This window comes from Falco cherrug, chromosome 2 (assembly GCF_023634085.1).
Source record: "Falco cherrug isolate bFalChe1 chromosome 2, bFalChe1.pri, whole genome shotgun sequence".
Classification (NCBI taxonomy): Eukaryota; Metazoa; Chordata; class Aves; order Falconiformes; family Falconidae; genus Falco; species Falco cherrug.
In genome coordinates this window covers 86615687-86687775 of record NC_073698.1, presented here as the reverse complement: position 1 = coordinate 86687775, position 72089 = coordinate 86615687, and the positions used below count along the sequence as shown (strand labels likewise).

The window sequence follows — 72089 nt, the reverse complement described above, 5'->3', positions numbered from 1 at the left end:
TTATTTAACAGAGCTACTAAAAAAATGGGATCTCTCTCTTTAAACGTTTGACCCTGAGGCAGAAGAGGAGGGGAGGGAGGGAGGGAGGGAGAAGGAGAGAGAAGATGATAATCGCTTTAGATAACAACCTGACTCATGGTAATAGCAGCCTAATTGCTATCCAAGTGCTTTTAGCAGGAAACAGCCCACACCTAGGGAGGCACCTGTGCAGAGGAAGATTAGTTTTAAATGGAGGAAGGACAGAGATATAAATGCACTTTCAGCTGAGCACAGTGGAAAGTAAGAAATAGTTGTTTGTTTATGTTGGAACTGCCTTAAATCTAAAAGCTACTTCATACTGCTTCGGATAATGGGATGCAATTTGTGTGAGAAGCAGGTATGCTACAGGACTCAAAATGGGGATTTATATTTAGGCAAAGAAAAGAAAATAATCCTATGTGGGTAAGAACCAGTTGATGCTGTCTTTCTGGAATAAATCAACTTCGGCAATGATTATGACCTTTTCATGAAATTCATAACTGTTGGTCTGATGACACAAAATAAGACCTTTACTTGAAAATAGGCATGACTATAGCAAGTGATTTGCTTGGAAGAAAGCTGCATGAGAACGGAATGATTTGTAGTTGATTGATTAATCAAATGTAAGTACCAAACGTGCCTTCAGTGTGCACAAGCCATCTTTTTGTACCCCTAAGATTTGTCTGTCTTTTCCACTACTCTGTAGTGCATTGCTGTAACAGCGCTGTCCTCTGGGTGCTGAGCCCCTGGCACAGCAGCAGTGGAGCGAGCCCCGTAAAGGGGAGGGTGTTCTCACGTGGGGTTGGGCAGATGTTCAGCCCCTGCTCCCCAGCTGCCCTTGCTCTTTCCTCTGTCGGTTCTGGGAAGGAAGGGCTGCGGTGAGTGGGTGCTGCCTGCAGGTCTCCGTCACAGCCCTGCCAGCTGGGTGGAAAAAGCAAGATCTGGATTCTGAGAAAAATGCAGTTTTGTTTGCACAGGACGTGGCCTGTGGAGTGGGTAGAGTTGAGTGTAAGAATCAATTATGTTCTCTGCTGAAGGTGCCAGATCTTTCAGCAATGGTATTGATTTATTCATTCAGTTCTGCAAGTTGCTTTCTACTACATCTCTTGCTACTAAAATACAGCAACATGAATGTCAGTAGGCATGAACCCTGTGCTCTGAAAAGGCTGAATCTGTATCTGTAGGACATAAAGGTTACTGTATTTGCTTGGTTTGCTGTCCTCTGCAAGTTATTTTCATAGATTCTAGTGTATCCTTTTATTCTGAGAGAGTTTCAAGAGCTAGATCTGTTGGTAATGGATTTTGCATGCAGAGCACGTCTGTGCTTATGTGTTACCATGAATGTTATTTTCTCTTAAAAATAGCATTTTTATCTATTTGTAAATTGCATTTGATCACAGTCTAGAAATATTATATGCCAGAAATTATCTATCTTGAGTTGCTGATTAATAGTATTTGGGTAGGCTGCTATAGCAACAGATGTAGTTTCTGGATTCACACATCAAGGGTTCTTATGGCAACTGGTTTTTGGATACCCCTTCATTGCATAAGCACTATGAGCTATCCCAGTAATCTCTGGAAAAACAGCATCAATAGAATAAACTGATGCGTACAACTTCACGTTTGTTTTTTAAATATACATGACGGCATACCTTAAAAAAAAAAACAACCCAAAGCAGAATCAAAATGACACTGTGAAATCAATAACATGAAGACATTTTAATGAATATTTATTATAAATTAGTATTTATATTATACTGATACTTAAACTCAAACAGTGGTGGATTTGCATTGACTATATGTTATACGTTTTACAGACTCAAGATAGGTAGCCATCCTTGCCACAAGGCAGCTCTTTTTTTTTATTTTCTTTTTCTTCTCATTTTAAGACTTAGTAAAATTTTACAATAAAGGACCTTCCGTTAGAAATACATGAGGTTCAAATGACCTTGTCCTAACAACAGAAGCGATTAGCCATGCTGCTTAGTGGTCCGTTTCAGCTTTCTTCTGTGTTCAAAGGAACCGTTCGCATTAATCAAATGGGCTTTGGACTAACCCTTATTTTTCAGTGTGCAGTTCTCTTAACAAAGTTGAGTTGTTTTTCCTTTTCCCTCTTTATTACCATCACTGTCCCTACACAACCATTCCACAGCTGTAGCTCTGTAAGTAGCTGGCAAAGGTGGCATCTGTTTGTGATCACAGGTCACCACTGTCCACTGTGATAGTTCAGCTCAGTGCAAAACAAACTGGTATATATGCACGCTCCCACTGATGAAGTCTGTTTGGAAACAGAGTTTGTGCCTCACAGAAAGGGATGGTAACTTTTGAACGGGAAGATATAAATTAAACATTTGGGTTAGTATAGAAGAAACTGTAGAGTATCTGTCCCTTAATGATTTTTAAGAATGAATTATAAACACCTCTGTGAGGGATGTCATAAGTAAAGCCATTTGAGGCAGGGAGATGAACTAGACATCCTAAATTCTGTATTTCTGTGGCTTTGCCATCGCTGTGCTTGTGCTTGTGTGGGTGTAAGCTTTCACTTCACACAGCCCTCAGGGTAGGGGTGGCAGACTCTAGACAGAGGAAAGTTGAAATTATATGTCAAGCACATGGGGAAGAAAGCGAACATGTGAGCACCTGGAAGAGTGTCCCTTGGCCTTAATCACTTTTCTACAAAATTGTTTTAATGTCTGAGGCTCACTAAAATAACCCTTTAGGGAAAAACTTAAAATAAAAAATAAAATAAAAAAATCATCTGGTCAACAATAGGGGCTGTACAGTACAAATATTTTTACCTATTTAATATGTACTGGAAGGTTTAATTTAGATGGCAATGGTAAACACATTTTTATGAAGCAGAAAAATGTCGTAAGAAACTAAAAATTTACTTCACAGAACATAAAACTTTCTAAGGGCAGACATTCCAATATTATGCATTAGTGTGGCTATATTGGGAAATACACAGACTAGGTGTGCTAATTTCTGAGGATATTTTTTCACTGGCTATTTGTAAGAACCGGCTAATGACAATGTCTTTGGCTTTGGTGGTCTCCATATTCCTTTCCTTTGATATCTGCATGCTGATTTGATCTACATTAGTCATTATAAGCTCCGAGGCCAGGATCTGAGTAGGGGATGCTCTGTTTGCTGTGCTATCCATGATGTACTGCTTGTACAGCTCCACCAGCTTCTGTTCAAGGTAGTCATTCAGGGCCGAGTCAGAGAGGGGCTGCTGGTGGGGCACTAAGCTTGCCAGCCGCCAGCATGAGGAGTAGCCTTGGAGTGGCTTGCGGCTAGTGTCACTAGAGGGGGGCACCCTCACGGACTCCATGGGGGGAGGAATCTCCGAGGACTCCAAGAAGGGGCCTATGCCGCTGTCACAGGTAAAATCTGTCGTGACTGAGCTAATTGGCACAACGTAGTCCCCAGCTATGTGCAAATCATTGTAGTTCTTGCAAATGCTTTTGCAGGAAGATGGAACCAAGTAGGTGTCTTTTTTTGTCAGCCCCTCACAGACATGCATAGTTGGCGACGGCTGCCCTGCAGGCGCAGGGTGCTGTGTAGGCTGTAAGAGATTATCCTTCTGCCTTCTGCTGTGCTTGCTACCTCTAGAGCGGCCTGAGGAAATGCACTTGCCAGCAGATCTGCATCTCTGAAGGAGGCTTTTTCCTTGTGCTTCATCTGTGGAAGAATAATTAATGGACCTCATTTCATACACCACTTCCTCAGCCAGACTCTTGCTGTAGAGCTCAGGGTTCAGGTCTTCACAGAGGTAGACAATTCCCTGAAGGTAACCTTCCGACAGCATCCTTCACTAAAGGAAAGGAACCACCAGCGGGCAGAAAAATGACAAGAAGAAACTATTAGTTCATTACAAAGTCATTGAGTGGTGCTTACATTTGTAAGTCTGTTACTAGCTCTGGAGAGAGGTCTCCAGTTTGGACACGAACAAGAGTGTCTCTGTCTTTCTAGAGGACTTGAGTCAATGAGTGAAGTGATCAGCTAGTCTCCCTGTTGTGGTGTTAACTCAATTGCATCAAAGTATATTCTCTATAACATAATAAATGGCATGTCTGATACATCCAACAACAAGTGAGTTGGGAAAAGAGGAACAAGAAGTGGTTTGCTGTGGTAATAGTTGCCGTAATAGCTTGCACTTAAATATGTACATTTTTGCCCTTGACTTCAGTAAGAAGCCAGGGGGTTTCCCCCTTTTTCTCATATGCTTTGAACCAACTCTTGCTGTGTGTGGTTTGTCAGCTGCCTCTGAACTACGTTGATTTGAGATTCATATTGACAGTTTCTGTTCCCAGCTAATCAATGACTGTAGGTGTGGTTCCTTTTTCATTAATAAATCTCAGACCACTAAATTAGCACTTTGCACTTCTGCATGCCAAGGAGGATGGAATTAATTCTCTAACATTTAGACATGAAAATGTCAGTGGAAAAAAGCAAGGCTTTTTGGAGGCATGATTCATCTGACCTGTTTTAGACACCTAAATAAAAATGAGATTAATTGTGCCCTAGATTTGCTTATCACTCTCCAGTTACTATATGACTACCTTAGATTCAGAAATCTGCAGTGTACTTTTGAAGAGCTGCATTTCAGTGCAACACATAGGAAAGTGCACATTTCAGAGGTAGTCCAGCTCCTTCACTGTTGGATTAGTTGTGAGTACCACCAGCTCTGAAATCAGTTTCCATTGCATTTCTAAGAAGGCACAATGAGGTTCCAGCAGCAACTAACTATCTCCAATCTCTGAGCAGGCAACTCAGTCTCAAAAGCTGAGTAGACACGTTAGTAATGAAAGACAGGACTCACTCAGAAGGACACACATGCATCTGCACATCAGTAAATGTTCTACACAAGCTTTAGCAGCCCCACTACCACATAATTGTTCTTAAGTCCACCTCTGTATCTTTTTTTCTTAATAGGTGTCAAGGAGATGATCAATGGGAAAGATGTTCTAAAGCAATTGTGTAGACCAGCGAAAAGAAGGTAAATCTTGCATAAAAATAATTTAAATAAAAACTGGGGTTTTCTTTCTATAGTACAAAATATCTTGTATGATAGAGGAACAAATAATTTGCTTTTGTTTTAATAGTGGGTACATTTCTTCACTTACTATTTAATCCAATTATATCATTTTAGTCCTTATCAAATATTGTCTCTGAAGACAGAAGAACTGTGTCCCAGTTATTTGACAGTTTGCCTGTCTATTTCAAAACACCCACTGTGAAGGAGCACCAGAACGGGAACATCTTCCCACAAACTGTGAATGGGGAGGTGGCATCTCTGGCATGCGCTGCACTACCCCATGCTGCTGCCAACTGCTTGACTTATCTTTTTGAAGAGTGAAAGGAGTCTCATTTCTTCGCAAAGTATTTCACGTGTCACAGTTGCTAGTGCAAAATGCTGCACTAGTAATAAATGTTGTCTAAATCCTGCCTAAGCATGGATATAGACATTACACAAATGTCAGGAAGGAGACAGCATGAGAAAAAGCTTTCCTTGGGGCACAGAGAAGTCACTTTCACAGTATGAAGATTGGAGGGAAAATAAACTTTCTTCAGAAGAAAGTATTTGTGGAAAGTAAGTGTGTCCAAACTTTGCTTTGGTGACCCTGGATCCTCTCTCTGCTGCTGCCAGTTGTGTGAGGCAGGTAATATTTAATGAAAAGCAACCTATTTACACAAGAGGGGGAAAAAATCACGTTTGGGGCTTGGCATTCCTCATACTCTGCTGTTGTCTTCCTTTAGGTTTTAGCTGTGATTAAGGTGCCACCACAGAGATCTTATCCAAATGCTAGAGCTGCTCAGGTTATCAACTCATCCCCCACCGTGCCACCCCCCACCCCCCCTCTTCTGCTTCAATTTGCACTTTTTGCAGTGCAAAGGCTCTTCCCTTCCCCCAGTCATCCATGGCCCAGATGGCTTTATTGCAAAGTCACCACTGACTTCAGCTGACATTGATCTGGAATTGTTCTTTGCTTATTCCTATGCTTATTTTTAATGTAGATTCTGAGAAATAAGTGGAAATATAACATATGGCCTGTTCACTGCTCAACCATTGTCTGTAAAGGTAGCATGTGACGCTTCTGTCTTTCCTACTACCCAGATGTATGTCGCTTCTGTCATAAAGTGATACATTAGGGAAATGAAACCAACGGTTTCATTTCTTTGCACTGCGTTCTGTGATACTTATTTTAAGAGTTTTAGAGCACACTGAGACAGGAATGGAAAAAAGAAAAAGAACTGGCAAACTCAAAAATATTAGGCTCCCGTCATGCTCAGGAGTTGTGTGTTTTGCTGAATGGGTTACAAGCTTACCCTCCGAAGTTGGCAAGGGCTGTCACACTAATCTGACTATTCCCAGCTCTGCAAGGAAATCTGATTGCAGTTCTGATAGGCAGTGCTGAGAGCTTGAATCAAAAGAGAGGTGCCTATACCTCTGGTCCTAGTACTTAATGTATACCCCTGATAAGCTGTTATTCCATTGCTACCAATGGCTGGTCACACAGTTGAATCACCTTTAATTCTTCCATTTTACTTCTGATAAGGATGACAGTTTTCATTAATTCTAGTTTCTTGTGCCTGTTTTCTTCCCCCTTCCATGCCACACACGCACGAATAAACCAGGATTCCAAGAGCACAGGGATTATATCTAATGTTTTTCAATCTTTTGGGTTTCATGCTCCTTAAATTCAGATTTCACTTCCCTCTTCCTGAAAATAACTGCATAACTTCCATTGTACAAGGAAAAACAATCCCTTTTACAATTCTGATCTGATGCATTTTGCATGTGAGGTGAACAAAGAGATTTTTCCTTGTATGGCTATTGAACCGGCAATGAGAGCTGACCACATTCTATCTAGAGCTACTGGAGACAGAGGTCTCCAGTTTATATTTACATTTCCATCTTTTATATCTGGCATAGTCTTTATTACTGTCAGATGATATCAAAAACTCATATGTCTGACCTAGGGATTTTGTTCTGTTCTTCAACAGAAGAAAAGCCTAAAGGCAGGATGAACGTTCAAAGCCACATGGAGAATCCAGTGGTATTGCCAGTATTTTGTGAGTGCTTAAGGCAAAATTTGCTGCCTTACAATGTTTGGAGATGGAGCCAATGTTTGCATAAAGACCTCAGATTACAGCCTGGGAGCAGGCAAACAGAACACCAGTTCTTGGCTCAGGATAAGCAAAACACTTAAGGAAAGCCCAAGAAGTTTACACAAAGAGATATGATAAATTGTGTCCTATACAAAAACCTGAGCAAAATGAAAAGTTGCTAGGGAGAACAGAAAGAACATGGTGCCAGCTGGGATCACAGCTCAATGGAGAAAGGGACATTCTTTTGCATTGCAGAAGGAAGGGATGGGAACTCGTAGAAGAGACAAGCTTGTTTTGAATATGTCTGGCTTTCAGGTCCCTGAGCAAGGATCTGAATGGCACTAAATTTGTGCTGCTGGTGGCTGGAGTTGACATTTTGTCACAGGTTACACCTTAAATTCTAGCTGACTTACTAGATGGGACCACAGGTGATGATGTTTCCCTGCCTTGAGGGAACGCAGATCCTGTGGATCCTTCTGTACTTTTTCCCCCATTTAAATAGATGCTTTTCCAGGCTGTGGAGATACAGACAGATCCATTCAGTGAGGTTTGGGATCCACCCCAGATTGCAGGACATGCATGCAGGAGTTCACCTGGCAAGCAGGTTAGGCTGGAGAGTGAGCCTGCATATGCTGCAGGACCCATACCTCACCTTCCACTGGGGCTGGTGTGAAACAGCTCCCAGGAAGCCCCAGTGCAGCCAGCACAGGGAAATGGGGAGAGTGAAGAAGGTAATACAATGAGCTGTGCGTATGGATGAGTATAGCCTCTCCTTAATGCCTGAAACCCACAGATCTTTGGTATCTGAACCCCATTTGATTAAGGACTATCTCCAGTGCCCTTGGCTCGCTTGGGTAAAGGTAACGTTAGTGACACTAAACTGTATGGTGAGGTGGACGCATCAGAAAGGACAGCCATCTTACAGAAAGACCTGGGCAGGCTGGAAGAGTGGGCTAGCAATAACAATATGAAGTTTAACAAAGACAAGTGCAAGGTCCTGCACCTGGGACGACATAACCAAAGAGTCCAGTACAAGCTAGGATCTGTGTGGCTGGGGAGCAGCCTTGCTGAAAGGGACCTAGGGGTCCAGGTGGGCAACAAGCTGAACATGGCTCAGCAGTGCGCTGCTGCAATAATGAAGGCAAACTGGATCCTGGACTGCATCCACAGGGGCACTACTAGCAGAGATAGAGGTGTGATCATCCCACTCTACTCACACTTGTCAGGCCACACCTGGACCTCACAATTCAAGAAAGATGTGGACAGACTGGGAAGAGTGCAATGGTGGGCCACGAAGATGATTAAAGGGATGGAGAACCTGCCCTATGAGAAACAAATGAAGGAGTTAGGATTATTCTCCCTGGAGAAAAGACAGCTGCAGGGGGACCTCATCACAGTATTCCAGTACTTAAAGGGCAGCTACAAAGAGGAGAGAGGCTCTCTCTTCACAGGGAGCCATGTGGAGAAGACAAGGGGCAATGGGTACAAGTTGTGTTGGTGGAGATTTCACCTCAATCTAAGAAAAAAAAAATTTTACAGTGAGAACAATCATTCACTGGAACAACCTCTCCAGGGACGTGGTGGAATCCACATCACTGTAGGTTATTAAGATGATTGGACGGGGTGCTAGATAATCTCATCTAGGCTCCCTTTCTCATATAAAGTTGGACAAGATGATCTTTCGAGGTCCCTTCCAGCCTGGGTTGTTCTGTGTCCCTATGATTCTATGATAACAGTGGCTGATATTTGAGCTAGCAGTTGGTCCACTTTGCCCATGGCAGAAGAGGAATAGCTAAGAGGTGCTTTTGCACAAGCATCTGAAAGACACCTACTGCAAACGCAACTTCCTCTCCCTGCTGCCACTGCTGCTTTGGAAGATCTCGACCTGTAGGACTGCACCATGAAGCTCCTTCACCAGCAGTCATGAGCCAAACCCCTCTTGTCCTTTCCTCACAGCTCTTTTCACTCTGACCTTTTGGTCTTCCCATGAAAGAAAACATCAGCCCTGCTCATATGCACATCTCAACAGTCCAAGAGATGCAGGAAAGCTAGGAGTACCTCCTCCATAGGGGAATATGAGCTGTCTTGGGAGGCACAAGTGGAGTAGGTTTGAGAGTATAATAATCCTGTATTCCAAGAGTATGAGGAAATCTCCTTGCAGGAGCTGAATGAAGCAAGTGAGGAGAGACATCTTCCCAGGAACACATTACACTTTATATGTCCACTGTACTGCTGAATGTTTTTGTTATACAAGTGCCTACCCATTTTTAATCATGCTAAATGGATGGCAGTGAGCTTCAGAAGCATCCAGTTTCTTTCATTTAGAAAAAAATACATTCTTACTATATGATTGAGTGCTGTTGTATCTTTAAGTGGAGTTTGGCGGGACAAATAATGAAAACTCTATGTGGGTAGATATAGCTTTGCTATATTTATATTTCAAGTCTATTTTTTCAGCTCAAGTTCCTTGAAACTTCATACAGAGCAAGCCTGGTTCATAATCTTCCATACTTTCCTTAATCATCTATACCCATACAAAATTGGTTTAGGACACCATTAATTTGATTTGATAGCATTTTACATCTCATTGCCGCAGCTGTAAGCAAAAATATGAAATGTAAGGCAGGAAAGGATCAAGCTGCACATTCATAAGGATGACTTGACTCCATGATATTTTTACACTGTGCTTTTATGTCTTTCTAGGGTAGAAATTATTTCATGTTTCAGATTTCTCTGTTTATTTTAATGAGTTGTTAGCTGTTGTCATGACTGAACTATATGATTGCAATATTTTCTGTCTAAGCAGTTGAAGTACAGGGGAAATAAATTCATGTGAACTCTTATAGAATACACTTTCTAGAAGTGATGACAATAAATGGTAAAGCAAGAAAGACAGAAAAGGCTGAAGGGGGTTTCCCAGGAGGAGCAAGGGAAATGGTGCACTAATGAGCATTGAAACAGTAGTCACATCTGCTGTAGAGTGTAAAAGAGAAGGGGGAGGGTGCATGTTGTGTGTGTGTGTACACCCATGTCAAGCTGTGAATTTGCAGTGAAGCAGGAAATTTGCTGTGAATCAGGAAAATACAGTGATAGTTTCTTTGTTTATACTTTTTAACATCATCTTGTTTTCAGAGAAGTCTCAGCTTTTTTCTATGATTTTTTTTAACATGTTGCCCAAGTTTATCTATTATGGTCCCTATTTTTATTTCCAATTAACAAATAGAGTACTCCAGTTTGAAGACATTATTTAGACAGTATACTAACGTGCACAAAAAACATCAATAAAAATACTATAATTATGATAAAAGCAACACATCTGTTATGACTCCCTTTAAAAGTATCCTGAAATATATTTTTAGCATGGTTTTATGGAAAACTTCAGAAATATCAGAGAACAAGGTTTTTTGCATTTTGAAGTTGCATTGCAATTGTGGCCAGTCAGGGTTTGTGAAGATGTCCCTTTTAAAACGGTCTCATCACTTCTTAAGGCAGCAAAAACCGCATGTGGACAGTGGCCGACACTGCAAACATGCACATACATTTAAACAAGAAAAAGTACATCTTCATTTTACCAGCTACCGGCTGTGATCCCACACAAACAGAACTGAGCCGCTTTGATAAGCAAGAGCGACACTTTCATATATTTATATAATGCATAGTATATTTTAGTTCTTACCTCCAAAGGTACAGCAGCTGACCAGATACAGAAAATTTGTCTTCTAAACAGTTTGAAGTTTCCCGTGAGCCTGTCCTACCCAAAATGCAATGTTCTGTTTTTATTTCCTTTTTAAATACACTTCTAAGATGACATGTGTTTTATTTCTAATCCTCTACAGCACAGAAGTATAGAAAGACAGTCCCTTAGGAGATGAGGGGTTTTTATAACTGACTGAACTGCTACACACTGAACTTGGTTCCTCTTTTATGTCTAAATGAAACTTTGTTATGAAACTGTGCACTGCTAAAATAGCTTATTGCAACACACTCTGTCCAGGCAGACAAACTTCCCTTTATTAACTATTATACAAAAAAACCCTGGTGAATTGAACAGCTAGAACAATCACAGAGAAACTGCTTTTGCTGGCAACTTACAGTGTACCCCATTTCAATCACTAGCTATCATTCCCCTTTTAATTGACACAGCAAGACATCTAGATGTGTCAAAATTGTCATGCCAAATAGGTAGGAAGAGTGAGATGCCACAGCAGAAATGCATTTCACATCAGGCCTGCTTTGCTGTCTGCAGACCCTCATATCTCTCAGCTTCTACCAAACAGCACGGCTCAGCTGGTTTATTGGGTTTTGCTTGGCATCTGCAAAACCTGTCTCTAGGTAAGTTAGATTTGAGGTGCACTCAGTATCTCAGTGCCTGCCATACCCAGGCAGGCAGTTTGTCTTAGCAAGGGCAGTGTATGAAGATACCTTGGGCAAGCAGGAGTTCATCCTCCAAGCTTGAGGGCAGTGTGGGCAGTGAATATGGCTTTGAGATTGGTGTGGGAGTATTCCTTGAAGCACAGAGGACAAGTACTGTTTGAAGGATGTAACCGGACTGTTTGAATTGATCCCAATAGGATGTACAGAATTTACTTAAAGAGACATCATCAGCCATCCATACATTGCAATAATACAAGGAATTTCTTTTCATTCTCAGTGTATTTTAACTTCCTTACTGAGGAACCATTTTTAAATATTTTTTTTTCTCAGAAGCCTCCAACTCTGTCAGCCAGAAAATGTATTCTGGTAAAATGCTTCTATCAACATAATTTTGCTAAACGTTTGCTGTGATGTGATATATGATCAGGACTGTATCCAAAGTCATCTTAGGCATAGGCATAGAAAAAGTACATACCTCAGTCTGGCCCTGTCTACACATCCCTAGCTAATTCATACAACAGTTTAATCAAATAATACTGTACCCAATCATATGCTATACTAGGATCAACAGCACCTAAAAAGCACAAAAACTGGAAAAAATTGGTAGTTTAATGCAAATCTCAACAGATATCTTTGCTGTGAAAGTGCTCCCTGCAGAAACAAAGTTACTGTAGTAACAGGCAGCTCTTTTATGCTGAACATTAATATTAATATGAACATTATTGCATTATTTTCCTCTGATCTTTCATCAGTACTATGGACCAATCTCAGGCCTTGTCAAATTTATACTGCTTCAACACTTTTTTCAGTGTTTCCACATCTGGTTAAAATAGTATTGAGAGAAGGAAGAAATAAGTTTTACCTCTTCTTTAGATTCAGAGAGCTCTATATACACAGAAGCTCAATATTTCAAGTTAAACTGTTGCAAAATAAATTTGGTAATACAAAAAAGCATTTCTGTCAAGATCCCCAGAGAGTTTTCAAAATGTATTTTAAATTATCTAAACCTATGTAAAAACAGCAAGATACAAATGGCCAGATTTTTGAAAGTAAAAAGTGCTTCTACAGCCAGAAAAGCACAGCTCCCCAGAACCACTGAAAAATCAATCTACTTTCATATAGATACCTAAATATGGATTTAAGACTTACCTTCAGGCACCTAGATTTAGAAAAAATAAATTTCCTTTTTTTTCCCTGGTCATGCACATGCAATGTTTTTAGTGCTCTAGAGGAAGTCAAACACTGTCTGCATTTCTGCACAGTAGATATATGTGCCTATGGAAGGGAGATGTAGAACTGTCATTTCTGTCATATATATTGCACATTAACATCCTGACAGTCTAGGCTTTGGGGATACTTGTTTATTCTAGTGAGCTTCTCCACATTCACTCAGGACCTCAGAAGGGTTATTCTCTGTAAGAAGCTAAGAAGCATTCTCCTATATGAATTTTTATGCTGTGGTGTAAAAGCTGCTCTTTGTAGCACTCTGAGGTCCATATTCAGAGCTGAACGAGTTGGGAGACTATACATAAACATAGTGGCACCTGGACCCTTTTGCAAAGATCCCCACGTGTGTTGTGCCTCGCACAGCTGCTGGAATTGGTGTGAGAAGGGAGGGAAAGCTTCAGCACCTCAGGGAGTCATTTGGCTAGCCTCCTCATCTGTGAATGTAGCTCAGATATTGTCTGAGGCCATGCCAGCTTACTTTCGTCAGTGTACTTCGCTATGGCAAGTCCAACACATCAAGAATATTCTATCCTCACCCCAAAAAGAAAAGGAAAACATTTCAGTAAGTTGCACAGTTACGCGCTCCCTTCCCTACCATGTTCCCTCTAGTCCCAGGGTTTCCTCTAGGAAACTGCTTTAATTTTGACCAAGTACATCTATCTTGGCTTTTTATTTCAGTTCAAGAGTTTATTTTCAAAATAAACCTGCCAGCTGCATGCCCTCCCTGTGCTTTGGTTTGCCTCTTGAAGCATGTGAAGCAAATTCCATTTGGATGAAACTCAGCAGAAGGACACACACCAAGGCCATACCTGAAATTTGCCATGTGCGAGTTTCCTCATGGGCTTTCATGAGACCACAGGGGAGCAAGTCCAAAATAACCACGCCAGAATATTCAACCCATGGAGGCAGGGTTTCAGCATGAGCTGTTTCGCTGTCCACATCTGCTCTGACTGTGGTGCACTATTGGCTGATGCAAGCAGAACAGAACAGTGCTGTCAAGGAACACATCCATAGGGTAGTACTAGACAGTTTATCACTTCTGCACCAAGCTACCCTTGCCCACCAATGCCTTTCAACTAGTGTGTCTCAATATGTTTTAACTGATAATGCTACACTGCCATAAACACAAGAGAAAGCTGAAGTTCCTTCTGTACAGCTACAGGCTCCACCACAGAGGTTCAGTGTAAATAAATATCTGTTTAGCCTGGGCCTGTTTTGTCAAATAGTGCAAAGGCAGCTGCCTGTCACTTACAGGTGAAATGTTTGTATTCTAGAAATTATAAATAGGGAGCTTTTGAGAGGACCAATATTCATAGTTTTTTGTTAAAATTAATAGTAGGAATAAGTGCAGAAAATAAATCAATTTTCCTGTACTATTCAAGCAGGTATGTACACAATAAGCTCTATCAAGTAATCAAACAATTTTAGTTCTACCCCCATTTGATGTGTCTATACCATTGACTAAGAACTTTGAAATAACACCTTAACGTTATCACTTAGTTTATAATTACTTTGTGCAATATGACAAAGGGGATATTTTGAATCCTTTTGATCTTTGAAAGGGAAGAGTTTATGGGAAGGCGATAAGCACATTATCCAGGACATCATAAAGAATGATCATGAATGATTTATGCTCCTTACAGTTGCAAAATCAGTTGTATTTCAAGCTTCCCAGTATGTACGCTGCACTTGATTAGAGCCTGAAATGCAGTTTCCGATGCATTAATTACACCAGTATAATCAATTATTTGAGTAAAATATCAGTCTTTAAACAGGAATGAAGCCTCCATTGTATGCAGTTTTCCTGCCCCTTTCTTCATTGCTGGTGGTAGAAAATAGATCAATATAATTTTCTAAGTAAAATCTGAGTATTCCCATCTTCCAAATGAGTACCAGGCAAGCCTGGTTTTGAAACATGTCAGGCTGAAGGGAGTCTCCTGGATGCCTCTTGTCTGTTACATGAAGGAAAGGTGGTGGTGGAATTGTTCTCCTCTTGGCCAAGTGCTTCCGCAAAGGGCATGGATGCACAGAGAGCCTTGCTGCTCTGGAAACGGGTGGGGGAGCTTCAGTGCCCACCTGTATTTACTGTTTCCAGCTGCCCATGGCCAGTACTCACCCATGCAGCACAAAGAAGTCTGGCTGCGCTTGGGGCCCAGAGCCTTACCTCCAAGAACCCAAGTCAGGGGGCACAGCACCTTCCACATGGCTAAATCAATCAGGATTTGCACCCAGAGTTTGATACTTCAAAATGAAATAGTCATTTCATCATACAAATGACCTCTAAACCTTTCAGTTATCTACAGAGGCAAGGGTCATGAATTCCCTGATTTCTTGTTGCATTATAATATGCTTTTTGTACTTTGAGTGACAATGGTCTTGAGGGAACATTTGCTGCCTTACATGCTCCTTCTAGTTAATAAAATATACAATTTATTCTCATTAAATTTCATTTCTCTTGTGTAGTTCATATAAATATTTTAGTTATATCCAGTCATCTTTACGTGTTCAATCTATGTGAAAATACAAAAAAAACCCGCAAGGCCTTTGATATGAGAAAATTACAAGAAACACCCTTACACCCTCCAATAAAATCTCCAAGGCCAAAGGGAGTTTTCTATGACAAATGACAGCAGTATTGAGTATAGCATTATTAAAGCCGTTCTACATCATGTTCCCAGCATTAGTCTTTTCTAATAATGAACAGCCAGCTAATTAAGTCCTTTCAGTTCATGTTCTTTTCTCCTTTCTCTAATTTACATAAACCATGAGACTGGTCTGGTCACAGATCAGAAATCTTTCCCTTCAATCTCAAACTCACTTCATTTATGATCCTTTATTCACCTTTAGTGGTCAAATTGTTCTGCCTATATTTTTTAAACGAAGGTCATAAATAGTGCTGCACCAATGTATTCCGAATAAAGTACCTTACTGTACAAGTAATCTCATTGATGGCAGAGCATATTGTGGTTTCCGTGCATAACCACATATGGGCACATAAGCGTATAAGCACTGTTATTTGGTCTGCAGCACATGAATCACAAATGGCCTATAAGCATCAGAAGGTAGTGAACTGGGCGGGCTGCCCTCTTTCCATTGTCAATGTCTAGCCAAAAGGCAAAAACTTCTTTTTTCCTCCTTTTTTTTGGTTTTGTTTGGTTAAAAAAAAAAAAAAACACCCTCACAAAAAAAACCCCCAAAACCTAGTAGCATGATAACTTAGAAATGGATGGTTTTAAAGAAAAACAAAAAATCTAAATCCCATGTACTTTTTAACACCCTTCTAGTCTCAAATAATGACGAGGATAAAAGGCGGTCCACAATGTACTGAAATACTGGTGTACACCATAAATACTGTGTGCAGCTTGTCTCTGCTTCTGACTGAAATACCTCAGGGCAGGAGACATTTCAGTCAGCAGCAGAGAGGAGCCTTAAACTGCAGTATGCTGGGTAGTGCAAACCACAACTCTTCAAGCAATGAAGCGTATTCTTCCCCATCTGACCAGACAGCTTGGCTAAAGGGTTTATCAGCAGCTATAACCCTGCTTACATTTTCCACTGCCAGATCTTTTTAGGGAGTCTTCTGGGGTCATTTTTTAAGCTTTCTGGGATGCAGACATCAGTTCTGCTCCTTTCATAGATTCCATGTTGTGGTAGGCCTCATCCAGCTTTTTTAAAAGTCTATTTTCAAAGCGGAAATTCAGCAGTGAGGTTTTTTTCTGGATTTTTCCCCAAGATGCATCATTCCTCTGTAAGTATCTAAACTTTCAAAATATGCGTATATAATTGAAAGGGTTGGTGTTTTCTCCAGGTTTTATTTTCATTTAATGCTTTTCATACATTAAAAACATCTTTAAATGCTTGAAATTCATACAAACTATTTCAGCAAACAATGTGAAAAAAAATCTTAAATGTTATTTTTATTTTTAAACCTGAGTAAGCATAGCAAATAAGCGTGATAAAAATAAGTATTTCAGGTGGCAAACAAATAAATCAGCCATCCCAGATCCCTGCATTTCAAAGCACTCTCTGCAGAATAAAAAAAGTGCCTGAGCCCCTAGTTACATCAGATCACCCCTACTGCAGGAATCCCACATGGATGTTACACTTGGCTTCACAAGTCTGAAATGATTACTTACTTATGCTCACTTAATTAAGTAGCAACTAATTACACGCTATGTACCAGAAAGGCACATCATTGGATTAGTGATGAGACTAACCATTAGGTCTGGGAGGAAATATTTTTGCTGCTTTGAACATAGTTCCACCTTTTATTGTAGGAGTCTTTTTGCATATGCAGTGTCTAGAGCAGAGACTCCAGCAGCCCACGTCATCCTAGGAAGAGGACAGCACAGCCTGAAGTTGTTTTACTAATGTTGCCAGAGCAGGCCGTAACCTACCTTTCTCTCCTCCCCTTGGCTTTCTTCCCCAGGAAACTTTTTCTGCTTTTTTACCTCTAGGTGAGCTCTGGATTCCCTTCTCAGCAGGTCTCCAGATTTAATAAACTCTAAGCCTCAGCAAATCCCAGCTGATAAGAGGAAGGGCTTGTTGTTTCACCTGTCTGCATCTTGAGGACAAGGAAGACTATCCATCCCTGCAGGGCTAGCTCAGTACAATGTTGGCAGTTTTCTTCCTGGCTTTCTGTCAGATTCCCACTGTGGCTAGACAGACTCTCTGGGATAAGCCAAGATTTTCTGTGTAAATCCAAAGGAGGAACTAGTTAATTATATTACAAAAGTTTCAAATGCTATTTCCAAAGGCAATACAGATTGGCTGGAACACTGCCTACCTGTATAAAATCCTGCCATATGATACATATTCTAATTCCAATGCTTGCATCGAGTCTTTGTTAAAAATAAATCATGCGTCACGCTGCTAATGTACTTTTTGGTTCAGTGACAACTAGTCACTAGTGGTGAGGCTTTTAATATCAGGCAAAGAGCTTTAAACTGGAAAACAGAATTGAACAATAGATGGGGGTTTCCTTTTTTCTCCCCCCCCCCCCCCAGTGGCAGTCCTGGGTTAATGGTTGAACTTGATGATCTTAAAGGTCTTTTCCAACCTAAATGATTCTATGATTCTATCAGGCTACTAAGAAGGGACTTCTTTGACAGTGTATCAAAATACCATAAAAACTGCAGAAACCCAAGAGGTATTACAGAGGTTTGCTTACATTAGGTGTATTGGCACGTCTATAATTTCTAGGTAGAGCCATCCAGTGGTAAATGGCTGAATTTCATTTATCTTTTCTCAAGTACTGTCTCTTACTTTCACTTGGATTTCCACACCCCTCACTTGTTATTCTTTCACCTTTCCAGCAACAAACTTTTTCAGCTATCCCAAATTCTCTGCCAGTAACATTCAGTTGAAAATTGTGTCTGAATTCAGGCACTGTCTTCAGGAGGCTTGCAATGGGAGATGATCGAGGAAATCTGGAAGCAGCAACAGAAAAAGCAGTCAATTTGCTGAGTATTTTTAACAAGATAATAATAGAAAATCCTCCTGCACTTTGGTACATACAAACCAGATGCCAAGAAACCACTGCCTGCAGCTTTTCACAAGTTAGGTATTCCTGGGCAACCATGCCATGAACAAACACAAAAAAAAAGGAAAAGCAGCAAATGTGACAGGCTGGAATGACTGTGGACAAATCATCAGTTCCACCTGCTAATAAAGAAATGATGCTCATTGAAGTTTGCTGCTGAAGCAATATCCAGAGGCATGAGACGTGGCAGAAGGGGTGAGAGGGAGGAATGGCACCATGGGCAAGTTTCTGAAAACCAGAGTTAAAGCTAAGGCTGACTGTGTTCATTTTTTGAAAGAGATGGTTGCTGGTAAGGGGCAGAGAAACATTAAAACAGGCAATTATACAGGCATAGAGAACCAAGGAAGCTTTTTCAGATGGAAGCTGAAACTGAAATTTTGCAAGGAAAACTTAAAGAAGAAGGTTATCTAGTTAAATAAGTAAGAGGAAAACAATTCGAGAACAGTGGATCCACCATGGTTTCTGAAAACAACGAATATATTTGCTTTAAGGTGGAACTCAGTGAATTAATGAAAAATATATATTTGTTGTGCTTGGAGGATTTACTGAAGATACATATACAAATTCAGGACGACTGGGACAGAAACTATACAAAGATGCAGGAATAAGGTAGAATATTTTAAATTAAAAAATTGAAATTACGAACCACCAACGTGTCTGTGTAGAAAAAAGGCCAGTATCATCTTTTGCTGCCTTAGGCAGAGCATTGCAGTAGATTAAGAAAGCTGACCCATCCTCTCTGCTCACCCCGGTGAGACACATACGGAGCACTCGGTCCAGTGCTGGGTTCCCCACTATGAGACATGGACATAGACTGGAGTGAGTCCAGCACAGGGCCACAAAGGTCATTAAAAGACTGGAGTACCTGACATAAGAGGAAAGATGGAGAGAGCTGGGACTGCCTAGCTGGAGAAGAGAAGGCTCAGGGGGATTTATCCATGTGCATAAATGCCTGATGGGGGGACTAAAGGCAACACAGCCAGACTCTTCTCAGTGGTGCCCAGTGACAGGATGAGAGGTAATGGACACAAACTTGAAATACAAGAAATGTAGCAAACATGACACTTTTTTACTGTGCAGGTGGTCCAACACAGGAACAGGTTGCTTAGAGAAGATGTGGAGTCTCCATCCCTGAAGATACTCAAAACCCAACTGGACACAGCTCTGAACAACCTGCTCTCACTGACTCCACTCTGAGCAGATGTTTGGACCAGATGATCTTCATAGGTGCCTTCCTGCCTCAGATGGTCTGTGTTTCTACATAGGAAAGATATAGAAAATATAGTATTTGGTACAAAAGACAAAAAATACCTGTTTGTGAATGTTTTTTGCTACGTACAGCAATATAAAAAGTGATATGTGAAAACACATCAATACAATACAATAAGCAAATATGTAATGACACAATAGATAAAAGCTGGATATGAAACTAGACAAAGAAGCAACAGAATAACCATGAAGGAGAAAAATGGAGAGTAAGTAAAGAAAGATTTTTGTGCTCAAAGCAACTTCTGCTATCTGACAATTTGGGCCATATTGCCAACACTGCCAACATCCTGTATGTTTCTGGATGAGATCTGTAAATATTACATGACTGATTCTCTCAACTCATAAAAACACTTAATACCAAGTATTACTTTACATAACGCTTTCAGGAAAATAAGACAACCTCGTGGATTTGGTTAAACAAAAGGGAAACAAATTCAAGTGATTTCAGTGACGACTAAGCAAAACTGGAAACTAAGAGAAAGCTAACCAAGGAAGGCAGCCACAGGCCAAGTAATTACATTTCCACACTAAAAATTATTACTGGAACAAGTTTAAACACTGGCATCAAGAATCCTAAAAGCAGCGAGATTTCTGAAAATCAACAAGAGGTAGGAAACTTAGAGTTCAGGACAATGTGGATGTGACAGGTTTTTATTTATTTCTTTGTTTGTTTTTAAAAGCAGTTATGAAACCAGGAAAAGTATGAATAGCACCTACTAAACTGAAAAGTTTAACTCCTAAGTCAGTATTAAAGAATGTTTGTATCTTTCTGGGCACTCTGGAAATGTTGAAAAATGTAGGCTGTGCTGTCATCTTTGGATGGTTATTTCCTTTTTTTCCCCTTTAAATAGTTTATCTTTTGTTTTGTGTTAGGTTGGCATTTTTAATGACTTCATAAAGCTGTTTATTAGGAAAGAAATATACAAATCATCAGAAAATAAAGATGTTTAGTATTTGTGCCATTTCTAACTGGTTTTTTTGGCCTCACATCTCATGAAGCTGCACATTGTTACAGAAATTGCAACTTAAAAATTACAGTGACCCTACAGACATCCATATCATCATCAAACTGACGAGCCATTCATGTTAAGTCAGCCAAGGCAAACTAAAATAATAGAAGTTTGTAAAATAACTATACACACCCAGATGCCATGATAAGGAACACTTAGCATCACAGCATAATTCACATTTTGCTATGGATTTACTGTTACAAGTAACTAGGAAATATTTCACAATATCCCTGACTCACCTGTGTGCAATACGTGTTGCAATCAATGGTCATGGAAATTTATATCTAGCGTTGTACCAGAACACAGTACTTTGAACCCTGTACTATTATGCCTAGGCAAAACTCAGGATTAAGGCTACTTGCTGTGCTTAAAGCAGGTTGTTTGCTGATCACTCACAGCAATATAGATAATGTTTTCTGGTAGCTGAGTATGACTGCTAAGGTCAACTGTGTAAACAGAAGACCTGGTCTCTGATGACTACCCTGAAGGGTTGGGCTTTTTTCAAAAAAACATTAAGTATTTGAATCAGCTATGGCATTCTAAGACTGGGAGGGGGTCATATCTCCATACCTCCCCAGTTACATCCCACATCTCCACAGACAGCCGTATCTCCAGCATGAGGCATGAGCTCTCCTGAACAGCAGAAGCTGCTTGGTCACTCCCTTGCTGCCTTTCAGCTGTGGCTAAGGAGAGAATAGGGAAGAGGTAACCAGCCTTTCCGTTGCTTGCTTTTCTGTCAAGAAATGCAACCTCTGGGATGAACCAAGGAGGTCTGACAAGCTCTGCATAGCAATTGAAGGGCACTTCCCATCAATTATACAGCTCTTAGAGCAGCCCAGGAAAGAGGAAAAACTACCAGTACCCTGGTTCACAACCGTGGCAGCTATAGATTGATCCAATCTGTACTGGTAGGTTACAGTCCTCATGAAATAACATGAGGAGAGATGAGATGAGATGAGAACAGCGAAGCGAAGCAAAGCAAAGAGAAGAGAAAAGAAACGAAGCGAAGAGAAAGAAGCGAAGCGAAGTGAAGCAAAGCGAAGCGAAGCGAAGCGAAGCGAAGCGAAGCGAAGCGAAGCGAAGAGAAGAGAAGAGAAGAGAAGAGAAGAGAAGAGAAGAGAAGAGAAGAGAAGAGAAGAGAAGAGAAGAGAAGAGAAGAGAAGAGAAGAGAAGAGAAGAGAAGAGAAGAGAAGAGAAGAGAAGAGAAGAGAAGAGAAGAGAAGAGGAGAAGCAAGGGGAGAGAGAATAATCTGCCTCAAAGTGTCTAAGTTACCTGCTTTGCTGTTTAAGTGGTAATTTCCTTATAATTAAGAGGTTGGACATACCTCTGAAATGGTGAAATGTTAATGCAATGAACACCAGCCTGAAATGAGGAACAATGGGTGTCTTTGTAGCACAAGGAGGAGGGAACTTTTTCCTGTCCTCTAAAAAAAATATTGTTATGAAACCATTTGGGAATTGAAAAGCTCTTTTACTTCCAGACTGGAAGAAATCATCTCTTTATCTTTTTCTTCACTTCTCCAGTCCTCAGGCCCACAACCACAGAAAAAAGTTACTTGCCTGCCACAGGTGGTATGGCTCAGGTTTAAAGGCACAAAGGTGAGAGGAAGAGTTTGGGCATCAAGATTTGCATTAGTGAGATAAGGCACATTTTACAAGATTTGCTAAGACACTCCACCCTTCAACTGCTTCTTTGGCAGAGCACATTCCACTTCCTCATTCTTTGCCTCCTGAAGTAAATGAACTGAGTATCGCTTATAAAACTGTAGAATAAACTTTCCCATGAACAGTAAAATTTGTTATAAACAAGTCTCTGAACTCGTCAACAAAAGAGAGGCAGAGTGACGGTGTAACAAATACAGTATCCACACACCAGCCACTCCACATGCAGGACACAACACAAGTCAGGGAAAAGCGCTTCTCACCTTTCTTCCCCAACAGCCTCTTCTTCAATGAATGGTTGCGTATCAGATTTCTTTGGGAGGCTGGCTGCTTAAAGTTTACCTGATGCGGGCTTTTTGCATACCCAAAAGATAGGATGTTTCTTTCAGGAGGTATTTTGTGTATAAGGGTATAAATCTGGTCTTCAAATTTTATGGGACTGGTCTGGAGAAAAGCTAATATTCCAAGCTAAAAATAATTTCTCAGAGTTAATCCATTTTGATGAAGAAAGCTCTCCTCTATTTGCCAAAATATATAGCTCTGAACTGAATTTAAAGCATCTGAAACATTCAGTGCTTAATTCTCTGTTATGCAATTTTTAAATCCTTCCTCTCCTACCCAGCAAGCTGTCATGAGAAATATGCTTTGTCAGCCAGGATCACCTGTTTCACATACGCTATTTCAGTTGTCAGAACAGTAAGAAGTAAAACCTTATGCCGACATGTATAAGGGGAACATAGCATTTCAGCCACAGAAGAGCTCCTTGGTTTATATCAGGCTTCTAATTATTACAAAACATTAAACAGGATGAGGCAAAAAGAAAATAAGAATCAGTCCTTCCAGGAGAATGTACAGAAAAAAATTCTTTTATTTGGATATTGTGTCATCTGGGAACTTAAGGAATAGCATAACTGAAAAAGGGGAGAAAAAGGTGGACTTTTTTAAGCTTAGAAGAGGGTAATGAGGTGACCTTCTGACTTCCCTCCCAGTCTAAATTATTCTATGAAAATTAATGGCATTAAACTCTCAGAAAACCACTTACTACCTTATGCTATTTGACGTGTATTGTAGTATTATTTTAATATGATATCTAGAAATATTATCTTATTATACAAAACTTTATATATGTTTATATTACACATATATAAGAAATTTACTAAATCATATATAATATATACATATGTAATAATTATAATTATTTCGTGTTAATAACATTTATTTTCAAAGTTCACATCATGCTCTAAAATACTGTTGTGAATTAGAACTGTACTTCCCTATATTTCAAATGCCTCTGAGATTCTGAATACGCTCTGTCCTTGTTTGTTTTAGCAGACACACATGCTCCACCATTAATCGTCTGAGAACTTTGTACAAAATATACATGGAAGTAGTTTTTTCTGCTTACTCACTGTTTACAAAAGTACAGAAAGCAAAGATATTAAGCAAAGATATCCGAAATAAATGTATTTTGATGTTGAAATTTTAATCTAGTTCCTTTCTTAAGCAAAGCAAGCAAACACACACAAACATCAAGCACATTTTAAGGCACCCACAGGAGGAATGCACATCTCCTTAAATTCACTGCAAAAGCTTCCTTTGACTGCAGGGGGAGCAAGAATTTTCCTAAAGTATTTTTGAAACATTCAGCTGTGGTGCATTCACTGCGCAGCATCTTAGTCATCAGCCAGGTAACTATTTCTGCATGGAACAGAAAGAATAAACTACATCTCTCGTATGTGAAATCAAACCAAGCAGTGTTACCTCAGGCTGACTCTCTGTCTCAAACAATGTAGTAGAAATTAATGTATAAATAAGCCTAAAGCTAGCAATTACATTTCTTTGTATTATTATACCAAAAATATAATCCCATACAGAATGAACAGTCAGCTATGAATTTATCTTAGCTTAATAGGAACCTTATAATGTCATTAGAAAGGTATTTTTTTCTACTTCTGCCATAAGTAGATGAATTCTACCACTTGCTACACTGGTGTTCATCATCTGAATGTCTAGCCTTATGATTTTATCTATGCCTCTATTATCTTTTGTCCTAATAGTCTCAATAAGGAGTATATACAAAAAATCACTCTTTTGTAGTCATTAGAATGTTAATAAATTGCATAGAAGAATCAATGCAGCTTCTAGAAGTTAATGTACTCACAAGAATGACTCACAAACAAGGCAGCTGGAGCAGTTTCCACTCTAGCTCTCAATTCTGCCCCTAAGGAGCCTTGCTCCTGCAGAAGAATGTTGTAACCTGGAGAGAACAAAATGCCTATGAGTAAGCTGTTCTGCTAATGGACCAAGAGCATTGCTGGAATTAGAAGTTAATAACAAGTAGCTTCAATATGAATATATAAATACATTCTGTTAGTGAACCACTGCTGGGTAGACTGAAATTTCAAAGGCCATGGAATATGAAAGAATAGCATTAATACAGTGTGCTGCAGTTATCAGGAACCTACCTTGGGAAAAATGAGCAGGAAACTATGTTTTGAGGTATATTGAAGAAAAATAGGAACCTGCTGTTGGAAAACCATTTAGCTAGTATATAAGATTCACATAATTTGACAACATACAGAACTGTATAATAACCTGTTGAAATATCCATAACTGATAGCATAGGTGGAGCCATCTTTACATTGCATATATAAGCCTGTAACAATACCTCCTGTTGCACAAGCATCTGCGCTTCAGAATCCAGTATGCAAATCTGACTATTCTGGTTGCCTGCAATGCTAAGTATGTAAATGTCACTTTATGGTCACTCCAGGGAAAGACACCCCTTTTGTCTCTGGTCTAGCATCCTGCCCTTCAGGTCTGGCTGTAATCCAGCTGGCTCTGACAGAAGCAGGTACTAACACTAGCATTACCCTGGGTTTCCTGGACTGCGGCAGCTGGTTCCTGTGCTGGGTCAGGACTGTGTGGTGAGCAGTCTTGCTTCCAGGAAAGAAGCAAGAACAGCAGGACTGGTCGCCATTTCAGATAAATGATTTTCGTCTTTTTGTGTGTCATGCTCTTCACCGTTCCATCAGGAAAGCACATTCTTTAGATTAGCTGTCCAAAGTAATGCCTAAGATATGTAGTAGTCTCAGCAGATGTTCAGAAAGCATGCTATAAATTATCAAAATGTCAAAATCAGTCTTGGAAGATGAATCCACGTATCTGCTTTCTCTTTGGGTGACCAGGCTTTTTGCCCTAATGATATCTACTAGGTATGTTTCAACTTTCTCACACACTCCTCTGGATACTCTACATTTTTTGCCTCAAATCTCAGTTATTCTCTGCTATTGAAGAGCACTTTTCTCTTGGGAAGCTTCATTAACAGCTTCAGTGATAGCTTGGTTAGATTATTCTGTATTTTTCTTGTAGTTTATTTTAGTTCATTCCAGCTGAGAGTTTCTTTTCTTCCTAGAGCTGGCTTGTTGGTTTTCCCCTGTAAGTGTAGCTTTGGGGTTCTGCTTTGACAATCCCAGAAATACATGAAATACATGCAATATCTTCCAAATTCATTTCAAGTCCAGTTCAATTCTCAATTCAAACACAGCAAGGTATCTTTTATGAAGTTCAAAAAGGTTGGTGCTCATTTTGGTGTCCCCAGTGAGCTGCATTCACCAGCTTACATAGCAAATGAGTTTTCTGACTCAGGAAGAAACTTGTGCATTGTATGTGTCTGTCTCTGTTCCTCTGCCCCTAGAACACTCCAAAACAGAGAGCTCCTGCTGGTGCATGCCATCAAATCACTGTCAGACCTTGGCATCCTTTCACACCCTGCTCCCCGGAAGCACTGGTCAAACTAAGACCTACTCATCTGACATCTCCTTCCACAACTTCTCCCAGCTCTTGACTGTTGACTGAAGATGTCTAAGGAACTCTGTTTTCCTAATATCCAGTTGCCAATTCAGGAGTTTCTAGGCTAGGCTTCAAAGCCCTTCATCAATAACGGCAAGGCCTGGAAGAAGTAAAAAAAGAAAAGAAGGTCCAAGTACTTGGCTTGATACAGCCCCCAGAACCGTTTACAGCTCCTGACACATCAGCAGTACTGATGAAAGAAAAAGAATACAAAAAAAATAAAAAAAAGAAGAAAAAAAAGAAGAAAATCTTTTAGGCTTTCTGTAGGACACAGTCTCCAGGAATCCTTTAGAATCACACTTGAAACTTTACAACTCTCAGTTCAGCCTTTTAGGAAAATACTGATAGTGGTCCCTTCAGAAAGGAAAGCCTATGGGGCAGGGCTACTTCTGACATCAAGTCAAGAACTTACATTCAGAATTATACATGTACCAACTGTTTTCTCTTCCCTTCTGTCCTGTCATCATGTACTTCTGAGAAAAGAGAGGATTAATCTGCTCTACGCCCTCCAACTAGGTAGCTATAGGAAGTAGTAAGATATCCCCTAGGCCTTCTCTTCTTATGGCTGAACAAACATGGTGCTCTCAGGCACTCTTTGTACATTATCTCCCAGTCCCCAAGAACTCCAGCCTCTGGTGGCTAACATAATTTTGCCTTAGGGTATGTCCAGAGCATAAAGACTCACCAGAAGACCCCTATATAGCTGAGCTTTCAATCAGTTTTATGAGAGATACACCAGTTTTGTGATGTAAAATTGAAAACAGCGATGTATTAAAGTTCTTCTAAAAACCAGACAGTATACTTAGTTTTCATGACAGTAGCATAGCCATTAATATCTCCAGAATTTCCCAACAGACAGCTAACATTTGAGGATATGGAGGCTGAAGGTCTGTGAGCAGCTGAGGCAACATAAGAGGTTGCAGTTGCTGAATATTTCATGCTGTTCCTAGTCCCCTCCACATCATCTCCTACTTATTCTTAACCTTTCCCATGCTCCTAGTAGTGGAAAGCTCTTCTGCACCAGCTCTGGCACTCATTACAGTAAGTGAGTCAATTCAGCTTCTTGGCAGAAAACAATCCGCTTTTATTTTGTCTGGGTATGTTTTCTGCCATATTAATGAGCTCAGACAACTCGAAGAAAGAATCCAACAAAAACCAGACTCATTGCACAATATTCAGAAACTGTCCACAGCCGCGATCAGGATGGTAGTGGTAAAAACATCATCTTTTAGGACTGTGTGTGGCTAGATCAACTTACCCTGTGTAATCCTGCCTCTGCTGGTTATTATTAGATCATTCAGTCCTGTTGTCTCTAAAGTCAATAGGAATGCAGTTACTGATTCCTGAGAAAGGCAGTGGCTAAGGAATGCAGCACCTTTGGACCTGAGAGAAAGCTGTCATTAACCTCTGCTCTGCTAAGGACTTGCTGCGTGACCACTGGCCAGTAATTCAGCTGCTCTGAGCCCTTCCACATGTCTGTAAAAAAATGCAAGAAGCATTATACCTCCACAAGAGGTTTTATAGAGGTAATACATCAAAAGCATTTGAAATTCATAGACAGAGAAATTTATGGATCCTGGGGCCATCTAATTACTTAGAGTAAACAACCAGACCACTATATAATAATCAGTTCTAAATTCTCAGTGATCTTTCTGAGGATATTGCACAGCAATTCAGCATGCAATAACCAAACTCAAACAGAAAACCAGAAGTATGGGATATATTTTCTTAAGTATACTGCATGTGTATTCTCCTTAATGTAATTAAATATATCTCTTCAAAATGAACATATATTTGATGGTATGTTTTAACAAACACCATCTTCCTGTAGTCTCTGTGGATATATGGAACATCTCACTTAAAAGTATTTTTTTCTGCTTTGCTTTCATTCTTCTGCATGATGTAAGAGCTCAGGTTAGGGCAGGATTAATACAATTTGTTTAAATCCAATGTAATGACAATCTCAAGGCTCTCATACAATTCCACTGCTGTTTCTGTTTTTAGTATATTCACCACATATGGAAACCAGAGCCTGGACTGTGTATCACTAGATTTTCAACCCTGAGCTAAGATTTAGAGATAAAAGTGTCAAATATCAGTATTTAGAGCAATTCAGCTTTTTTCTAATCCTACTATCATACATAGAAATTTCACTTAAACTTTTTTGAAATATCCACTCTCCAGTTCCAAAAAGATGCATGTGAAAAGATGTCCCGTATGAGCAGTATTTGCCTTGCCTCTTTTAACTTGTAAGCTAATGTAAAAGACAGAATGAGCCTATGAGAATTTGCCCTATCATTTTTTTTATGGAGCACGAACGAGACTAACTTATTTGATAAAATAAGGGTTTTTTTTTAAAAAAAGCTAGCATAATACAGCTACTATGAAACCAGTTGAAAACTAACTCAGATTTAATGCCTCTCTTCAGTGTGGTGTACATTTTCCTTCAGGAGTAAATTTTGCAATAAGTTGCTATATTTTTGTATGGAAGCTAGAAGAACAAGTATTTCAAGAGTTAAGGATTTTGAAGCACAGAGTATCTACTATGCCACTGACAAATATTTATATCTCTCTGAATTATTCAATTCCTGAGAATGCTTACTTTTGTCTATATAAAATTATTGGGTTTTTTTCCCCAATTTCCCCATTTTTATTTGAATAATACTGTGCGTGTAAAGATTTACTGACTTAATAACTGCTTTTCAAAGTACTTAGTATTAGTTGTCTTTAAAATGTCAATTTATTTGACCTAAGTTTTATTTTTGTCTACGAGAAAGACAGCAACTGAATGATTGCTCAGGGTTTGAACAGTGTGAGAGTGAATCTAAATATAAAATGTCATTCAGGGAAGACTATTGTCTAATATCAGGTCAGAAGTAAAACACATCCTGCTAGACATTCATTGCATCACCACAGTCATAGCTTCACAATAAAATTGTTCTTGCCAAATGGTGACAGAGTACTGCATGTGGACACTTTCCAAAACAAACCTAGGAGACAGAACATAGAATTGCTTGTTCTAACCTCCTTCATCTGGATCTATGGAAAGGTTCCCTGCGTACGAGTGCTGCAGACAATCTACATACATGTAAGGGCATTGGCAGCCAAGGTCATGATCTGTTTGTGTTTGCTCCCTGAGCCAGTGAGAGAGACTGAGTTTATCCACGTGCGCAGGCATATGCGCTCTCACACATACCACTCATCTTCCCAGTAGGCAAAAGGGTATAGGTGACAGTGTGACTCATTATCCTGGCACACTGTACACTTTATACCTACACCCGTTCCACGCTAGCTCAAAATATTTAACTTCAGCTCTTCCTGGAGAAACACAAAGATCAGACATCAGTAAGGAAGAGCAGGATTCAACTGCTGAGCCTTCTGTCACTAAGAGGCAGAAGGGAAAGACATGTGGACCTCTGGCATTTACTTTTTAGTTCACACTGTATCACATGCTTGGAGTAGCCTGACACAGTCACATTTTGTCCTTAACTTGAGGTCAATAAAAAAGAATCAGCCAGAAACAGGAGAATGCGATTAGGAACATCCCTCCATTCTGCTGGGAAAAAAACCCAAACCCAAACCAAAACCAAAAAAAACAACCCAGGAGTAAACAACTGGGTTTACTTACTATTGAAAATAGGTTTTAGGAACCAAATTATGTTGGCATTGAAAAATGCATTGCAAATATTTATGAGCATAATTGAATGTGTTTCAAATGTGTTCACTACTTTAAAATATAACTGAAAAAAACAGTGGGGCTATATTCAGAGGTGGAAAAAAACTTTCATTTGAGTTCAGTCTGCGGAACAAGGGGTCAAAAGCTCCATATGAAACCAGAACACCATTTCCAGGAATCCAAATTGCACAGGTATTTGAAAACAAGTGCCATCTTCATAACGGTAATATTTTGGGGAAGCAAATTCAACTTTGTTGTAAATAAGTTCTTCGCTATCAATGGGAGTCTCCATTATATCTGCCGGGCTTGAGATTGTTATAGTAAGTATACCTAACTTCCAAAAACTTTTCCTCTATCATGAATAATATATACAAGGCTCCCAACCAGCACTTGCTACATGTGAGCTTGATTTTTATACACACCACCCCCCCACCCCCTTAAATATGTTCTTCAGTAGGGGAACGGAATACCTAACACCATAAGCTGCATAGTGCAGACATGCCTCAGTGAGGTCTGAGTCAGAAGCAGAAGAAATTAGTCCACACAGATATCCATGCTCCTTCCTTTAAAGGAAGCTAATACCTTTAAAACTATCTCAGCAAAGTGCAGGCTCACACCATCTTACTGTAAGGGCACGGCCACAGCTCCACCCTTCCTTCCCCTGCCGGCAGCTTCCTTGGGACGGTGCCCACTATCTGTACTAATAACTCTGCAAATAGTAACACTCATGTATTGCATAATGAATACCACAGGAAAAAAAAAATGTTCACTTCAAACACTTAATAGAAATGTAAAAGAAGAGAGAGTACGCTGAATGAGCTAGGAAGAATGAGGTATTCTCCCTGATTCTGTATTTTCTACTTCAGACAAAATTCTTCCCCCTTCTGTCTGTCGTGCTTGCCTATCTGTTGCACATTAAAGAACGGCATAGGTCGTCATTGCCACCCCTCCTGTTCCCAGCCTATGAAAATGCACAGGCACTGCTAAAGAATACCCAAGAAAATGATAGATCTGCCAGTCCTAGAAAATTTCTGTAACTCAGTGATATTTATAAATTTCGCATAGGTGCAGCAACATTTCATGTTTTACCTAAATATCAGTCACGATATTCCTTCCTCCCTTTTTAGATTGTGAGAGACCTCAACATTTGCTGAAAATAGTCATGTTTTATCTTGAGTTAAAATACATTCAAAACACCATATGGCAGTTTTTAAAAGAAACAAAAGAAATAACACAAGCCCCACACTTTTCCTAGCAATTATACTAATGAATTCAGACTTAACTAAGATCCCATAAGATTAATTCCTTGAATCTACATGGAGATGCTGTAGTCTTACATAAGCTTTTCAAGCCAACTGGGGTTGTTGCCCATGGCTTTGGAGTAGAAGCTGCCTGCAGCATATGCCCTGACAACTGAAGGAAGTAGAGGGGGGTGGTCTCTGGCAAAGCCAGGAGAGATTGTTGTGACCTTCTAGTATGACCTGCTGTGGATCCTTTTCTGGGTTGCAGGACATCCCTGAGAAAATGGATCTCTGTAGTACAGTTTAAGTTCTAAGAAAAAATACCACACTTAGTTCTAAAATTTTAGAATAATAGAGAATCCTTCATAATATGTGTAAGTGGTTCCAGTGTTTCATTACTCTCACACATATTTTCAAAATATGGATCTTTTTACTAAACTGTATTTGTTTAATTTCAGATTTTGTAATTATGGGCTGCAACTCCATCACTTGCTATCTGTTACACAGTAGCAGATAGTGCTGTTCACATCCCAACCAAGGCTCCTACATGGCAGCTGAAGTACTAACCAAAAAAAGTATGTCAGAAGTGCTGTGCAAGATGTCAGGCAAGTCATTACCAAGCAGCAGTAATCATATTTTGCTTATCAGGAAGCAATACTGACAAAATACCGTGAGTTTGGTCAACTACCGCTAATGGGGAGTTACAACAAAGACAAATGTATTTAGTGGCGTCTGTGGGGGTTGACTTGCTGGCAATGTGTGTCACTGGGTAACTTCTCATGTGCTTCAGTCAGCATTATTAGCTTTTGCAATTCTATCGTTGGTCTTGCAACACCAGCAGTTTTTCTTGAAGCACTAGTTACCAGGACACCGTAAGGAAAATCCCAGTTTTAAATTTAATGAGTATTTCTGCTTGACACGGGGTAAAGCATTGAGAGCTGCAACAAGCCTCTTTTGGGGCCGCTAACATTTTTCAGCCAATATCATAGCTATAGTGACTCAGTTTTGAACGCCTTATCGGCAATATTCGCTCTGAACAAAAAAGTCTCCAGAGCACATCTCGGCTTGGCGCCTTCCGAGCGCGCACCCTTCGCGGCTGGATCCCGCCTCGCCGCCGGCCGCACCGGGAAAGCCGGCCGGGCCCTCGAGGGGTTTCTTTCCGCTCTCCTCGATTACAAGCGAAACAGGTTTCGCTCCGGGGAACGCCGCCGCAGGACACAGATGACCCCAGACTGGTGCCTCGAAATCTCGTCCAGCAGACTCCCTCCGGAGTCCCGCACAGCCCTCCGAAGACCCTCGCCCCGAAGCGACACACGCCTCCCCCAGGAAACACCTCAGGTTTCCCGCGCCCCCCCTCAGGCCGACAGCTTCCCTCATGCCAGCGGCTCTCCGGCGGGCGGGGGGGGGGGGCGGGGGCGGGGGCGGGGCGGGGCGGGGCGGGGGGCGTGCTGTGCACCACCCACCACGTGACCCCCCCGCCGCGCCCCCGCCGCTGGCCCACTTCCTGCGCCTCCCGGCCCCGCCCCCGCCCCTCCGCCCCGCCGCGCCCCGAGCGCTGGTTGGCTGCGGGCTGACAATGCGCGCGGCAGCGCCCCCCGCCCCGCCTGCCCGCCTGCCCCGCCCCCCCGCCGGCTTCACCCGGCAGCCACGAGCCGCTGGCCGCGAGCGGCCGGGGCAGTGTCAGCGCGGCCGTTAGCCGCTCGCTGAGGGATCGCTGCGGGATCGCTGAGGGGACCCGGCGGGCGGCTAAGCGGGGTCATGGCCGCGTCGGACCGAATGGTGCTGGGGCCGCTGGTGGGCTCCATCGATCAGGGCACCAGCTCCACTCGCTTCCTGGTGAGCACATCTTGGGGCTTGGGGTGGCCTCTGGCGCTGCGGCGCGCAGGGACGGGCGGCGGCCCCGCGGCCTGAGGGAGCCGCTGCGCCCGCTCCTTCCCTCTCCTGCATCCTCGCGGGGTCCCTCTGGCCTCTGCTGTGCCCTTGGGGAAGGGCAGGGGGGCGGGCCGCGCAGGGCCGTGCTACCGCTGCCCCGGCTGCTGCCTTGGGCCGGCATCCCTCATCCCCGCGGCGGGCCGGGGCTGCCGCGCCGCCCGGAGAGGCGGGTGCTGGTGGGTACTGGGGTGGCGAGGCCGCCGGCCGGCGGTGTCCCCCCAGCGATCAGACCCCCGTCGCCTTCCCGCCGCGCTGGGGGGCGAGCAGCGCTGCCCGGCCCGCGCAGAACGAAGGGGAGCGGGCCCGGCGGCAGGACCGGCAGTGCCCGTCCGGCCCCAGAGCAAGCCGGAGGGCAGCTGCTGCTTGAGGGGGCTGCAAAATCCTGCTCCTTCGGGCAGGCTGTGTTTTAAATCTGCCGGATATCTCGCCCTGAACCGAATCAAGTGGGCGCAGTGCTCAGGCACGGGAGGAACAGATCCCTGTGAATTCAGTGGCTGTGGTTAGTTAGTGTTCAGACAATGCAATGACTGCTGTGTTTCCCTCTAAAACCTACTTGGGCCTGTTGGAATGACTGCTGCAGTTCTGGAGGCTACATCCCAAATTGTCAGTGCATCCCGTGCACTTGCACACAACTTCAGGTGACGGGACTAAAGATGGGCTTGTTTAAATGCTAGAGGAAGATTGTTTAAGGATGGGGCAATGACTATGTTAATCAGATATATATAAAAGCCTTTTAGTTTAAGGATCTAGTTATTTCCATATTATGCAGTAGACAGTAACTAATGTTGTTATTATATATGAAACTTACTATGTAAACTTCCTGCTTGCAAATCTCTCCAAATGTCCAGTCGCCTAGTCAGTAAGTCATGGTAATTTGATTTAGATCCCAGTGACGTTTTCCATCATGGAAGAGGAATAATGACTAAATACAAAAAATGTTGTCAAATATACAGTGTTGAACTGGGAAGAGAAATGTTTTGGCTTTTTTTTTTCTTTTTTCCCGTTTTTCTTTTTTCCCTTTTTTCCTTTTTTCTTTCTCCTTTTTCATTTTTTCTTTCTCCTTTTTTTTTCTTTTCCCTTTTCCTTTGCTTTCCTTTTTTTTTTTTTAATGCATCCCCCATGTGGAATGTTCTTTCATGAAGCAGGAGACTAGAATATCTTCTTGACATGTGTTACCATTATTACTCAATATCACGACCTTCATGGGATTGTCAAATGACAAAACCCAGATCTGGGGGTGGAGAGAAACTTCAAACTGACAAATGACACCACCGGACTATCTTGAATGCCAGTCAGGAGTCCATTTCAGAAAAGCATTTGGAGAAGTTCCCTGTAACACCTGAAGATTAATTCTATCTGCTTTACGTGTATACCAAGTTACCTTTTTTCTTAGCCTAAAAGGATAAGACTAGTAGAAATAAAAGAGACACTGAAGGATTTAAATTTATATTCAAGCTCTTTTTACAGGTATTTTTACAAGTTCTTCTGACAAGGAATTTCTTATACCAGATGCATTCATCAATGGCTTGTATACAGTCAGGGTTTTTTTCTGTCTACATGAGATATGTTTCCTCTGTTTGAGGATTCAGGTGCTTACACAAATAAATAAGAGGCCATAATTCTTTCCTTATTTTTTTAAAAAAGTATATTATGTCTGTCATTCTTCAGTTCTTCTTGTATCCATCTCATTTTCTCTTAATTAATTTCAAAATACAGTGCTGGCCTACACTTGGCAGTTGATCAAACTAGTATGATAATTAAGGTATGTGGATTTGAGAAAAAAAGGTACATCACTGAACTGAATCAGAACATGGGGTGGGGGGAGGAAAAGGGCAAAGTGTGCAGGAATCTACTACAAGTTGCATCAATTACACAGATAATAGCACATATATCTGGAGAATTCTGTGCTGGAAAGAGATTGCTACAGTTAGAAGGGAGATTTTTGCTTTGAATTATTTTAAGCCAAAATGTGATGTGGTGTTCTTTTTGCCTGAGTTGTTTCCCTGTCTCTCTTACTATCTCTCCATCTTTTACTGTCTTAGTTGTTTTGCATACCTTTCTCATTGATCTCTCTACATTTTTTTTCTTCAGGGCTTCCAACAATTTTAATCTTCACCAAGTCACCAGTCAGAATCAAAGTGTTGGTTACTTTGCACATGTCTGTTCAGTAGTACAGTGCAACGGTTACCTAGTTTTTTAAGATGGAAGACTTACTGGGTTAAAGATGTCTGGGTGAAAAACTGGCTTCTCCTTTGCGGCCAAAGGGTGGTGTCAACAGTTCAGTCTAAACTTACAGTTACAGGTGGCCAATTTACAAGTGGTGTTCCACTTGTAAAAGGGCTGATATACTATAGTATTTTCATCAACCACCTGGGGGATGGGTTGGAATGCCCTTTCAAGTTTACAGGTGACTACAGACCAGAAGAAGCAGTTGACTGGAATTCCAGTTGGAGAAGGGGCCTGGCAGAAGCTTCATGAAGTTCAACAAAGTTTGGCGCTTGGGACAGAATGCTAAGAAGCAGCTTGTTGGAAAAGGACCCAGATGCCTGCTGGACAGCAAGTTTAATATAAGTGAGCAGCGCGTCCTTGTGGTGAAGATTAACCACGTGAAGAAAAGTACAGACTGCAGATCAACAAAAGTGATTATTGCCATCTGCATGGCACGTAAGAGGCAGCATCTGGAACGCTGTGGCTGGTTTTGGCCTCCCCAGAGGAAGAGAGAATCGGAAGAACTGGGGTTTGTCCAACAAATGGTCACTAACATGATCACTGTGCTGTAGCACAAGGCACACGAGGAGAACTTGGGAGATCAGGGGTTGTTTCTTCATAGGGGAGTCTAAGGCAGTGTCTTCAGCTGTCTAACCACAGTCTGTAGAGAATACAGAGCCAACCTTTTCTCAGACATGCACAGAAAAAGGCAACATACAGTGAACAGAAGTTGCAGCAAGTGAAGTTTCAAACAGATGTAAAGAAAAAAATTTTGACTTATGAGGGGCTCCGGATCAGGGGTGCAGAAAGCCTGTGGAATTTCCATCCTTGCAGATACTCAACACCTGGATGAGAAAAGGCCTTGACCAAACTGGTCTGACTTTAAATTTAAGCTTACCTGAGCAGTGAGTTGGCCTAGACAACCTCCAGAGATTCCTTTTAGAAATAATTATGCTATATATAGACACAAGTTTTGAGAGATTCTCTTGCTTACGTGAACGAGACTGTACGAACACAGATAGATGATAAAGAAGCACCAGAATGTAGGTACATTTCTGTTACTGTCACTCCTCATTTATCCTTGCCTCTCACACACAATACACATACAGTTTTAGCTTGTGCTGTGGTTTTACCCTCTGGAAACCTTAATTTGGATCTTTGCTAAGCTACTTGCTTTTGCAAAATAAGCTGTAATTATTTTTGAGATCTCAGCTTTCCTGTAAAGTTAGGTTGAACCTGGATAACAGATTCAGAGTTACCAGGGAGAGTGCAGTGCTTTGAGTACCAGTCCAATTGCCTAAGGCTCATTTTCTGTAAGATATCAAGCAGGAAAATAAATTGAGTAGGCTAAACAAGTGTACCCACGTGAATAAATTCTGGTCTAGATATTTGGCCAAATATTTTCATCAAATACGTGCTTCTCTTGTGTTTGATTTTATTTTTTTCAAGAATCCTATCATAAAAATCCACTGTTAACTTCTTTTGCTAAAAGTCTTGGGATCAGAAGCTAATGGCTGGCTGAGCCACTGCCTGATCTCTTGAAAGCTATTTGCGGGTTGAAGTCTTTCTGGCATTCTATCCAGGAACAGCAAGAATCGAAAGTACACATACAGTGTACACATACATGTACAGAACTTCAGGTCCTAGGTTTGTCAGTCAGCCACAGACAATTTTTTTTCCACCTGAGTGGAGTGTTTCTTCCTTCATTTCCCAAAGAAGCATCCCAATAAAGCTATATCACACTGTAAGCATTCTTTTCAGGAAACAAAACCTGGGTTTAGATAAGGAAAAAATTGGTGTACCCATTGAGCTTACCCTTCAGAGGGGAATCTATTTCACTCTTCTACTGAGGTAACATGACCTTTTGGGAAAAAGCAAAACTTGATTGTATAGTTAACAAGAAGGGTTGAAAATATTTCAAATACTTCAGTTTTTCCCTAAGTCTTAGTTTTTATCACTTAAAATGTATTGCAATTTTTACTTTTTATTCCCATAATCATAAGCGCCTCCTTGAGGGGGGGAGGGAGGTGTGTTCATTAGGAGCCTTCCAAGCAAGATAATTTCTAGGAGACTTGTTAAACTGTACGTACGTACACAAATTCTGATTGCCTGATAATTCTAGTTAAATGCTAAAGGTGGAGTTACGTTTGTCTGTCATCCTTCCCCCAGCTGGGTTGATTTCAGTGCGTTTTCAGAACTCCAGCTCTGAGCTTGCTTGCCTGCAAAGCTGTAACATTTCTAGCTTAACAGGAGCTCATGAAAGTATAGCATAAACTAACAGAAGTAGCATTTCTGCAGGCAGTTACCTGGCAAAGCATGGAAAGTTACTTCTAAAATCTGTCTTCATTATTGTAATTTCAGCTGTGCAGCTTCTTGCATCACTTCCCTGAGCCTCATGTTTCTGTTTGTCTTATTTCTTTTCATTCTTTGAAAATTGTTACAGCTGATTGATCTGAATTCTTTTCCACTAAGGTCATAAAGACTTGGTGTAATACCGTGCAACTGTTTGCACCCCTTCATATGATGTCGTGTGTTACACTAGAGACCCTATAAAGAGCTCAAATTCAGTGATCAGCCCAGTGCTTGTGTGCTTGCTTACGGACAGCATAGCTAAATAGGTCTTTCTTCTCTCCTTCACTCTTGAGATTCAATGCTCAAGCTCTAATTCTTTGTATGATAATTTGTTGGGAGTGGAAGGAGGATGTTTTTTATTTATTGTCTTTAATCTGTCACCCAAGAATTCAGTACATATCTGGTGGTTTTCAGTCTTTGCGGATAGCTCTGCATGTCCGAATAACCTAGGCAATTATTTTGTGAGTACTGCTCATAAAATGAGGGCAAAACTGACTTTGACTTCCATCCCCCCTACAAAAAGTGAGAGATCAGTACCATAAACTGGAACCAGTTCTTAATGGATATGAAAGGAAAGAAAGCACTGACAGAAATACACCTCAAACTTGTTTCAACAGGAATGTATTGACCTTACCTGAATTACCCATTGTCACCTCTTTATCTCTCTTACCACTGTCAGAGAGAAACAATTGTTTAGGGTTGGTTTTTTTTTGGCATCAGGGCTATGGTTGGTTTGTTGTCGGTTGTTGTTTTTTTTTTAGAGGGGGGGCAGGCAGGGGACGGGGACTTGGGCAGGGAAGGAGGGCAGGTCGCATTCTATTTATTCCCTACTTTGTTTATCGTCTTCTAGGTTTAATTGTAATGACTCATTTATGTTTGGCATTCTTTTGTGTATCAGAATTCTGTTTATCAGTGTAGAACATGGTATTGTTCCCAGTGAAAGGTTTTAATCCCTTGCTTTGAGGTACAGGGAATGTCTGATGCTTTTGTTGAGGATGTCAGAAGCTTGCAGTTTTGTTCCTGATGGATTAGGAAAGCATGTTTACCTAGTTCTTCTCGATGGGCATGAAAAAAATTATGCATTTATAGTGTTATTGCTTCAGTTGATAATTTATTGCTATTTGAGCAGCTTGTTTAGAAGGAAGCAAAACATTTTGCTGTGCTAGAGCTTCACCTTTTTTTTATTTTATTCTATTTTTATATTTATATATGTAAATATATATATATTTATTTTTATTTTAGAGCAGGCCACACACTCCAGGTTCAATGAATGACCTTGTCTAATTGAATCTGTATTTATTTCCTGCTAACAGTAGGAATCTTTATGTACTGCCTTCTGTTTCAAGGAATACTGAATGATTAATGGTGAATGATTACTGAACGATATTTGACATTGCTAGTAGAGCAGATACATACAGGTTCAATAAAAAGTCTTCTGCTATCTTTATTATAAAAACTTAGTAAATGTTACTATGCTTTAGGCAGAAAAGCAGTTTCAAGTAAAAAATTTTTCTGCGTACATGCAAAACCTTATCTCTCCTACTAACTATGTTGCACAGTGTTTTAAGACCTGTATCCCATTATACTAATTCCTTCCAAACATCTAAGTACTGACAGAGCTTACCCTTTTGTTAGGATATCTTCATGTCAAGCCTGAGGTGTAGATTAAATTTGTACAAGTAAATATGGTAAAAAGAATAGTGGTGCTTTTTCTATCTAATCTTTCCAACTGACAACAGAAAAGGACAAACTAGTACCTTTTAAAAACTTGTCTTTTTGGCAGTGGAGGGGAAAAAATAACTTCTAGTATTTTCCAGAGAGGTTGTAGTCTTTCCATCCTTGGAGGTTTTCAATACCTGCCTAGAAAAAATCCTTGAGCAACCTGGTCTAATCTCACAGCTGACCCTGCTTTGAGCAGGAGGTTGTACTAGAGATCTCTCAAGGTCCCTTTCAGCCTGAATTATTCTATGATTCTAATATATATATATAGAATGTTTCTAGTCATCAAAGTTTCACTCTAAAGATAACACTTTAAAGTTTCAAAGAAACTGGAGAATTGGAACTTTCATCTGCACTTTGTCAGAATTGTTCTAATAGTTTCAGAGTAAACTGTACTATCTAAATGAAATCAAGAGTTTATGGATTAAAAGCTTTAAGAGAAAGTCTTAGAATTTGTGGAATGAGAGGAGAGCATTACCAAGGAAGTCTAGAAAAACTTCAGTTATATCCCACAGAGTGGATGGGTATAACTGAGTTTTGTACCTTAGCACGAGTGGTTTCTAAAGCCAACCCTCCTCTGCTTGCCATAAAAAAAGACAGGATGGTGTGCCACTGGCATGTTTTGCAGTTCACCTGAAGCTGCTGTTAGATTTTACTTTCTAGGTCCCTGAGTGTTCTTCAAAAGATTCTGCATGATGCTAGTGAGCAAGAGCTGTTCTCACAGGAACTTCATCATTGCCCAGTCAGTTATGCTGGTTTACTCATGGTACAATGAAGTTGGATGTTTTATTGGGTGTCATCTTAGCTTGGCCACAGTAGATTACTTTTGGAAACAGGCCACTGATGGTTAATTAAGACTGTTGTGTATTCTAGCTGAGCTTTTACTGCAAGGCAGAGCCTCTAACTTGTGATGCCTTAAGAACAGCCATTAGTATAGTCCTCAGGATTCTCTGCTGTTTTTTATTGCAATGTATTCAAATCTAAGTCACTTCTGCATTTTCTTCTTTTTTAATGTATTGTGTTGCTGCAGTGACATTCTTTTATTGTCAGATAGTTCACAAGCTCTGTATTTGTAGTTTGTTTTGAAATAAACTGGATTCTGCCTAGGTGCTTTTTCTTTCTTCAGTTTGGTCCCCTTTGTCATTTTGAAACTACATGTGATTGTCTGTCTCTTAAAATCACTCTTCCTAAATGTGAGCTAACCCAAGAAAAGGCATAGTTCTGGCATTGGAGTATCAGTGCAGAAACTAAAGAAATGTTATTATGACTAGCAGTGGGTGTTTTACTGGGAGGTGTGTTCTAAAATGCATCATCAGTTTAATTTCCACAACCTCTACAAGAAAAAAATATGGTTCTTTCCCAATCCATCAAGAAAAAACAGCAGTTATAATGGACAGCAAAGCTTACTAAAATATTCTTTGCTTACCTTAATTACAAAAATCATCTATCTGAACCCAGGTTATATGGATATTTGGGTTGATAATAGACAATTACTATCAATTATCACAGCACTGTATTTATTCAAAATAATAAATGTTCATTTATTGTTGTTTAAACTTCTGTGTTCATAGGAAATCCTGTCATGTAATTTATTTGCAGGTTTTTAATGCAAAAACAGCAGAGCTCTTGAGTCACCATCAAGTTGAGATACAGCAGAAATTCCCTAAAGAAGGGTATGAATTTTCGGTGGTTTTTAATTTGCGTACTTATTGGTAAAGCTTATGTATATTTATCTATGAATGATCAAAAGTGAAGTTGATTAATAATCATTAAGAACATAGTATCTGCTATAAAAGACTGTAGTCGGAAAACTCACATAAAAGCATAAAAAACTCACATTGGGTGTCTGGCATGTGCTCTGATTTAAGTAAACTAAAAATACTTAGCATTTTACTCTGACCACTCATTAACACATTTAAAATTTAAACTTTAAAGTTTAAATGAGACTTAAAGTCTTTTTTAAAGTGGTAAAGCTGGACATTTTTACAGTTTAATCGTAGTCTTCAGTTTAGTCCATAGAAATTGATTAGTTTGTTCTCTGAGGTGTTTTTTTTTTTTGTTTGTTCTTAACTGACCTGCCATTTGCTGCCAAAGCAGAAGTATAGAATAAAACAAAGCAAAATTCTTTGTTTTCTGCAGATGGTTTTGTTGTGAAAATACAACTTACTCTTTTAAAAGGGTTTGAAGTTCATTGCACAATTTCCAGATATGTAAAACATACTTTGTAGTTAATGTTTGTGTCAAAATGCTTAGCTGTTTTTTCAGAGTATAATTTCTTTTTTTCCCCCTAAATGTAATTTTTTGTCTTTTTATTAACTGGTGTTTACTTTTTGTTAAAGGTGGGTGGAACAAGATCCAAAGGAAATACTAAAGTCTGTCCATGAATGTGTGGAGAGGACCTGTGAGAAACTGCAACAACTGAACATAGACATCACTAACATAAGAGGTATTCCTTACTTAAGGGTAACTGAGGGCTTTAACATACTCATGGTTGAGCAAGTCAAATTCTCTAGTTTTTAAGTCAATAAATAGAAAGGTGGCAGCATGTGCTGACCTCAGAGAAAAGCTAAATTGGCATTGAGAGCAGTTTGGTTGAAGCAATGTGAAAGCAAATCCTTTGTGTAGATTAGCAATGCAGAATCTACAAAGTAGACTTAATCTAATCTTGCAAAATCACAGAGACAAGTGATGAATTAAGAGATTCTGAAATTTAAATTGGGATTTATTGGGAAAAGCTAGTTTCCCTGTCGGTGCTTGTGTTGTCTCAATTTGTAGCAAAAAAAAAAAGATTTAGAGCACCTAAGTTAAGCAGCAAATGTTGAATGATGAGCTTTTAGAAGTAGCATTTCTAAATTGTAGCATGAAAAAGTTGGAATCTTTTTATTTCCCATTTACTTTCCTCTTCTCCTTACCTGTTCCTCCCTCCTTTCCACCTCTCCTTTCCCTCCCTCACTCCCCAAAAGGGGAAAACAAACCTTCTGAAAAGGATACTTCTTTCTATTTTGTCCTGAAGCCATTGGAGTCAGCAATCAGAGAGAAACAACAGTGGTTTGGGACAAGACAACTGGAGAACCTCTTTATAATGCTATTGGTAACTACTATGCTTTCTGAATATGTAAAATCATAAAATGAGCATGTTGTAGAAAAATGCTTTCCTAGTTTTCTGTGCAGATCTCACTGTGGCCTTGCCTCTTCACTTCCTTGATTTTTTGATACCTGTGTCATAAGCTCTGTGTTTATATATACCAGTGCAACTAAGAAAAACCTACTCTGTTAAAATTATTGCTTAATAAATCACTTAATGGCTTTTAATAAAAAAAACCGTTCCTGAGGGGTTTTGTACATCCCTGACATGTAATGAAGCTTTTACTTGCACCCCAATCACTTCCTCCTAAATTAAAAAGCCTACTAAATTTTCAGGATGCTTTTGATTTAACTTTAAAGGAAAAGCATTTCCAGTAGGTTTAAATATTGTTTTGGATCTTAATTTTTAACCTAACTTAGCTTTTCAGATCATGTCAGCTGAGAAATGGTAATTGCATAGATTTACTCTTATAAGTCATGTCAAGTGCCAGATTTAGTTTAGCTTAGTATCACTGAAAAATCAGGACTCTTCTATATTCAAATATATGTTAACAGCTTTATCTTAAGCCTGCTTGTACCTTGATAACTCTGACATAGCACTTGAGTTCAAAGTTTTCATAGGAATAGTAAATAATCAACCTGCTATTTGTTTTAACCTCTTAGTTTAATGACAGTCATCCACTGTAAACGAAGTAGTATTTTGCTTATGCTGTGATTGAGAAAAGTATATATCCTGTTATGTGGAAAATCCTGTTTGATTTTTCATACCATTTGTTCTTCTAAATCAGTTTATCTAACCATTTTTAATTTTTACAACAGTGCATTTAAAATACAAAGGCAATACAATATTCTTTCAGCTACATGAAAAGCTAAAAATAAAGACAGGAATTTACTGACAAGAGCTCTAGTTTTGTAGAAGCAGCTTCTACATGTTACTTTTTGTGTATTAAATTAGTTGATCACTTAATTATTTGTGGTTTTAGTGTGGCTTGACCTTAGAACCCAGTCAACAGTTGAACGGCTTCTTAAAAGAATTCCAGGGAAAAATAAAGCCTTTTTTAAGGTAAGAGATTTTGCAAAGCATTTAAATAGTATCTGAACTCTAATGTTCTGGAGATGCGTGCTTAAAATTCCCCAAAACAAAGTAAGTCAGTTGTAGCTTCTAGTCCTTTCTTACCTTGTCAAATAATAAAAAATTTGCTTAATGCTACACACCAATCTGAGGCTGCAAAATGTTTATTTTCCTCAAAATAAGTGGTTAACACTCCTTACTTATCTCACTGGAGAAGTTAAACCAGTAATCGTTAGTGAGACTTAATCATGTGCTACCTATCCAATGAGAGGTAAAGATCACACACAAAAATCAAGAGCAAGTAGAAAAAAAACTACTTGGAAAATAATTCATTGATGTGAATTTTTTTACCCTTTCTCATCTTATGCCTATTCTCATCTTAATATTGAAATTAATTGTAAGCATTCTGAGAATTGGGAAGATAGTTTATAAAGAGCAAATTACTTCTTTTTTTAATATGGGCATATATAACAATTTGGAAAGTAATTGCTTGCAAAAAGGTGTCGTAATTCTTTGATTTCTATTTTCCTTGATTGACTGGATAAATATTATATATTTTATATATTATATATATTTTCTTATAGACAGGAAATGGATGTCAAAAAGCATATAAACTTACTTGATTTTTCAGTTCTAGTGGAATACAAATTCCATCTTTCCTGTGTCATGCTGCTCATTTTCGTTGTTGACCCTTGCTGTCTAGTCCTACAGAGATAACCTAGATAAGACAGGACTTCTGCAAACAGCTATTTCCACATAAATGGTCATTGAACTGCAGTTACATCAGCTTTGATCTTTGTCCATTAATGGTTTTGGTATTTTCAGACTTGTGTATTGTGTGCTTAGTACTTATTTAAATAAGATTGTGTAATTTCTCTGAGTTTTGTGTCTGCGTTTTTTTACTTACTATGACCATTTTTATATGTATAACTACAGTATTCATGGAAAAGATACTTTAATAGTGTTTAATTACTTTTTTTAAAATTTATTTTACAGTTTAGGACTGGTCTTCCACTTAGCACTTATTTTAGTGCAGTGAAACTTCGGTGGCTTTTGGATAATGTGGAGGAGATTAAGCAAGCAGTTGATGATGGAAGAGCTATGTTTGGCACTATCGATTCATGGCTTATATGGGTATGTATTTGTGAGTTTATTATCACTCTTTTTAAAATGAATGGCCATATCCTGCAAATTTCTGTGCAAAGTACTGTGTGACCCATGATGCCTCCTGATCACACAGTGATGCGAGTACAAGGAACTAAAGAAATTCCATTAAAATTCCTTACAAGATGAACTTTCATTGACCCTGTATCACTGTATTTTTTTTATGCTTATGTGTAGTTTACCATTAATAGGTTGCTGTAAAATTTTGCTCATGCTTTGGAAAAATCTTGGGCTTTAGAAAGGTGTCTTAGCCACCTTCGCAATAAAAGAATCCATGTTGTACCTTTATTTTCTGTTTCATGCCTTTTTCCCATTATTAACAGGTCTTCCTCTTTAGTTGTAGAAATGTCAGAGTTCTCACTCCCAAGCTCAAAACTTTGTGAATTTAGAAAATTTTTTTGTAATTTGTTGAAGTAAACCTGTATCTTTTCTTGGCAAATAATATTTTTTTTTTTGTTCAGAGTTTGACAGGTGGAAAGAATGGAGGCGTTCACTGTACAGACGTAACCAATGCCAGTAGAACAATGTTGTTCAACATTCATTCCTTGGAATGGGATCCTGAGCTCTGCCAGTAAGCTCAGTTTTTCAGTAATACTGTTATTTAAATGGATTCTATACATTATGTGTGAAGAAAGCATTTAATAGCAAGAATCTTTTACCTAGACTTCAATCAGCAATTACTGTTCTATTTACTGTTACCATTGGTAATTAAGATTCATTGCTCTCCAGATGTCCAAATTACAGCTGTCTAGATTAATTAAAAGTAGCAGATTTGTTCTGTAGCTGGAAGACTGGTTCATGGAAACGGTGGTAGTTAATACTTTCTTTATTCCTTAACCAAATTTGTAAGACAGTTACAATGACAGTGTCTCTATTTTAAGTTTAAATTTATTAGCAACAATTATTATAAAGATATTGTTGGAAGAGGAATGACTTCCCACGTAGAAGAGTTGGATATGTCTTCAAAATACTCAAATGCTTTACTCCATAATTCAGTGTCATGTACTGTAAAAAGTGGAAGAACACAGTGATGGATTAAACCATAGAAATCGAAAGTTCCTTTTATAGTGTTTTTTTTCTTTATAGCTTAAACTTATTTAAGAAAACAAAAGCGAAATGCTTTCTGATTTAGCACTGACCATATATATTATTTTGTATTGTGTTCAGGTTCTTTGACATTCCTATGGAAATACTCCCAAAAGTACGAAGCTCCTCTGAGATTTATGGCCTGATGGTATGTTTACTTGTGTATGTATGAAGTTAATCTTGTAAAAATGTAACTATACCAATATAGATTTGACAGAATTGCCATAGATTAAGACTAACAGCTTTTTTTAGACCAATATATTTTTACTTATGTTTAGTATGTCATTATCTACTGTTGTGTAATATTATATGAAGTTGAATATTTGTTGTTTTCTCTTTTAAGTGTCAAACACACAAAAAAGATGGGAGAGGTTTTTGATAAGGATAAAAATTTGATTTTTATTACAGTCACTTACTGATTTAGAAACTACCCATCAGAATGCAATGTATAATCAGTAGATAAAAAGATTGAGACGGCTGTTACTTCTTTACTTCTTGTACAACTGAAAAGAAGAGATGAAAGTCGCTGTGGAAGTCTTCATGATCTAAGAAGACTGGACAAGATGTGTAATGTCTTATTTCCAAATAACTGAAGGCAAGATCAGTCAGTTTCTGTGAAATGGAAAATCATAAGTGACACCGTAGATTGCCTGCTTTTTGAAAAATACATTTCTCTTGCCCTGTATATTTCCATAACACTCAGTAAAAAAAAATATTTTGGAATAATTGTGATGTCTTTTTAATCACATTGCTCCCAGTGCAACTGTGAATATTACTTAGGACTAAATCATTAATTGTTGTCATGAGGCTGAGGTTTCAAGTTTACTTTGATGCAGTACCAACTTTTCTGATACAGTGGCATCTAATTTATTAGCTTCAGAATCAGATAAACTGGATGTTGTAATTTTGCATTCTTTTCCCTCATAGTTTGCTCTGTTTACTAAGAACACACAGGCATTTTGTGATTAAGACAAGTTATGTGATTTTTATTTAAAATGTAGCTTAACTTGCCTGAAATGTAAGTATTTTTGCTGTTCTGTTAATGGAGATGCCACTCATTGTGAAAGTCATTGCTGACTTTCATTAATGTGCTGGTCGGATGAGAGTGAGTTGTATTAAGCTGAATGAGTGAGGTAAATGGAAAAAGACACTACCTAGCAACTGAAACAGAATAGCTGGTCGCTTTAAATCAACTTCTGTTTCTCTTCCCCTATCCTTTTCTTTTTCTTCGTTTTGCTGGCTGTAGAAAATCTGTCCTAGCCTGGTGAGTAAGAGGCTTCCATTAGGCTGACCACCTATATCTTACCCATTCTGTTCAGATGCTGTACATTTCCATTGGTTTAAGGATTAGCAAAAGCACACTTTCTAGACTGATAAATTGAGTGGACATTTCCAAATACGAGATACTACAATTAGAGTTCATGCCAAAGGTGTTTCTAAAATGTAATCTTGATGTATGTGTTTGCCTTAATTTGCAAGCTGTTGAGTATTTCTTTTTATAGTGAAGTGAAAAAAACCAGCTACTGGCTAGTAAACATTAGCTGTTTCATTTTATAAATGAGAAAATCAGGCCATTCTGTCTACAAATATTCATTCAATTATAGTGAAACACAAAATCCATGCATTTATAAATTGAATTACCTTAAATCCAGTTAATTAAAATGAGTGTTAAAGAAAAAAGTATTCAAATCAGAAATGCATTTGCATGGCTTCACTGAAAATGCATTTTCACAATTGCACAAAGAAACAACTTAAAGAAGTGTAAATTTCTTACGATACCTGTTGCAACTGAAACACTACATGAGACTTAAAATGCTGTATCTTAAAAATGAGGCATCTGTCTTTGCTTATTGTGTCGTCACTCTCACCTTTTTTCTAGTCACTTCACCATTTTGCACTTTTGCTTTTCATGCTTTACACTGACTGCACAGATTACACTGAACCTAATATTCTGTGCACTATGATTTAATCAAAATTTATGTTGAGAACTGCTGAGGTGACATAAAGTACACCTGTAAGTTTCCTGCTATTTTTTAGTAGTTTAGGCATAAGCTGCTTTAAGCTGAAGTCCAGCGTACACCTCAACTGAACCATGTTGCTTTTGTGATGCTTGTTTTCCTTTGAGCATTATAAGTTTAGCTTCTTTTTCATTGCCTTAAATTGTAGTCATGGAAAGCTAATTTGGAGCTTTTCTTTCTCTTCTTGCAAATCAGAAATCTGGAGCTTTGACAGGTGTACCAATTTCCGGGGTAAGTCCTACTTCAACTCTGATTCTGTCATGAGAACTTGATAATGCATGAACAGTGGGAAAAGCTTTTACATGGGTGAATCCTGCTACAAATTGAGGTTCACGAAGTAAACTTTTGAAGTTGAATTATTAATTGACTAGATTCTTCATTATTAAGTTAAGGTCTGACAGCTTTATTGCATATGTGTAGTGCTTATTGTAGTGTGTTGGAAACTTAGGATCTCTAAGTAAATGAGTAATGTTACAAAATGGAAGCAAGCTCTGCTTTATATATAAAAAGAGTTCAGTATGTACAAAATCCGGAAGTGTTGGGCAGATTCTCAGCTTTTTCCAATACAATATCCATAGAGATAGTAAATGTTTGTTTGGAGTTCTTTAAATTGTTCACCTAAGTAGCATGACACATTTTACTGGCAGTTCTTACAAAGGGGAACAGCAGTAAAAAGTACAGGTTCTCTCTATAGACTTTTCCTCACTTTCAGTTACCTGTGTGTTGCTAACAGATTAGTTATAGTTAAATGTGTCTGTTCATGTTCCTTTTTCATGCATATGATTCATGTGCACCCATTTGCTAAAATAAAAATCTCCCTTTTCAGTGCTTGGGTGACCAGTCTGCTGCTCTTGTTGGGCAAATGTGTTTTCAAAATGGGCAGGCAAAAAATACGTAAGTTATTATGAAAGTTGTAAGGTAAACACACTGTTCTGTTTTGAATTTAGTATTATATTCTCTTTCAAGCTAACTGCCAAATGCTTTTGTAGTTACCACATAACTACAGCTCTAACTTTTGACTGTGTGGACCTACAAAGTAAACAGTGTCCTGACTTTCATATAAAGTATTGAAGTTACTAAAGTTACATGGTTTGTGAGGTATACTTTGGAACAAAGTCACTGTAAGGAAAGATCTCTGTGACGGATTTTTCATTTTAAAAATCTCTGAAACACAGATTAAAACAGTTGCAGTTTCATTTAAATTGTGACCTAAAGTTAAACAAATACAGGAAATGTGTGTTAGATTGCATAGACTTGAATGATAAAAACCCACAGAATTGTAGATGGGAAAGGTTCACTTCAGTTGCAGTGCCTAGTTTTGCTTCTGTGTCTAGCTCAGTGTGGAGAATTCTACTCTTTTTTTTTTCTGTTTCTCAGTCTCTTAGTGTCCCTTGTTTAAAATAGCTGATCAGTTAAATCAGGCAACTGGTGTAATCAAACATTCATTTGAGGAAAAGCTCTCTGCTTAAATGACTTACTGTTCCATTTACCACCATGTGCTTAACTAAGCATGTAGGTACATGCACAGTATGGGACTTTCACAGAGTTAATTACACATTAATATATACTTGTTGCTAATTAACCTTCACTTTATCTTTTGCATTTCTACACAAATTTAATAGTTAGTGGCCTTTTATTTTAGTAGAACAAACATGGTTCTAAGTAATATTATCACAGTTAATTTTTGTAAGAAATACTCTTATACCACAAGGGACCTTTTGAAATAAAACAAGCTAAACCAAATGGTAAAAGTGAGATTTTTTTAAACTTATATGTGTAACTGCTTTAGCCTTTTTCTCTCAAATTTAACTGAAGACTATCTCGGGACTATTTTGAGCTATTAATTTTCAGGGTATTAAAAAGGTAGGGAACTCATACTTTCTTAGAATAAGAATGAATTATAAGTATTTTGTACTGCTTTTATTAAACTGTGCCCTTACGTGTGTGTTTGCACACATACATGTGATGTGGTCTTTGAATGAGAAACATACCATTTTTAGAACTTTTTGAACTGAGTATGTTTAAAGAAAACCCTTTTCCTTGTGACAGGAACGAAGTTCCTTGCATTTTCCCCTTTAAAAGCTTGAATTTAATATTGTGAAATATTTATTTTATAAAGTATCTTTCATAATCAGCTTAAATTGAAGTAGGTAAATACTGTGACCAAAGAGGAATTCACACTTAGTCTTCAGCTGTATCTGCTCCTTGATCAAGTATTATACAAGAAACAGCTAGAGCGAGAGGTGTGGGACTAGGTTTTTCAGCTGCAGGTTGCATTTAAATCAAATTTTAAGGGTGGTTTTATCATCAAGTTAATGGTAACATAACCTTCAAAGGGCAAAAAGTGGTGCCTTGATTCTCCACAGAGGAGTCATGGATTCATGAATTGCAGTAACAGGTTATCCTTTAAACATCCTAGTTTTAACTTAACTTTGCTTTCATGTTAGGTATGGAACAGGATGTTTCTTGCTGTGCAATACAGGTCAGAAGGTCAGTTGCACTTTTTAGTTCAATTTTTTTTACAATCTTAATATTTACGTTCTTGAGTACAACAAAATATTAGCCTTTCTTAAACTTATTAACAACAATTCTATTGCTACAGATAAGGAAAAGTTCATACTGAACTGTGAAAGAATAGAAAGTAATAATTTGTTCAAGGTGTTTCAGTAAGACTCCATTTCCTAGCTCCTTAAGTTTCCAAAAAATAACTTTTCATAGCAAGTTTCTTGCTGTTTCCCTGTGTATGTTCCTAAAATGCACCCAGAAGTGCTGAGTGTTGTGTTACTTAACCATATGCTTTTCTCCTTGTCTTGGCTATTTTATTTCTTCCCTTCATATTCTCCCATTATTTCTTTGTAGTTCTAGTTGAATAAATAATGCAAAGCTTTAGTTTCCTTCTCATTCACATCTCCTTCTAAAGATCCTCAATTCTTTGCTATAAGGAGGATGGAGAGACCTGGGGCAGCTTGTGGAAGCAAGAATTAACACCAGTGATGAGAGGCTTCTATCTTAGGTGTTTATTTAGAGTGACTGATAATTTACTTTGTTAAACTTTCCATATTCCATTTTTTTGCCAGTGAAGGTTTTGTCTCTTGTTTATTATCATTTGAATATTTTTATTTAAATATTTTCTGCCTTTGTTCATGCTTTACCTCTTCTTTTCCTTTTCCCCATTTAGTCTGTGTTTTCTGAGCATGGTCTTCTAACCACAATAGCTTACAAACTAGGCAGAGACAAACCTGTTTGTTATGCACTAGAGGTAAGTCCAATAATTTCTTCCTCTTTGTAATGATACATGTTCTCATTTACTCCTGTTTTCTAGTATCCTAATATTGTCTTCAGTTGTATGGAAATGAAAATAGCTTTGTGTTGTAGCTTGTGTGCCTCAAGGCTTACGTGGGGTTTTGGTTATCCCTATCTCTAATCTGTATCATGTAATCTAATAACAGTATTTCTACATTGCATTATTTATATTTTGGGGGCATGATGGCTAAAACATTTTTCTGTTACACAGTCTTTCAAATCTTTAATAAATGTTATAAATAAATAAAAAGTTTTTATACTAAAATTGGGTTTAAGAGAGAGGGGAAAAGGTACTAGTGTTTCACTTATCCTTTCATAACAAAAGTCATAATGAAATGCTTTGGGTTTTATTTCATTCTAATGCATTTTACTTCTAACTTTTAAAAATCTGAATCAAATTCCTGGGACAAGAATCCTCTAACAATTGAGCTTTTTTTTTACGTACTAAGACTTAGGTGCTTAATTCCAGAATTTAGTTCCTCAGTTCTCCACACAACTCTGAGGGCATCCAAATTCTGTAGAAAATGGTATTTTTACTTTAACTTCTGGGTCTATTGTTCTAAGGCTCTGCTTCTGAAGCACAGATCAGCTGAACATCTACTTGGCACCAAAGCTTCATCAGGAATGACAGAATTCTTCCATCTGCGCTGCTTAGTGGGCTTGATCTAATAGTTATTCTCAAAACACACATACTGAATTCTCTGCTGCTATTGAGCTTTTGTAGGGAGCCTGTTTTCCATGTGAAACACACAAAGACAACACACAGGATTTTCTTCATTGGGAGAATAGTTTGTGGTTTATATTACTTTACTAGAATGTGGGAGGCTGACTTCATTTCCTTTTCCTTCCCTAAGGAAAGTTGATGTTGCATTTGCCATGTTCTGGCAAACTTTGGGTTTTGACTTTGTGAGAGTGTGTGAGAGGTTTCGTTTGTTTCTAACCCATGTTCTTAAAGCAAGAACTGGAATTGTCTTGAGAGTGGTTTGTATTTCTGCATGCTGAAACATGTGCATGTGTAACTTTGCTTCTTCCTCATCTCCAAGTCTTTAATGATACTGTCTGAAGAAATGGCTTCCACAAAAGATATTAAGTGTCCTTTCTCCTGTGTCCATGCTAGAATCTTCTATAATTTGCTGGTTAAGACACTTTCCCAAGAGTCAAAAAATGTGGATTCAGCCTTTTCTTTTAATCAAACCCCTGTCTTGTAACTCTAATAGGTGGGTAGAAAACACCCCTGCTCCTTCAAGCAAAGGCTTTGAATGAAAATATGATGCTGCTCCCATTTTACTTGAAGCTTGGTCTGGCAGACTTGGGACTTGTAGAGAAGTCCATTTGGACCTGGAAGTGAGATGGGAGCCATCTATGATATGGTGGAGCCATTCAGGGCCATTTGCTGAGGCAACAGCAATTTTTCTGGCAAATGCAAGTGCCTAAATTTTCTCTCTGTCTGAGCTTCTGTATTTAGAATCTAGATGTAATCAGTCTTGGGTTTTTAAATCAAAGCATAAAAATCTTAATTCGTCAGAAAAAGAAGACTGAGGCTTCTGGGCCTTGTAACGATATATTCAGGAGAAGGGCGAAATTAGAGAGACAAGAAGAATGCTTAGGAAATATCATGGTAACTCCCCCCTATGGAAAAAATCATGTAATATGCACCTTTCCTACATGGAGCCTGTGTAACAGACTGCTGGTTTTACATGGCAGTCTCCAGCTGCTGAGAAACGTGTGTTTTGTTTGTGAGCATTCTTGGGAGTACTTTAAGCTGTGACTATAAGCCTGCAATTGGAGGCTGCAGGTACCCCTCCTCTGCAGTCTTGTAAAAAGGAACATGAAGCTACCAGTTGTTGTCTCCTAATGTGGTAATTTTATTTCCTTCAGGGATCTGTTGCAATAGCTGGTGCTGTTGTTCGTTGGCTGAGGGACAATCTAGGTATCGTTAAGACTTCACAGGAAGTTGGTGAGTATTCACAATTGGGAGCTGTTCAGTTTTTTAAGTTTTCATTACCAATGTCTTGACGTCTCTGATGTTGAATGAAAGCTCAAAATATTCAAGGAAAGAAAAGCTGGAAGATGCATATATTTTGCTGTGTTTGAACAATTTGCTTTGCATCCATGAAATTACTGTTTATTGATACATGTATTTCATATAGCATATCAATAGTCTTTGAAACCCTTCATCAGCTTTGTTCTATTGCAAGCTGTACTTTTTAGTAGTTTCCCTAGCAAGCGGATATTCAGGAAGATGTTATACTTACAGTGTATTTCCTAGTTTCATACAACAATGAATTTTCCAGAACCAAGAGTATTTAAGTCTCTACTACAGAAGCTAGAGCATATTTGATCCTAAACCTACATATTCATTCCTGTCATAAACATGAGAACCTAAAGCCGTATGTGTGCAATTGTTTATGTAAAGGCTTCATATCTGTTGAGTTAAGAACCTCAGTTTGCACAGCTCCCTCTTAAAGGAATCGGGGAGGATGGTAATCTGTTTTGGCTAAGAATACAGTAATCCTTTAGCATTTGGGTAGCTGATGTTTTCTGCTTGAGCTGAACTGAAACAAACTGGTGTGTGGCATAGAAACTAGGAATATATCAAACTTTGAAAAAGGAGAAAATGGTGGAAGCGTGCAAGTGTAACAGTTTCAAAGTGACAGACTTAATGAGATTTAGGATTAAAAAGCAATTAATTACATATTTTAATAATTTGATGTCTTATTCAAAGGTGAAAAAATTTAGAATTCAAATTTTACGTAGAACTTCAAAGATGAAGCAAAAACTGAAAATGTCAATCTGTTTCTCTGTAAGAAAGCCTTACAGATGATACAGAAGAATATAAACTACCGTCACATGAATTAGCCAGCTGTTGAAACAGTGTAATACCTCTTGGCTTCACGCGTTTGACTAGACCTTTGGAAGGTCTGAGTTTCAAAAACTTTAATCTTGTCAGTGGTTTTGAAGTCCCGTGGGATTTCATCATCTCTCCCTATTTACCTTTAATGTGTTCGTACTTCTCCCTTCACTCCTTTTTTAAGTGGAGCCTGTGTGAAATTGCCATTTTAAAAAGACTTTTTTTCTCTATTGCTATGCTTCTCTGATCAATACAAACAGAGGAAATTTACAGAAGCTGAAAAAAAATACTTTCTTGTTATAGGAAGGAGCTGCACATTAGCATTACTTCTTTTGCAGTTCTAGGTGGTTTAATATAATTTTAAAAATTAAAATATTTTAATTTTGGGGACTTCTGATATCTAAAGTTATTACTCAGATATTGAGAAACTTTAGATTTTCTTGTAGCTGACCTTGTGATTATATACATAAGCCAAGAATTTAGAACTCTAAATCCATTTGAAATTAATGGGAATTTAATTCTTAAATCCCTTTGGTCTTGATCCAGTTTCCCTTGCTTACTTTGACTTAAAAGCAAGTAAAATGTGACCTTTTGGACTGCTTTGAAGGGTACATTCTTTACCCACAGGGTACCCTTTGAAAACCTCACAGTATCTAGGTCAGAATATTGAGTACACGATTTTGGTTTTCAGTTTTAATTTTTCATTTTACATTGTACATTTTTCAAACTCCCTATGCCCCATCTTCCATTTATATTGTTGCAAATGGAAAGCTTGTTAATGAGGAGCAGGGTGTGCCAGAGTTAGTTGTATTTTCTACTTGTGTGTGGCTTGATTATTTTTGTAGCTACCTAACATATTCTATCTTCCCTACTTAAATGATAACACCTTTAAGTGTCATATTTACATGTTGGAACAGTTGTGAAGAGCTAAGCGAAGGTTGTTTGTGTGTGTGCATTAGAAAAACTGGCCGCGGAAGTGGGGACTTCTTACGGCTGCTACTTTGTGCCAGCATTTTCAGGACTGTATGCACCATACTGGGAACCCAGTGCAAGGGGGTAAGGATCTAACTAACCACTGCATTTGCCGAGGGATTTAATGTTTTTACAAATAATATCACTAGTCCTTCCAGGTATGTGAAATTGTTCTTTTTGTTCCTTTGACATGTCTGGGTAGATCATTCTCTGTGGTATCTTCAAGCAAGTGCTGTGTTTCTCCTTTGTACTTTGCTGTTCAAACCAGCAACTGCTTCTGGGAGAGAAAGAAGGATTAGCTAGCTCAGCTACTCACACGCCTTTCCCTGCCCTCCAAAATAAAGTAGGAGGTGGGCAGGGAAAACACATGGGCTTGTTTGTGCATTTCGAAAGACAAGTGCAAGATAGTTCTATGATTCTTGCCCTAATGAGGCCAACTTTTCTTCTTCACACATTTCTGGTTCTGAAAAGATTTTCATCTCACTAAAGAGGAAAAGAAGGTCTGCATACTGTGAGGCATCAGGCAACAAAAGAAAGTGAAGAATTTAGTGCTGATAGGTGTTTTTTGAGCTCAGTTTCTGGTGGCTGCTGCATTTACTATCTCAAATTATACATATTTTATATATAAGTATATGTATATATATACACACACACACATATATTAAAATATTATATATATATATAAAAAATAATCATGTATATATAATATACTTAATTCCTACCCACTTCTTCTCCCTCTCCTTCCTCTTAAGTTCAGCTTTCTTTCCAGTCTATTGAACACTCTTTTCCCCTCTCCTGCCATTCCCTTTCCTGGTTGTTAAGACTTAACTAGCTGCTACTAGTTAGAGCTACTAGTTCAATCAATAACCTTCTGTTCGTCTTTTCTGCTGTTGTGAGCTTGCCTACTGTTGCTGGAATCAGAACATGCCATGGGAGTCACAGAAGCATAACAAATTTGAATATAAAATAACTTGCCTAAAGTGAGAAAAAAAAATCTTAAAGAATATCTAGTTTCCAAGGTTTCAAGTAGTTGGATCTTTAGAACTTAGATGCATTTTGTACATCAGGAAGAAATAAATCATTGATATGGATGTTTTTAGTTTTTCAGATCACAGTGCTTAACTTTTTAACTGTTAAAAGCTGATATTTGGAGTGGTAACAACTAAAAATGTCCTTTAGTATCTTTGAACTTGCATGTATCCAGCAGCAAATACAGCAGCATTTCTGTGTAGTATGCTACTATTCCTCAGATGTCAAAAAAGAATGAAAGGATGATTATTTGCTCTGCAGTTCAGACTACATTGGCAGAATTCAGCTTACTCGTGGTTACATGTAGCATAATTTCCATATCCAAAAATCTCTTTGAAGGTGCAGAAGCAACTAATGATCAGAATAGATCTGAAAATGACATTAAGCATTTAGAGCACAGCACTGACCCAGCTGGGCTTTTCCTTAAGAACTGAAAGCACTAGAGAATTTCTTAAGGTTTTAGTGATCAGCAATACTATTTTTTAAAGAAAAATCGGCCTTGATCGTGCATTTCCATTTCTTAAAGAAAGACTGGAGCTTGTGTGTGTGTTTGTGTGGTTATGGGTGAATATGCACCCATCTGCATGCAGATTGGCAATACATTTTAAGTTTATAGCAATTGTATCAATTGGTCACTGAAAGCATGTTTGTCAGGAAAATAAGGATGAGAAAGTTTAGATTAAAGAGGCACAAGCTTTTTAATATTAGAAGGCAGTCATGCAATGGAACTGATGAACTTTGAATTAGAAGGCCTAGGTCTGAAGTAACGGTGTATGTCTGGTAAAGAAGTATGTCCTAACTGGTTTCTTTTTTTCTTTTCAACAGTATTATCTGTGGCCTTACTCAGTTTACAAATAAAAACCACATCGCCTTTGCTGCACTAGAAGCAGTCTGCTTTCAAACACGAGAGGTAAAGGCAAATTGACTCCTAAACTCATTTAAGTTAGTATGATAACAGGGACTGTAGCTCTTCAGGAAGAGAGAAGATTTTAAAGATTTAATGAAGATTAATCATATGCTTTATATTGTACTTAGATGCTATTCTTTTCTCTATGTGGTGCTAACATTGAAAGATTGTTCCTGTGGGTTTAGCTACAATTAGGTGGTTGGGTAGTACATTATTTTGGAGTGGCAGTGCTGCTTTTTATCAGCACTTGAAATAAGGTGAATGTATTTTGTGAATGCTTTGAGAGACAGAACATAGAAACAGCAAATGACAAGGCCAGTGCTATAACTAAAAAGTTGCATCTGTGTAGGAAACTACATTTTATATTGTCTGCTGTGATGGGGGTGGCTTACGGTGCTTCCAATAAACAAGAACAAAAATGAGTTAGAGCAAGACAGCAGCAAACATACCGAGGGTAATCTGAATTCACTTCTTCCCCATTATACTTTGTATTGCCTTAGCTGGCGTTCTGCAACAGCAAACTCAAATTCTCACAGAAGAATTTAATCCTCCAACCAAATCAGAGGGGTTTATATCAGTATCTGAGCTTTAGAATCTTTATGTCACCATCTACTGTCAATTTACGCTCCCTGTGTTCCATACAAATACAGGAGAAAATGAAATCCATAGAACCCAAAGGGTAACAGTCAAACCTGAATTTGATTGCATGTTTTTAAACTGCTGTTATTTAAATGTACTGAGTTTTAAAATAACACCCAGCTAAAACTGTGAGAGGAGGAAAGCAGCTTGCTGTTTCTGTAGTGACAGAATAAAAGGTACTCATGTGGAAAAAGACAGCCAGAGATTTCACCCAGCTGTCTGCTTTTGAAGCTGTGCTAATGGCCTCTGAGTCCTCAGAAAGTCATGAAGGAGCTTGGAAGTAGGATATATCTCTAATTCTGCTACTAGAAGTCAGGGTAAAGTTACAGGGAACTGAACTGACAGTCTAGTTTGTTGTGTGCTCCTCTTTCCATGTCCCTCTTCCCATCCATTCCCTCTCATGTGACAGCTCAATGAACTTTCCAGCAGAAAATTATCCCTCTTTTTGCTAGGCTTTTTTTCTGCTGGATTAATGACCTCAACTGCCTCACCACGAATGTAGCAAATATCAGAACAAGAGGCAGAGTATGTGGCTGGGAGTAGGAGGGAGGGGAATAAAGTTTGCAGGCTGAGTAAGAGTAAAGTTAACTGTTAGATCTAATACTTCCTTATACTTTAGTCAGTGTGGTTTTATCACAATGACAGGAGCGCCTGATCAGGCCTCTGGACACATAAATTGACAGATTAAGTCCTTATGACACAGATAAAATACATAAACATTTTTCAAAGATACTTGTTAGTTTTGTGTTGTCAGAAACAAAGTTCTTTTGGCTTAATTCCTTTTAAAATGGAACTCTTTTGTATCCTTCAGGCAAACCCTCAAATTTCATGTTCATTGGAGTTCTTGCTTCTTCTGTTGTGCCATCCAATCCATCTAAGTCTCTGTTCCTTCTTCTGACCTCAATAGAGATAGTAGCAGCATGATCATGATTTGGTTTGTTCCTTCATCCCTTCCTGATTTCTAGCATTCTTTTCATTTTTTTTAATCTCTGCTGAGTGCATGGTATGATCCAACATGCCCTTGCACAGTGGTAAACAAAGCCAGAGCCTCCAACAGTACATGTATGTAAAGCTGAGATGATGAGGCACTGTTGAAGTTCTGAATGGTGAAAATGGCAGGTGAAATCGGCATAGACAAATGTAAAATGATACATGAGAAGGAAATAAGTGGTGGGGAGCAGTACTTGCTTAGTAGTGCCAACAAACTTTGCTGCTGTGCTACAAATCCTGTATTCCAGGTTATTTCTAATTTATTGGACAGTGCAGGCCCATGGACAGGTGCTGCCACCATAAAAATTGGCCTTACTCTTACCTTCTAGATTTTTAACCATTGTTTATGCTGTGGCAGTTTCTTTAGTTCTTTTAAAGACTTTTTGATAAAGGACCTTGCTGACTTACTTTCTGAGAGTGGGTAGAGTCTACTTGACAACTCATCTTTATGTAATTTTTACTACCTTACAAACCTAAAATTTATTTCTTCCATTTTAAAAAAAACATTGATTTTTCCCAGTAAGGATTGTATAACTGAGTACTTCATGGACTACAAAACAGCATAGAATGTGTTGTACCTTTAGTGTTTTTTGTGGTCTATGTTGATTTGTCATTTAAAGCTCAAAAAAGCACACCTCTGTGTTTTTTTTCAAATAAATCAAAAAATTAGAAAGAGCAAATCATTCTGCACTAGTTAATGCCTAACTTTGTCAACAAAAATTATGCACCAACCTTAAAAAAGGTAAATGACATTTAATTAACAGCTTTTACAAAACCCTAGAAACCGCACTATCCTGCATTTAGTAGGTGCTTGTAGGATAATGCTGTGATGTTACCAGTAGCTAAGGTTTGAGGCAAATCTTACATTTTTAGGAAACCCTTTAAAAACCGTATTGATAGGTATCAGTGAATTAAATGCTCCACTCTTGATTAATTGTCCCTTGAAAACACTTTAACACTTTTCATTTATTTTCAGCTATCCACTGTGCCCAAAAGAAGGAAACATAATTTTTCAAAAAATTACACTGTTTATTTTTGAAGTCTATCTTGTGTAATGTGAAATTCTGGATTTTCAACAGCTAATTGAAAAAGAGGCAGCTCTTTCAAAATAGTTAAACATTCAGCAGTTCCTCCTGAAGTGTCTTCCAGATCGCTAGTTCAAACTTTTTAATTTTTCAGTTCTTTAATACGTCAAATTAGAGAAAGTATCTAGACAAACTGTAATGAGCTAGAGGACTCCATTTAGTGTTACTTCTTCCTTTGTTAGCTTTGATAAATGTTATAGTTGTCATCAGCTTTTCTTCAAAATTCTTCTCAGACCATTTAAGCAACACAGGCTAGATATAGAGCATCAGAGGAGAACCATCTCCTAGAGTACAATTTCTGTAATAAACAGAATGCATTTGCTCTGTGTTAAGCAAAACTGTATTGTCACTACCTTTGTTTTGCCCTCGTGATGTATAGGGGAGGGGAATTATCTACTTAACACTCTTCTTCAGCAAATGCTGAATTATCTGTATTTTATACTCAGAAGGTATCATGGATTTCTCTGCAATTAAATCGTAACATATATTACTCTTAAGATTTTAGATGCCATAAACAAGGACTGTGGGATACCACTAAATCAGTTACAAGTAGATGGAGGAATGACCAATAACAAAGTTCTCATGCAACTCCAGTCAGACATTCTCTGTATTCCAGTAGGTAAGATGAAATTACAACTCCTATTTTCTTTTTAAAGCTGAAAACAATATTGGTTTGTAATGGGTAATGAGGGCAAACTGGATGGCTTGCTTTGTTGTTGTTGCTGGTCTTTTGCTGCTGCTTGAGGAAGTTGTGTTGTTTGCTGGGGGTTTTTGGGGGGGTAGTCAGAAAAAGTTTCTAGATCTTGCATCCAGTTTTGAGATTCACTTTCATAGAGTATCACTGACTTCCTTATTTTATTGAAATATTACAGCACTATAATGGTATTGAAGTTGTTATATCAATGTCTAAACATTTGACAGTTTTAAAATCAGTGAAATTAATGGTCTCCTGCAACATGTTGGCCCTGAGAATCTTGCTCAGAGATAAATCAGAACTTCACACCTCCACTGCTCATGTGGGGTGGGATGGTCTTCCATATCATCTGTGGAAGGCCAACAAGCTAGTCAGTACACTCTTAAGATGCCTCTTTTAAATAGAAATGCTTTTAATAACACAGTATCTAGAGCATGGGAACAAGACTGATAACTTAGCCAGTGATCACTGCTTTGAGGAGGGATGGAGAAGACAAAAAATAGTATATTGTTAACAGGAGTACTCTAGGGAAACATGGCTGAGGTCAGCAGCCCTGCACATGGTATGAAAGTGTGCAATTGCATAATTCTGTCTTGAAGGAAGTAGTGAGCTGAGATATTTCAAAGACTTGAATGACTGATAGGTGAAGTTAACTTCATAACCATGTGAATGGCAATAAAATGAGGTTTGCAGTTGGTAAACTTAAAGGAAACATATAGCAGTTCTACAAAATATGTATCATTCTAGATATATAAGTCTTTAGTTCTGATGTCATCAAGGTGACTTTCATTAAAAATCATCATGGCCACCTCTGTCATTTACTTCAGTAAAGCCATCAATGCCTGAAACAACAGCTCTAGGAGCTGCTATGGCAGCAGGAGCCGCGGAAGGAGTTGGAATTTGGAGTCTGAATCCTGGAGATTTGACAGCAGTGACATGTGAACGATTTGAACCACAGATCAACCCAGAAGGTAAAACACTTTCATATTGTCTAAGAAGTTGCAAACTTAATATTTAGTGTCCAACAAATTAGGGGTTTTCTTTGTTGCAGTCTCACATTGATATAAAAACTGCTATATATGAGTATCTTCACAAATGCTGAAGATCAGCTTCACAGTGTTTGGCTTAGAGAAAAGTGCATTTCACTTGCTGTTTTCTCCACTTATTGACTAGTAAGATTGGAAAATGATTAAAACAGCATAACTATAGGGGAATGTGTTTGGGGTTTTTTTTCTTCTTTTTGAAGGAAACTTGGCACTGGGCATTGCAGTTAGTAGCTTTTGATTTATAGCAAGTAAAATCAAAGAAATCTTGAAAGTTTTTCTGAGAAGGATGTCTGCTAAAGCTCCTATGCATTTGTGAGTTTTCACAGATGTAGGAAGGACAGACTGACTGTTTCGGGGGGGACTTTTGGCTTTAAAAAGCCTACATTAATTACCATTTTTTAGCTAACTGTCTTTTTCGTCAGTACTTAAGTGCTTCTAGAGATGGAAAGTATTTACTTGACATAATTAATCCATATGCGAGACAAATACATTTTTGTCTTAGCAATTCTTTCTTAACTTTTGGTACAGAATTTTGTCTTACTGTTTTGTGTATAAATACTGATATAATCCCTAGTTCAAAACAGTATTTTCAACACTGAAGGGCTTCTACATGAATAGCAATTGCTTCATATTATTCTACTTATAAATCTCCTTATTGGTGAGCAAGCAGAAAATTGATTTTAAAGTTTATTTCTCCTTACTGTGCATAACTCTGGAGTTTGGGGTTGGTCTGTTTTGGGTTGGTTTTTTTGGTATTCAAAACAGCATTTTATAATACTTGTTCTGTCCAGACAAATTATACTGTGCAAAAGAGTAGAAAGCTAATATTGTAGTCTTTGCTTAAATACTTGTAGTTGTATTCATATCCGTTGAGAGGTTTTTCTGTTTGCTGATTTCTCAATTTCAGAAAGTGAATTTCGCTATGCCAGATGGAAGAAAGCTGTGTTGAAATCTATGGGCTGGGAGACATCTGAAGCTCCTTCAAATGGTAAACCAGAAATTAATGCAGGTCAAGTATTAATAATTAGACAGTTAGCCTAGGTAGTTAATTTGGAGTTTGGTGACCTTTTCTGTTCATGCCATCTCTGGACTATTCCAATGATCTAAAAATTATTACTTAAAACCACTGTGGAAACAAAGTAGGAAAGTAGATAGATAGGTCTTCATCTTGAAAGGAGGACAGAAGCAGTATCTTGCAGGGCTCTAAAAACAGAGGACATGAAATCAAGGCTAACTTCTGGTTTTGCAGAATAGCGTTGGTTTACAAAAGTCTTACCTAGAAGAATAGATACAGCACAATTCTATGACAGTGCAGGGATTTCATAAACTTTCTTATACTATAACCTCATGTTGCAAAGGAGAAGAGTTTCATCCTGTGATTTTTCTTGCTATATCTTGCCTTTTTTATTTGCTATATAGGAAGGAGGGATTGATAGCCACATCAAAATCTGTTTGACCCACAAGAGCTAAGAACGAGCATTTATCTTGGAAGTAAAGAATTGCAGACTTATTGTTCACACACAGAAAATATACGAACACTTTTGAGAGACTGAACAAGATCTTTCTTGTGAAGTAGAGGGCTTTTTCATCCATCAAGTTTGAATTGCACAAAACCTGCAGTCTTCCATGATCTGTAATTTTATATTTCAGGATAAGTTTTTAGTCCTGAATTATCCTACAACACATCATTTATGGGCTTTATCTTCATTTCATTTTCTTTTGTTGAAAAAACTATTAGAATGAAAAGTATTAAGTAAAGAATCCTTGAAATGTAAACTCCCCCAACAATCCACAGTTGCAGCCCTCAGGCTGCGTGAAGTCTCTTACTTTATTATTACATTATATATATATATATATATATATGTAAAGTATTGGCTTATTTTAGCCAAAGCTAAAATTTTCTTTTTACCATCTTATAAATTGATTTAACTATTTCCTTTCACATCATGGTTATACAAACAATTTCATCAAGGCTGTTTGGAAGGGAAATAGGTAACTTGGCAGGAGTAATAAGATTCACTTCAGTATTGTCCACCATGATTTAGTAGCATTACATCTAACCAACCCTCTGTTATGTATCCTAAAATCCCAAGTGCTTGATGCTTATCCTACTTACATGTCTTTATCTCCTTTTGAAGGATACAAAATTCTGCCTTGCAGAATATAAAAATAGCTCTTGTTCTTCAGGTGATGTGAAAAAGGGTATGTTTATCAAAACATCCTCAGTGATTATCTGGTTTAACACTGTCAGGGAGGAAATGTTACTTTCCTTAGTTCTTGCTTTGAAACTTTGTCTTCCGCCTACTAGGAGTATTTTGAGATTGAAGAATACTAGAAATGGGCTCCACCTAGATAGTGCTACAGTGGAATTTGGATTTTACCTCTTATTTTGAGAGCCTGTTTAAAATTATTGTGGGGGTTATGCATAATCTTTTTTTAGTTTTTCTGCAAATGTCACTATATTTGTTACTTTTTGCTGTTCATATGATTTTAAAAATATATATTGCAATTTATATATATATTTCTCTTTTGATTTGCTTGACTGGAAACACCCTCCCCTGGATGACATCAGGTGACACTAGTATCTTCTGTAGTCTGCCTTTGGGGTTTTTTATTATGAGTAGCATGATAATGTTAATCGGAGCAAAGTACGTCTCAGGTTAGTTATTATTTGAACTAGATCACTTTAAAAGCTGTCTACACTAGTTTAAGTGTTGGGGTTTTTTGTATTCCATCTTGTTTATTTTTAGCAAAAATGACTGATGCTTTTTGTTGTCCATGCACACGAGTGTTTGAGGGTGTGAATTAAACATATGGTACCTAAGGGAACCAAGAGAATGCCATCTTGAATTCATCCTCACGTGCCATGAAATTCATAGTTGTTAGATGCACATGAAACCTTGAACTCTCCCTCCCTTTGTCTAGCTCTGCAGACTGTACACGATTTACAAAAGTGATACAGGTTTTGCATTGCCTGCATAACAGTGTGCATTGCAGTTAGAATAAGGTTCTGTCCTTTATCCTGTATTTCTTCTCATAATGTTTAAAATTATTTTGAGTCTCTTGTTTAAATAAAATGAAGACTTTTCTTCTGTTCCTGAAAGGCTTCATGTACCCCCTTCATTTTTCTGGTCCCCTTGGAACTATTGCATGGTTAGAAATCTTCATCTGCTAAATCTATAGAATATTCTTTTTGTACTTTGCTTTTGATGGATAAGTGAATTCGTTTTGTGTAAAGAGAAGAGACCCTAAAAGGCCTATCTGCAAAACTGGGGAAAGGGACTGTGTGCATATGCAATGAAGATGCATCTTCAACCTATTAATATATGTTTTATTTCAAAAGAAAGTTCTTGATCTGGGAGACAGTGTTAGTTACTTATGCCAGAAGTAAGACATTTCATTAAGATATTCTTACGGTAAGAAAAAGAAGTTTATATGGTGATGCCTTTTGGTCTTTTTGTTGTGTTTCATAATTTCATGTCAAAATATTTTACAGTATAGCCATTGTTGCTGCTTAGTAAGCTTTTTGGAGGAGATTGTTTAGTTTTCTTTCTTGGTTGTGGTTTTGGCGGGATGGGTGGGGGATGTTAATTAAACAGACAGTTGAGGACTCCAGCATGCTCCTGTGATGTGTTTGTATTTTGTTTCTAAGTATTCAGCCTGAATTAACTATTCAATTGTATTTTTACTTGCATGGAAGAGACTGTCTGAGCTTGTAGGAGAACTAAAATCAAACTAAACAAACGCTAGGCAAAAATGAAACTGAACAAATGGATTGACATTGATTTACTAACTCTGTAATGTATCTATCTGGGAAGGAGAACAATCTTTATTATGAAGAATAAAATAAAACCAGCTGTGAATAAGTGGGTAAATTTTTAACAAGCTAAACTAAGCAGCTTGAGTATTAATTACAGGTCAGGTTCTCACCACATAGAGGATACCTAAAATAATATGAAGAACACTGCTAAGTGGGTAGATAAGCAACTTAAATTCTGGGTTTATTGCTTTTTAAAAAACAACTAATCAGTAACCTGCATATAAATATCTAAACTTGCGCTGCTGGAACTGTTAACAAAAGGTGAGGTTTTTTCTCCGTTCCCTGAGCTTGTCATTGCCTTTCTGACCCACAGGTGAAAAACATACTCAGCTCACTCTGCCCTTCAGAACCCATTTTTGGCCTTGTTTTCAGATAACAGTAACTATTGGTATAGTTACCATTACTATATATATATATATATATATATATTTACTATATATACCAATATAGTTACTTTATATACCAATATATGGGCCTATTGTTTACTTGGTAAGCTTGGGAACAGGAGAAGTTGCAAGTAATTTCCAGCTCTTACTTGTTTTACGAATGATGTTGTCTAAAAAGGAATAGCGTCAGTGATGACCATGTACAAGTTGTATTGCTCAGCTGTGTGTTAGGGTAGAACATGATATATAGAATTTGTGTGGCTGATTGGAGCAGGGCTGCTTCCCCCTTAGACATTTACTCTGGTACAAATACCCTTTTGCTTTTAAAAGCTGGAACTAGCTGACCAGACTTTCCTTCTAATTCAATACAGGAGCTCCATTAATTAATTTGTTACATTTTATCTTTTAATGAAACACTGGAACTCCAACGCAGTCATCAGTATAGTAGGTTTGAGGATTGAATCTACTGAGGACTGAATTCATCCTTCATGTGCTGGAACAGCAGTAAGTCTTGCATGGCAGCAGTGCTGTTGTTGAGCATGTCTCTCTAGGGCAGGGCCATGATTTTACAAATACTGACATGCGAACGAAAAATCTGCTGTGGCAGAAGAGAGAACACTAACATGGCAAAAACCCATTTACAGAACCATTAAACTAACAGCCTTTTCATGCAGCACCTGATGACTGAGTATGAAAAACCGCTGTATTTTATGGTGTCATTTCATAATGTTATCAAAATTGAGTCAGTTACTTGTAGCTTATCTTCATTCTTCTTCTATCCCAGGGGAGAAAGGACCAGTATTTTGTTTTATTTCACTAGTCAAGTGAGTTGCGTGTAGTAGCTGGAGTCCCTATGCTAAGAGTCTGCTAAGTTTTTCACACTAGTTTTAGACGTGGGCATCTGAGGGATTTCAACATATTCTGTAGTTGGCTTTTTGTGGGGGTTGGGAGTTAACTGAAAGCAGTACTGTACTTTATCAGGCTCAAATTTAAGCAATTGCCTTTGCATGCTTAAATTGGCACCTCTGAAGTGAGGTGTAAGCAGGGGTTTGCTCTCTACAGGATCTTGTGTGACATCTGAAGTACTGGGGTATAAAGTTCTTTGACTTTATTCTCACAGAATAAGGGGTCAGTACTGATAGTAATACTATATTCTTCCTGCTTAAATATGCTTTAGGGGTTTTTTAAGATTCTGTTTTTCCTTATTAGTTTCTTGCGTTGTGAGTTACTGCCAAATTGCATACTAATTTACATACAGGTATCACTATTTCTGCAATAGTTGGTTGCAATAGTGTTTCCCAAATTTCTGAAACCTGAACTCGTATTCAGAAAAAAATTAATTTAGAGTACCTTTCGTCAATTCTGCTTGTTAAAAATTTACCCATCTTAATAGTGTGGTCTCTTCTCTCCTACTATATGCACATCCCACACACTTAACTGCTGGTTTATCTGGTGCCACAAGATATAACTAATTTATAATTGCAGTAATTGAAAACAAAATGTGTTTATACTCGGTTCCTCTAATAGCTCAGCTGTGTTACAGAATGTTATTAATGTTTCAGAGTAAATTCTATGTTACTAATGCATATTCTTTCTTATTTAAGGTACTGGTAAATGAGACTGCTTAGTGGACTCTCTGGATGCAACTGCTTTTTTTGTTTCGTTTTGTTTTGTGTCTGAAGAGATCCCACCACCAATGTGATTATACTACTTGTGTGACTAAATCCATTCACGAATCCGTCTGTTGGCAGCCCCTGAGTAACCTCCCAGTGGTACACTGAAACTTAAGTTTTCGACCCTTCATTACTCTGCTTCCTTCCCCATCAGCTCCTACTGCACTGGAGGCCTTTGTGTGGACTATTGCATATCATCCTCTAAAACTTCACAAGCCCTAGATTTGTTTGAGTGTTGGTATAACAAACCCCTGAAGCTTCTGAGGTAATGTCAGATGTTGAGCTATCCTTTTCAGGGGTTTCGTACTTTATACAACACCCTGCAGAAAGTTAATGATGTGCTATAGAACTTTGTAAGCATCTTACAATTCTTCCAGCTGCTGTGAATTACCTTTCATATGTCTGTGGTTGCCAAAGATGTTTTATTGTAGTGGCTGCTGGTCTGAAACACATTCAAGGGTACAAACCTTTTAAACACTAGCTCAAAGCCTGTTATCAGCAGCATGCATTGCCACTGGTTTGGCAACGAAGACGCTGCTGATACAGTCCACAGAGCACTCTTGAAATGATCAGTTACAAAGTTAGAAAGTTTGGGTTGGCCTCTGGCTGACGTAGTCAGTTTGCTGGTTGTATTTAAGACACTTAAGTTCCATAGCTATAAAGAGATACGAGTAACTAAATGTTTTGGCTAAGGCCATCTTTTATGTTCTTGTGCTTTTCTGTTAGTTTGGAAAGACAGATTTGATGCAGCATGCTGTTGACAGGACAGCTTCTTGGTCCTCAGCAGCTGATAACACTTAAAACTGCTCTGTACAGTGCACTTTTCTTGACCAATACTGCATATATTCTGTCACCCTGCTTAAGGATATTTTAGTCACTATTTGTTAAACTTTTGAAAGTTGAAGCTAACCTAGTTTTCCTTAAAGAGGGTCCACTCCAAATTAAGTATCAGTGCTTCAGTTCTTAATCTCATTTAGTATATCTCAGGGACCAAAATCTTCCACTGAGTTTTCATGTCCATAGTTCTAACAGCAAGTTGTTGCAAAATATACTGGGATAACCCAAAACCCTGACTTGGAAGAGTAAGCACTTGGCACCTGAAACGGGCCACTAGAGTCCACAGGCAATGTGTGTGACAGCTGAGTTGCGTCCACTTGGAAACTTCGTCTTCCGCAGGTGAAGGAGTGAGGCAATAATCTTATCTTCAGCTTTCCTCTTTGTACCAACAGTGTGACAAATGCCAGCCTTATTGGTTAGGTCAGAGAAAATGCATTCTTGTATAGCGTCATTCGAATGGTACAGAATGATAGCGAGGTGAAGTGTGGGAACGACATGGAGAATTTCAAAGATGTGTTTAAATGCACTAGGAGTTAAAGGGAGCGGTTTTTTGTGTGCGTTTGTTGTTAAAGTTCTTTTAAAATACAGTCTCTAACAAAGTTTGTTTTTCTTTGTTACATTATGATTAGAGGCTTAGTTTTTAAAAAGATGTTAAATATGTGTGTCTGAAGCAATGGATTGCACAGAAGTTCAGATCTGTACAATATATTTAATATCAAATGCATATTAATTGCCTTTTTATTATCAAGTGCAATGACCTTTGAAAATGTGACTTTTAATTAAGAAGTTAGAGAAGGAACATTTTTCGTCCGGTGGCTGCATGTATAAATTTAACAGAGGGGGTTCTTTTACACAGGTGAAAATATAACAACATCATTCAAATCCTGTATCTCCTGTAAATACTCGAAGGTGAGGTGTGGCAACTAAAATTTCTGGGGTTTCCAGTGTATTGGAGAGTTGAAAAAGAGTGAAAAATGAACATGAACCCATGAAAAAATCTTTACACTCAGAGCTGTGGCTGATCCCACCTGACCCCAGGGAACAGGAGTGACAGCAGCCTTTGCAGCACACAGGGTGAGGGCAAGCACACACCTCAAACACTGAACTTGTGAGTGTGTCTTCTTGCCAAAAAGTACTCAACCTGGGAACGATTAATGTTGAAGTGTTGCCTTTGCCAGTGATGTATTGGGGGGGGAAGGTAGCACATAGCAAGTAGGAGGGAGGTTTTTTGCTGCTTTTCTGATTTATCTTATACTGGGAAATGCAATTCCTATTACTTTTTCACTGAGTAAAATTCATTATTTTATTTTCAATTGCCGTTGCAAATATTTTTAAAGAATTTCACACTACTGTTAACTTTCTACCAACATAGTTGAAATATATTGTAAACTGTGTGTTGGCGGGGAGGGGACAAACTGTTGAAAGTTAGCTTTTTGTGAAGCTGTGATTTATTTTTTTCTATAAATTACCAGATTTATAAGTTCTTACTTGAGAAATGCGTTAACTTGGTATTAAAATACCATAAGTAAATTGATGTGAGCTGTCAGTTTTTTCTTGCACATCACCTTTCAAACACATTTTCAGGAATCTTTTTTACATGAGTCATTGGTACACATTGACACTTATTTTATGATAGAGCACCCTCTGTAAGTATCACAGACACACACTTTAACTTGCTCAGCTACGCGGATCAAACACATGCAGCGCTGTGTTCTGCTTTTCAGTGGTATAATCAGTTTCAAGGTCTGAATCAGAAATTACATTTCCTCAAGTCCCTCCATACTCAAGAAAAAGCAGGAAAATGCAAGCAAAACAACAGGAAGGAACACAGTCGTAATACAGGTTTGATCCGAAGGTCTCAAACATGATTGCTTGGTGGCGCCAATACGCCAAAGGGGTTTTGGTCTTACACCTTTGTCTGGTAATTGCTGCAGATTAAAAAGCCACTATGAGTCGGGGGAAGAAATATTCCTGAAATAGGAAACATTGCTAGGCATGCTAGCCGGGAGCATAAGGTACTTCCATTATTTTAGGAAAGAAGCATGGGGGTATGTGTATATGTGGAGGGTACATTTATGGAGTGTGCCCGCCAGATTCCTGTTCTGTCTCTTTGTAGCTCCTGATTGTATTCTACACATCTAGTGCTGCATAATTTTACCAAGGCTATAGCCTTCACCTGTAGTCTTACAAAGTCTTCAGTCCCCTATATCACAATCAGTTGTGTGAGTCAGAAACAACACCACCCCCCACTGCCCACCCCCCAGCCCTTCCACCCCCCCCAAAAAAGCAGTTAAATAGCAGCACAGAAACCTTGGCTAGCATGTTGTTATTCCTCAATATCAGACTTCTCCCTCTGCTTGTGAGACTCTAGTGTCTTCCTTTCACATGGCAAACTTACAGCCATGCACAAAAGCACACTCAAATTTCATGATTCTTCAGGCTGGAATAGTATGAGATTAGAAGTTTACAATAAATTAGTAATTAATATCAGAAATGTATATGTATAAAGGATCTTTGTTCAATGAAAGCTAATACTATGTCTAGTCTATTATTGGAACTCTATACAAACAAGCTTCTTGACGTTCATATCGGCATGGAAGCCACAATCTTCCCATCTAAAGAATCCTGCATCTGTAGCTATTGGAGTGTCATCCCATCGCAAGCTGTAGCACAAGGCCAGTATGACTTTATAATTATTAATTACTGACTGGCATTTATGGAAGTAGTACGCGTCAGTCCTGGAGATAAGGACAGGCAAATGAGAAGCAGCCTTTGAAAGCTCGGAAATGGGACAGGAACATTGCTGGAATGATTTTCCTATGCTGTTGAGAGGGCCTTCCACAGGCAGGAGAAATGGGCTGACAGGAACCTCATGGAGTTTAACAAGGGGAAGTGCCGTGTCCTGCTGTTGGGAGGAACAACCCCTGTGGGGGCCAACCTGCTGGGAAACAGCTTTGCAGAAAAGGTCCTGGGGGTCCTGGTGGGCACCAAGTTGAACATGAGGCAGCAGTTGCAACAAAGGTGGCCAGCAGCACTTTGGGCTGCATCAGGCAGAGCATCACCAGCAGGCCAAGGGAGATGATACTTCCTCTCTGATCAGCCCTGGTGAGACACATCTGGAGTGCTGGAGTCCAGCTCTGGGATCACCGGTATGAGAGAGACACAGGCATACCAGAGGGAGACCTGTGGTAATCAAAGATGGTTAAAGGACTCGAGCATCATATGGGAGAAGCTGAGAGATCTGGGACTGCTCAGCTTGGAGAGAGCTCAGATACAAATACCTGATGCAGAGGGTAAAGGCCATGGGGCCAGACCCTTCTCAGCAGTGCCTGGTGATGGTGAAAGACAATGGGCACAAACTGAAACACGGGAAATCCCATTCAAACAAAACAATTTTTTCACTCCACGGGTGGTCATGTATGGGAGCAGGTTGCTCATAAAGGCTGTGGAGCCTCCATCCTTCAGGATACTCAAACTCCTGACCTTGCTGACCACACTGAGCAGGGGTGTGCCTTCCTGCCTCTGCTGATCTGTGAGCCCGTGCTTAGGTCAGCCACAGCTTGTCTCCAGCGCAGGCTGAAGGCTTGGGCTAGATAATAACAAGGGCCAGGGAGAAGGCAACGCTAGCTTATTTGGACAAAACCATTTCACTTTGTATGAATCAGTTTACACCCATCACTGTATTTCAACATTATTCAACCGGCACGATCACTACGTTACCCTATATATGTATTTGCTTTGGCAGAGTCAGCCCTATTGTGTGGGCTTGCTATCCTACTTGGTTTAGTTTTGAGAGAGAATCTTTTAAGCGGTTGCAGTGGGAGTCCAAGTAGAATGACTCCTTTTCAGATTCCTGATTGCTTTAGTCAAATGCCTTATTTTTCACAAGGAATTATACCACCAGGCGCTTCAAAGCAGCCCAAAAGGCAGGCGTGGGATAATATGCTTCCAAAGAGACCACAGTTAAAGTGTGGTTATAAAAACATAAAAATATGGGTTCCTTAATTATTTTTAATGGGAAGACATCAATTTGGGAGTTGCTTCTTTTTGTCTGTAGTGTTGGGTTTTTTTAATCTATGGGCTGCTGATCTGAGGGTTCCTTCTCTGACTGTCCTCAAACGTTAATTCACTTTGGTTGGAAGGATCTCCCACACGACTGCTTTGCAGTTCTGCAGGGAGGGAGCACTCTGAGAGCTGAAGATCCAGCAGCTCTAGCTTCCTCACCGCCTGATACA

The 72089-nt window shown here is 38.8% G+C and overlaps 2 protein-coding genes across 3 annotated transcripts; one reads left to right on the top strand and one right to left on the bottom strand.

The window, feature by feature from the left end:
• Nucleotides 1-1718: 1718 nt before the first annotated feature.
• Nucleotides 1719-11015, bottom strand: TASL (TLR adaptor interacting with endolysosomal SLC15A4). The gene is made up of 2 exons (XM_027812300.2): nt 10811-11015; nt 1719-3835 (listed from the first exon to the last, which is right to left on the bottom strand). The coding sequence occupies exon 2, from the start codon at nt 3827-3829 to the stop codon at nt 2951-2953; it is 879 nt and encodes a 292-aa protein (XP_027668101.1). The 5' UTR covers nt 3830-3835; nt 10811-11015; the 3' UTR covers nt 1719-2950.
• A 21586-nt stretch (nt 11016-32601) lies between these two features.
• On the top strand, nt 32602-69388 carry GK (glycerol kinase). Of its 2 annotated transcripts, XM_055701582.1 has the most exons (20): nt 32602-32823; nt 40798-40871; nt 41538-41644; nt 42212-42289; nt 43266-43345; nt 44351-44488; nt 44980-45089; nt 45686-45752; nt 47818-47853; nt 48449-48516; nt 50070-50112; nt 50801-50881; nt 52804-52882; nt 54736-54832; nt 56603-56687; nt 59897-60017; nt 60920-61063; nt 62046-62126; nt 63711-63797; nt 66949-69388. In XM_055701582.1, the coding sequence occupies exons 1-20, from the start codon at nt 32746-32748 to the stop codon at nt 66960-66962; spliced, it is 1668 nt and encodes a 555-aa protein (XP_055557557.1). In that variant the 5' UTR covers nt 32602-32745; the 3' UTR covers nt 66963-69388. The 2 variants fall into 2 exon arrangements, with proteins under 2 accessions (XP_055557557.1, XP_055557558.1); XM_055701583.1 differs by lacking the exon at nt 63711-63797.
• Nucleotides 69389-72089: the final 2701 nt, after the last annotated feature.

Coding starts and splice junctions, on each gene's coding strand:
- TASL (XM_027812300.2), bottom strand. CDS start 3,829: ATGCTGTCGGAAGGTTACCTTCAGGGAATTGTCTACCTCTGTGAAGAC.
- GK (XM_055701582.1), top strand. CDS start 32,746: ATGGCCGCGTCGGACCGAATGGTGCTGGGGCCGCTGGTGGGCTCCATC. Junction 45,090..45,685: donor TGGGATCCTGAGCTCTGCCA/GTAAGCTCAGTT, acceptor TATTGTGTTCAG/GTTCTTTGACATTCCTATGG. Junction 48,517..50,069: donor AATGGGCAGGCAAAAAATAC/GTAAGTTATTAT, acceptor CTTTCATGTTAG/GTATGGAACAGGATGTTTCT.